The sequence below is a fragment of the Caretta caretta genome, chromosome 3 (assembly GCF_965140235.1).
Source record: "Caretta caretta isolate rCarCar2 chromosome 3, rCarCar1.hap1, whole genome shotgun sequence".
NCBI classification, from domain to species: domain Eukaryota; kingdom Metazoa; phylum Chordata; order Testudines; family Cheloniidae; genus Caretta; species Caretta caretta.
In genome coordinates, this window is record NC_134208.1 from 70,810,771 (window position 1) to 70,882,859 (window position 72,089).

General features: G+C 41.5%; 1 protein-coding gene across 1 annotated transcript; it reads left to right on the forward strand.

Moving 5' to 3' along the window:
• Positions 1-44,113: 44,113 nt before the first annotated feature.
• On the forward strand, positions 44,114-45,907 carry LOC125634375 (uncharacterized). The gene is made up of 2 exons (XM_048845004.2): positions 44,114-44,982; positions 45,370-45,907. The coding sequence occupies exons 1-2, from the start codon at positions 44,403-44,405 to the stop codon at positions 45,888-45,890; spliced, it is 1,101 nt and encodes a 366-aa protein (XP_048700961.2). The 5' UTR covers positions 44,114-44,402; the 3' UTR covers positions 45,891-45,907.
• The last annotated feature ends 26,182 nt before the right edge of the window (positions 45,908-72,089 follow it).

Consider the following 72,089-nt stretch of genomic DNA (forward strand, 5'->3'; position numbering starts at 1 on the left):
TCCAAAGGTGTAGGAGTCAAGGACAAAGCACAGGTATTGAACTCAAATTCCCATTGCAGAAATGGATTATACTGCTAGCAGACCATTAGGACAGCTTAGATCTTGCTCTTTGGGAGTGGGAAGCTGTTTTTTATTATATGCACTAAAATTCCCAAGGACAAACTCTGTTAGTTGCTGGTTTTATTCTGAATTAGATATTTAACATTGAACATTATTTTCTTGCTCTCTTTTCTTATTAAAGGTAGCAGCAAAGCCTGGCACCCCTGAAGAGAAAGGAAAAGGTCTATCACCGTCTTTGTCTGTGCGAAGCCTTTTGCTGATAGAAAGCTGTTAACTGTCATGCTGTGAAGGTCTGAACTAATCCTGCCTCACTAAGAAAACGTTGATAAATTCAACATCTCTTTATTTTCCTCCCTGTAGTTATAGTTGTGTCACAAAATGATTTTGTGAAGGTTATGGGATAAGAAAAAAGTCCCATTAAAGTAAGCCTTATTGATCTTATTGCAGGAGGTCTTATCACTTCTGACATGATATGCAGCTACCAAATGGCTTTTTACCAGCCAATGGGAATGTTAGTGCATTAAAGTGAAAATAAATCTATCATGGAATAAAATTATAGATTCAAACTACTTGATGATGTTTATTCCTTTTAAAATTAATTTACTCACACCCCATACATTTGGATTTCAGGGGCTTATCTCAAATATGAACAAACGAAAGCTAATTTCACGTTATGGTAAACACATGGTATGTCTTTGTTAGTGCAAGGGTAAGCATATGGGAGTTCTCCAAGGTTGTTTTGTACCATATGGCATGCTCTGTCTTCTGCATTACAATATATTTCAAGGGTCTTATTTTTATAGCCATTTCTTTATTTAAATAGGATTTAAACATTTTCAGCTATTTTCTTTTCTCCTCAGATTCCCTGAGAAAGCTGTATCACTTTTAGCTTGCTTTGCATTATTATCTGCACACACACTATACTACAGAATACAAGACCTTGATCCTGAAGCTGGTTCTGGGTGGGCTCTGGGGTCCACCGGCGTGGAACCATTTGAAGGATCAGGGCCCAAGTTTGCAACGTCTATAAAGATAAAGCATGGAGAAGATTAAATGATCATATAATGATGATTAAACACCAAAGTCTGTCTCTAATAAAGAAATGAGATATGACCTAATTACTATAGTTTGCCAGTAAAAGATTGATCCATTTATCATTTTGCTTTTCATGATGGCTAAAGTTTTTACAAAGAGGAACTTTTAAACTCTGTGCAAAAGTTTAAAGTCTGTTCAGCTGCATGATGGAGTTTACAAACTCTACACTGAGGCTAAGGGAGTGGTGCAGCAGTACTGGGCCAAGAAGGTGCCCACGCCTTAGAAGCTGCAGAGTATGCTTCAAATAGATGACCTGCTTAACCGGTCCACTCAGACAGTCAAGTGGAGTGGAGACTGGACTTGACTGGATTGGACTGCTGCAGGAAAACAATAGCTTCTGGCATGCAATGATCTACAAGGGAAGGGGCTAGACTGTGGGTAAGAGCTGATCAGGAGGCCGGGGTCTGTCCACCTTCCCGTCTCCCCATTTTCTCCCAGATAAGGGGCAACACCTGGATACTGGAAGTGAGCTGGGGAGCCCTGGCGGATTATCTGAATTGTTGAGACTGTGAGCAACCCTCAGTTTAGAAGGAAGGAGAGTGCTGGGTCCATGCCCCAAACTGAAGAGAGAACAGAGGTGGTAGGAAGTGGCCCAGGGGAGGCTGGTCTGGTGTATCAGCTAAGAGGGGTCTGAGACTCTCTTAACCTTTCCCTTGGGCCCTGTGCAAGGACCCAGTGGAGAGGAAGGGCTTGGATGCCCTTATCCTTCCCTCCTTCTGTGGCTGACAGAGAACTCAGGGAGCATAAGAGAATGACAGAGGACAACTTGGCCACCAGGTCCTCAGGTTGCCTGGCAAGGCCATCCCAAGTCCCCGGGAGACTGCTGACCTCCACTAGACCTGCTGCCCACAAGTGAAGCCCACTACAAGCAGTCATGAGAATTGCAGTGGGTGTCAGTTGTTCACTGACTCCTCAGACTGTCAAGACTCCGTGCTCATGGTGCCTACACCTGATTCATATAGCTACAGTGCTGGATGTCCTGTTGAGCTGAGACTTTGACCTTCATCAGCATTTTCCCTAGATGCTTTGAAAAGTCCTTTGAGTTTTTTAATTAATGAGTCCACTGAGTCTGATCACGTAGTGCCCTCATTTCCCCACTTAAGGCATTTCTCTTGGTAAGGTTGAAATTGAATTAGTCTTTCAAAACTATAAGAAAAAAGAATCACAGCAGTCAGAAATGGAAAAGACTTACTGTGACATCTGTTCAATTCATTAGGGGCTAGTCTAGGATCATTCTCCAGTATATTTTCTCAAGTGCTTTATTGGAGTTTATTTTTAACTGAATCAAACAATGTGACTTTCACTACGTTCCTTAGTGATTTTTCCACATCTAATAAATGTTCCTGGACATATTTCCTGACAGCCCTTTGCTGGGTTTCTTCCTTTTTATGCCCTTATACACCGCTATAAATTCCTCTTTCCTCCTCCTTTGGTTAAGATTCCCCACTCTCTTGCTCTTTGTGCAGTCATTTATACCTGTGCTACTCCTGGGGGAATTCTGTGCCATAAAAAATTAAAAATTCTGTGCACAATATTTTAAAATTCTGCATATTTTATTTGTCAAAATAACACAATATAAACACACCAGTTTCAATTATTTTGGTAAGTTATTTCTAAACACCTGTCAGTAAGTATGTTTGTAACAATACAGACAACAAAAATATTCCCCCCAGGAGTAGAGAGTTAAAGAAACCCCTCTGACCTCCCAGCTCCTGTTTCTCTGTTATGCTATTGTTGGACACCTCAGTCTGGGTGTGTCACATGTGCCAGCTGGGCCCATCTTGGGGGAAAAACTCTGCCCCTCTGGTCTCAGACACCCACACCACCCCCTCCAGAGCCCAGTCACCCCCCCAGGCCAGAAAACTGCACCCCCCCAACCCCCAGAGTCCAGCCGCAGAGTACCCCCCAAGCTCAGACACCAGCACCTCCTATCCCCCAGGGATCCAGAGAGAGAAACAGTCTGATGCTGGGTCCCAGGTTGTACAGAGTTTCCTGCATGCTGCCTCCTTCCTCCAGAATGTGCTGGGAACCACAGCTGCCCGGAAACAGCCCCACCTTCCCTGAGCAGTGTCCTGTATCTGCAAGCTAATGGCAGCCAGCAGCTCTGCAGCACCAATTCTGAGGGGAAAAGTGAAATTCTGTGCAGAACATTAATTCTGCACAATTTCTGCATTGTGCAGTGCTGCAGTATTCCCCCAGGAGTATTGAACAAAGAGTACATCAGAATTCCACACTCATTTTACACAAGTATAAGTGACTACACACGCTGTAAGGTAGTGGAGAGAAGGGCCCAATTGATTTATATTCTGTAAATATTTGTTGATAGATGGTGTATTCTCCTCACCAGGTACAGAAGTTTCTTGCTTTGCTGGAGGTGAGATAGGATCATTTGAGATAAATCAGAGCTTGTCAGAGAAACTTAAGAAACTGAAGCTTAAGGGGTAACTTGATCACAGTCTGTAAGTACCGACATGGGGAACAAATGTGGATTGATAATGGGATCTTAATTCTAGCAGACAAAGGAATCACATAATCCAATGTACATTTTTAATTGTGAGAGTAATGAACCACTGGAAGAACTTACTAATGGTTGTGGGGGATTCTTCATCACTGGCAATTTTAAAATCAAGACTGAATGTTTTTCTAAAAGAGATCCTCATGTTCAAACAGGAATTATTTTGGGGAAGTTCTGCGGCCTGTGTTATGCAGGAGGCCAGACTAGATGATCACAGTGGTCCTTTCTGGCATTAAAATCTATGAAATACTGAGTTCCCTTGACTACTACCTACATCTATGAAGTTTAACTTTTTCTTTTTCACAAGTAAACCAATGACCAAAGGAGTGGTTTTGAAATCAGGCAGAAGCAGGGGAAGAGGAGAAAAATGCAATAGTGATTAGTAGTTAACATGAAGTTTCCCACTCCAGGTGGTAGGACACTCTTATGAAATCCAGCTACAGCAACCCCACCATCAGGTTTAGAAAAGTGCTCAGCCAAAAACTAAAGCCAGTTACACTGCTTTCATTTGCTTCCATAGAAATAAAGGCCACTGATCTTGTCTGCTGACTTGAGGGTTAGAGAAACTTAATGAGATAAACGACAGGCTGTAATTGTGGACACTAAAATTTCTCAGTAAAGGTGGAATTCTGATCAGAAATTTATTAGGACACTTTATTTATTGCTTTCATAGCCCCTGAAACCTTCAATAAAATATGTTTACTGCTGCCTCTGCTGATGAAGGCAGATTAAAAAAAAAGAATTGTGCAATGTTTTTCTCTGTATTTCTCCATTGTATTTTGTTACTATTGAATGTCGACAAAGATGAATGTAAGAACAGGTCCAAATGAAAGGGACCATATACAGATGCTGGGCTGCAAGTTTACCGTTGCTTAAAAGAGCTAAGGTGATATTTTGCCAAATTTGTAGCATGAGTGGGTTAGGTTTTATTAGTCTGTAATTAGCAAAGAGTGCATCGTGAAGGTACAGAAGTTCAAACTGTACAAGTCCTTGGACAGGCCAGTTTTCCCAACCAGGCTTGGCTCCCTCTCCCTTAGGCTCTATTGTCCTCTTAGGAGTGGGGAATAGCCTAATGACCTGCTCCTCCTGCCACCATTTGGAAGATCTCTTCTTCAGGGACAAGCTGTCTGGTTTCTTGTTGTCCCCCTAGTCGCCCCCCTCACATTTTTCAGAGCAGGATCCAGTAGTCCAGTGCTCTTATCCTTTACAATCGACTTTCAAACATTAAATTTACACCCCATAAAGCACCAGAAGATTGTACAATCCCAGCCACACCAGGGACCTCCATCCCCATCCTCGCTTACATGCAAGATTTTATGACCTTTCAATACACTCTTGTGCTGAAACCTTAGAGTACCTTTTAAGGCCCTGGCTCTGCAAAGAGAGCATTGAGGGCCAACTCCTGCACCCACATGGTTCTCTTTGCAGGATTGGGATCAATTTGTACATGGCAAGAGTAGTTCAGCAGTTATTGAGTTCCCTGAAGAAGTGCAAAAAAGGTAATCAACTCAGAGAGGAGGGGTAGAGAGAAGTGAGTAGGGAGTTCTTACACACTGGTGATATGGCTCATATGGCTCATTGCATTAGGGGGCCTGTTTCATGTACCAGATGCTGGGAAAAAACTTGAAAGGACTCCATTCTTATGAAACTAAAGTGGCTTTTTATTAAAGCAACTATTTATAGAGCTTCTCCAAACACAGCTTAATTTTCCTAACCATTTCCCCACAACTAAATTCCTTGTTCCTCCTCCAAACGCCCACTTCCTGCAACCTATGCTCATCTTTCCAGGTTCCATGCAGGTTGCTACCGTCCAAATTAGGGTAGTCCTATAGGTGACTTGCCCTATATTAGGGACTGGGCTAGCTCCTGATGATTGGCAGTACAAGCCAGCTCCCCTTTTGTCTCCTCACCAGCCCCAGTGATGCCACAGAGAAGAGTTCCCTTGGTCTCAAGGCTTGTGTAACATCTACTGGAACATTTTTTGACAAAAAATCGTGTATATTCACAGAGTAGCTTATTGTCAGCCTCTTCAAATTTAACATACCTAAAGGGGTGATTTACCACATTATAGACTATTAAAGAAACAACCTGCTGATATTTTGCTTGTGAAATTGAGCGCTCGGTTGGATGCACAGCTATAGAAGCAAAATTTTCTGTTTCTAATTGCACTATTCACTTCAGTTACTCTGAGAGTAGTATTTAGATCCAGCTGAACATGCAGCTTACCTCCATGTTGAAAACACATTCTTTGATAATTTAGCCCAGTATGTATGTATTTTCTGGGATTTGTAACAGATAGATTCTTCACTCAAACCATGCCAGTGAAGACTGAAGGAGAGGATTCTCTCAGAAGAACTCTAGAACACCAAACCATGCATGTGAAAGGCTGCATCAATAATTTGATACAAGGAGCCATTTTTATGATTAGTTAGTCACAAGTTTCAAATAAGATAGGCAAAAATATGTTAGGCTTTTTTTGCTTATTGTTTAAAAACTATGAAGTCAAAGGGGTTGACACTTCACAGAAACTCAGCAGAGAAAAGTCTTTTTAAGTGTCTTCTGTACCTGGACTTAGAGCCCTTTCTTACCATATACACTTTCCCTTTCATATAAAAAACCAATATTGCTAGCAAAAAATTGTGCTAATATTTCACCGTTATGACCCTTAGCTTCTAGGTAAGCCTTGCTGGCTACCATAAAACTGCCTGAAAGAAAGTATATTAACTCCAAGTGCATGTGTAAATTTTCTTATAATTACCAAGGGATGCCACCCTCCCCACCTGCTGTATGGGAAGAGCAGGGGAGAGAGCAGCTACCAGCAATGACTGCAGAGGGGCAGGAGATGCTGTGCCAGGCCCTGCTTTTGACTCACCCCACACCTCTGCTGATGTGCACAGGAATGGCAAGTGTTTATGACTGCTTTTTGCCACCTGAGTGGTGCACAGCAGCCAGAGCCTACCAACAAAACTGGTCAATATTATGTTTATAGGGTGAAATTCTATCCCTATAGAAGTCAATGGACTATTTGCTGTTGACTCCAATGGGGTCAGGATTTCACCCATAGGGCCTTCAGTCTAATCTGAGAAATGCAGGCAGACCTCACTTGAAAAATCCTTGTGCTGCACTTGTTTACATACACTGAGCCCAATTCTCCACTGCCTGAAACTTTGAGCTTCATTCTCCACTGTGCATGAGGGTAGGCTATTAGGGAGCTGGCCAGGACTCCCTGATTCTCAGCTTTCTGGCCCTGGCACAGGTTAAAGCTGCAGGAGAATATCTTTAATTAACATCGCTCAGGGACCTTATGCCAATGGAGGATTGGGTATAGTCAACATGACCCCTCTCTCCTGCCTTCTTATCTCCTCCTTTGCCTCCCCTCCGGGCTGTGGTATTCATTTACACCCGTGCAGAGTGAGCATAAAACGTTACCAAATTAGAATTCTCCACTGACTGATATAACAAGCATGATAATGCTTTATACCACACTGCACAAATACAAATGACTACAGAAGATGCAGGGCAATGGAAGATCAGGCCCATAGAATAGAGGTGCAGATGTTTCAAGGCACACAGTGGAAGCACATCTGTTGTATTTCAGATTAGAATTGATCCCATACTGGTTTTCTGGCAATTTGCAACTTGGATGTATAAATCATAGAATCATAGATCTGCACTTAGAAGAGATTGAGTTATAAACTTAGTAGTTAATTTATAGAGCCTGCCAGCAAATCTTAGCCACAAAGTTTTGGTTTATATGTCATTGTTTTAAATAGTGATTTTTTAAATTTCAGATTTTACTAAAGTATTTCAATGTGTGCTAAGTCAGGCAGTGAGTTTCCATATCCTAAACAGCATTAACAAATCTTAAATCAGATTTGCATGTCCTACAACAGATTTACAAAACATCTCAATAAATCTTATGTAAAATCTTGGGTTTTTTTGGGTTCACAAATCCTGATTTTGCAGCTGGTTTTCAGGGAAGTGATGTATAAATCAGAAATTTAAAGCTCAACAGCCAGCATGTCAGCTCTCAAAATTCTGACTCACATCGTATCTGAGTAATTTGATTTATAAGCTGTGGTCAGGCTCTCTCTGATTTTCTTCCTAGACTCTGATTGGTTTATTACGAGCCCTACAAAAGGTTATACTATGTGTAGGCTGTAGTTCAATTGGACGGGCAGTGTTATGGGAAAAGTGATACGTAATCAGACTGCAGCTGGCAAAAGCATGCTCTCTCACATTTGGTAGTCAGAGAAAACAAACAGCGGCTGAGGAGTAAATTCTGGAAATGTTACCAAGCTGAAGTTCTCCTTCTTCTCTTGTCTTCTTATATATACACCTATGAAGCAGGTTATACACATCTTACCCCAGAATAAAAGTGTAGGATCCAAATAGTCCCGTCCAAGTCAACTTCAAGCACACGCTTTAGTTCTTTGCTGCATAGAGATGGAGTTAAATACACGCTTAAGCATGTATTTTAGTACATTGCTGAATCAGAGATTTATTTAGCACCAGAGTCTGGCTCCCAAACTCACATGAATAGCAATCTATAGCAATTACTTAGAAATCCATAGCAATAAAAATAGCTAAACAATTAAAGCTACGTCATTTCCCAGCGTATACTGGGATTGAAAGCACTGCAAGCAGCTGTTTGTTTCCCAGCTAAAATCAGTATTTAGATTGGAGAGAACAAAGGGTTTTGCCCTATAACCAAAAGCAGCTTCACAGATTACAGAATATTTTATTTTCAGAATATTTATTTGACTCTATTTCTGACAAATTATCTCCTGTGTATCAGAAATATAATTTTAAAAATCACTTTCTGTAATGTAGACTGATCATTTTACATGTCCATTTTTCCTTTATTCATAATCAAGCCTTTCTTTCTCTTGCCCAGCATTTCTTCCCCGCTCACTCTTTGCCTCCTTCTCTATTGATTGAATACCAAGAATCCACTCAGGCTGGAGAACTTGGCAAGCAGTGTGTGTGTGTGTGTAGTCATTACCCATAAAGAGACCCAGGCCTTTCAGAGTCACTCATCACAACTGTAGCAGATACCAAGATGCTTTGTAGACAAATAGATAGGAACTCCACACCAAACAATCTCTTGGAGCACAGTTCTATTGTCATTCAAGATCACTGGTGGTTTCTTTGTATGCAAAATCTTTTACACACACTTTTCAGAATAGTTACAACTAGAGACCACAAATTTAAAATGTGGGTGACTAACTCAGCACTTAGATGCCTAAAATGAATATGAAAGCACTTAATTGTGTATTCAGGTGCCTATTAGGTAAGTCCCTATCTGTAGCCACTCAAATTTAAAAATTGGCTTCAGATAATGTATTAATGGCTGGAGAATCCTTAAAGCAGACCTATAATCCTTACAGGAAAAACAACTCTGAAATACAAGCTGATTTAAAGCCACCTCCTTTTATACTATTTCATATTTAACTGTTGTGTTCCAAATGGCAATGCTTTCACAGCAGACAAAGATGTCAACCACAGTAAAAGCTTTGGTTAGAAAGAATCCTATAGTACTGTAGGTCCACATATATTTACCAAACCTAACCAATACGAAGCCCAGCTTTAGGCAGGGTATTTAGGTAGGTCTGAATGTTGTAACCCCACTGGGTTGCTGCTGGGCTAGTCTAGTTAGTATCCCCTGTGAGGCACAAAGCCAAAAACAGGATCAGATTTTGATCTGAGTTACCCTGGTGTAAATCAGGACTTTACTCTGATTTACACTGATGTCACCCAGATCAGAATTTAATGCAAGGGCCTCCCATAGAATAGATACATTTTCATGTGTGCTAAAGTAAGAATGGATTTCATTTAATGAGCTCTTCACCAGGTTTCTGACAAAAAGGATGGAATGTTTCTGATGCGGTTGAAATGTCGACCATTTAGGCTTCTAAATATAATGTTCCCACAGACAGCTACCTGGAATTGAGGGGATAAGATAAGGATGCGTTGGTGTCTGCTGATTACACAATGATTATTTAAATCCTTGTTTGTTGTCAGAAGCTGTTTACCGAGCACAGCAGCAAGCCAATTGTCCAATCTGAACAAATAAATCTGGTAATCCTAATAATAATGTAAAGCTGGGGGCAGGTAGGGAGTTTGCATCAGTAACCTTTTCAATGCCTATCATGTCTTTTGTCAAATGTAGGGGCCAGGCAAACTTGTCACTTTGTGGAAGGGCAACACATTGTAATATATATTATTTAAAGGTAACCATAATTACAATCACTGGGTTAGGTTTTTTTTTTCTTCAAATTTATGAGAGAACTGTGGTTTTAATAATGACTTGACTGGACCAGAATAAATAACTATCCATAAATGCCTAGCAACGTTATATATTACCTTAGTTTTTGTATTGCATTAACTGGACAGTTACCTTTTTCATAGATACCAAAACATGGATGAATTGCTAAGGAGGAGTACAAAGAAAAGCACAAGCACGCAGGGACAAAATCAAAAAGGCTAAGGCACAAAATGAGTGACATCTAGAAGTGGACATAAAAGGCAATAAGAAGAGACTCTTTAAATGCATTAGGTGAAAGAGAAAGATGAAAGAAAGTATTGGTCCTCTACTTAGCAGGGAAGGAGAGCTAATAACTGATGACATCAAAAAGGGTGAGAAGTTTAGTGCCTGTTTTATTTTAGTCTTCATTAAAAAGGATAATGGTGACCAGATACTCAACACAATTAATATTAACAAGAGGGAAAGGACAAAAGCAAGAACAGGTTAAAAATATTTAGATATATTTGATTTATTTAAGTTGGCAGGGCCTGATGAAATTCATTCCAGGGTACTTAAAGAACTAGCTGAAGGAATCTTGGAACTGTTAGCAATTATCTTCAAGAACTCATGAAAGATAGGTGAGATCCCAGAGAGCTAGAAGGTAAACATAGCACCTATATTTAAAAGAGGTAACAAAGAGGACCAAGGGAAATACAGACCAGTCAGCCTAACTTTGCTAACTGGAAATATACTGGAACAAATTATTAACAATCAGTTTTTAAGCACCTACAGGACAATAGGATTATAAGGAATAGCCAGCATGGATTTGTCAAAAACACATCGTGCCAAACCAACCTATTTCCTTCTTTGACAGGCTTACTGGCCTAGCGGATGTGGGAAGCAGTAAATGTGATATAGCTTGACTTTAGTGAGGCCTTTGACACAGTCCCACATGACATTCTCATAAGTAAGGTTAAGATTTTAATCACAGTTGTTTTTAGTAAGACATAGGCCTCAGGCAATAAACAAAAATTCACAGGAGCCTGTGACCTGTTTGTCTAAAATAACTAAAAATACAAGTTAAAATGTTTACTAAAAATAACTGGAGAGAGGGCTGGGCGGGGGCGGGAGAGGTGTGAAGAGGAATGATAGCTGGAGCCCTATGGGTGGGGGGCTGACAGACCAAGCCCTACCATCATGGGTGGGGGAGCACAGCCCTAGCTCCAGCCCCAGCAGCAGCCATGGGTGCAAAGCCCAGCTCCGGCAGCAGCCATGGGGGATGGGGTGGACAGCCCTGGCTCCAGCCTGCTGACAGCTGAAGCCAAAGAAGTCATGGAGGTCTGGTAAAGTCATGGAATCCATGACTTTCATGACCTCCGTGACTAAATCATATCCTTACTCATAAGCAATATCCTTACTCATATCATATCCTTACTCATAAGCAAATTGGTATAGATGAAATTACTATAAGGTAGGTGAAGAACTGGTTGAAAGACTACTCAAAGAGAAGTTATCAGTGGTTCAGTGTCAGATTGGGAGAATATATCTAGTGGGGTCCTGCAAAGATCTGTCCTGGATCCAATACTATTCAACATGTTCATTAAGGACTTGGATAATAGAGTGGAGAGTATGCTTATAAAATTTGTGGATGACATCAAACTGGGAGGGGTTGCAGGAACTTTGGAGGACACAATTATAATTTAAAATGAGCTGATCAATTACAGCATTTTTCTGAAATCAAGAATTCAGTAAAGTGCAAAGTATCAAACTTTGGAAGGAAAAATCATGGTTATATTGGATCCCAAATTGAATATGAGTCAACAACATGATGCAGATGCGAAAGAGGCTAATATAATTCTTGGGTGTCATATGTAAGACATGAGGGGTAACTGTCCCACTCTACTTGGCACTGCTGAGGCCTCAGCTGGAGCACTGTGTCAAGTTGAGAGTCCAGAGGAGAACAACAAAAATGATAAAAGGTTTAGAAAACCTTCCCTCTGAAGAATGGTTTTAAAATATGGGCATGTTTAGTCTTAGGTAAGAAGACTGAGGGGTACCTGATAAAAGTCTTCAAATGTGTTATAAAGAGGACAGTGATGAATTGATCTCTTTATTTGCTGAAGAAGTAAAGGACTTAATCTGCAGCAGGGGAGATTTAGGTTTAGGAGATTTAGACATTAGGAAAATCTTTCTAACTATAAGGATAGTTAAGCTCTGGAATATGCTTCCAAGGGAAGCTGAGGAATCACTGTTATTGGAGGTTTTTAAGAATATGTTGGACAAACACCTGTCAAGGATGGTCTCGGTTTACTTGTTCTTGCCTCAGTGCAGAGGGCTGGACAAAATGATCTTTCAAGATCTCTTCCAGCCCTACATTTCTATGATTTTATGAAAACTATGTAAAGAAAGGAGTGGTTTGAAGAGTTGTTTGAGCCTGGAGCTGGGAAATAAGGAGTTCTAAAACTGGCTTTGATCCCCTGTGGCTTTAGGCAAATCCATTGAAATCTCATCTGAAAAAATGGGGATATGTTATGAGCTGGGTTAAACCTTGTTAAGGGCTGAGTTAAAACCTTCTTAAAACTGATTTGTGAGTGTGCCTGTCACCCAAGATAGTTGCAAGAGACAGTTACAAGGCCCAACAGAGTCTGCCCAGAAACTAGTACCATGTGGGTGGAGGGTTTCGCTGGGTATTGTTTATCCAGTGTGTATGTGTGTGAAAAAGAGAAGCTGGGATGCAGACGTGTGCATGATGGATGAGGCTGGAAAAAACTAGAGAGAATTTTTTGCATTTGGTGTTGGCTAAAGAGATCGTCTCACTCAGTAGCTGTGTCTCCTAGCGGCAATATAAGGGGGAGAGTCACCTAGCAGCGAGAGCGAAGAGGGTAGGGGAACTTGGGCTCACCCTATGCCACCTGGTTCCAACCCAGGGACCTTCAGAACAAGGTATCCTGACACAGCGTTCAGGTCCCAATACCCCCAAGTGCGTTCCTTGGGTTGCTTCCTACCCTCGTCCCAGTCCTTCTGGCGTTGTCTCTGGGGTTGGACAGAGGTGTCCTTCTCCTGCATCTCTGGCAGCTCCTCTGCTGGCAACAGTAAGTCATCCCCTTGCTTTCCGCAGTGCAGCTAGGAGGCTCAACCCCAGTGATTTGGAGTTCTGGCGGCTTTCAGGCAGGAGGCTGCTGCAAACAACCGGTCTCCTCCTCAGTCAGTCCAGACTGAGCTGAGCTGCTCCCTTATGAATGCTCCCTCCACTGGGAGTATGCCCAACAAGGGCGAGAGAGCATGGCCTCTTGGGCACAGAGCAGTTCACTAACCTTTGCCTCTCTAGTGCCTGGTTGGTACATCCTGTCACAGTGACCATGTCAGATCCTGGTTTAGGTCTCAGCGTAGAGGGCTGGGGCAAGTGAAAGAATCTGGAGGAAACATTTCACTCCAGCCCTGAGGCTTCTATAACTTATATCAGTGGGTGGGCAGCCCCAAGAAGAGCTGAGAATGTGGGGAGCACACAGTTGGCTTATCAATATTCTTATTATAATAGGAGAGGACTGGCCAACTCCTGTGTACCCCGCTCATGGCCTCAGGGGAGCCTTGCAAGCAGCCCCCAGGCTCAGTTTCCCTCTTTAAATGTCATTTTCAATAACTCATGAACCCATTCACATCATATCTCAGGTTCTGGTTCATTCATAGATTCATGGATTCCAAGGCCTGAAGGGACCATTGTGATCATCTAGTCTGATCTCCTGTATAACACAGGCCATAGACCTTCCTCAAAATAATTCCTAGAGCATAGCCTTTAGAAAATCATTCAATCTTGATTTAAAAATTGTCAGTGATGGAGAATACACCATGACCCTTGGTAAATTGTCCAAGGGTTAATTATTCTCACTGTTAAAAATTTACACCTTATTTCCAGTTTGAATTTGTTTTGTTTCAGCTTCCAGCCATTGGATCCTGTTATACCTATCTCTGCTAGATTGAAAAGCCCATTATTATATATTTGTTCCCCATGTAGGTACTTATAGACTATAATCAAGTCACCTCTTAACCTTCTCTTTGTTAAACTAAATAGATTGAGTTCTTGAATCTATCACTATAAGACATCATTTAATCATTCTTGTGGGCTCTTCTCTGAACCCTCTCCAACTGATCAATATCCTTCTTGAACTGTGGACCCAAGAACTGCACACAATATTTGAGCAGTGGTCCCACCCAGTGTCAAATACAGAGGTAAAATAACTTCTTTACTCCTACTTGAAATTCCCATGTTTATGCATCCCAGAACTATGTTAGCTCTTTTGGCTACAGCATCACATTACAAACTCATGTTCAGCTGATTATCCACCATGACCCCCAAATAAATTGGTTAGTCTCTAAGGTGCCACAAGTACTCCTTTTCTTTTTGCGAATACAGACTAACACGGCTGTTCCTCTGAAATTTGTCAGAATTACTGCTTCTCAGGGTAGAGTCCCCTATCCTGTAAGTATGCTACATTCTTTATTAAATTAACACACATTCAAATTTAAGTTCTCAAATCCACCCGCTTACCTCTTTATCAGGTGACTCCCAGGCTTTCCTGTCTGTGTCAGTTAAGTTCCAGATTTCTCTACTAGAGCCTATTTGTGCCCAGCAGCCTCTGTACTCAACCCTGTTCTCCCTGAGAACTCTCTCTGTCTCTCTGCAGCTTTCTACTGCTCTTGCTAGGGGAATCAACTAATCTCAGTTCAGGTGTGTATACTTAGTAACTGACTGGCTCCAGGCCACCAGCTCTTAACGTGGTGAGCCACCCTGTTATGCTGATCATGAATGGTTTACAGAATTCAGTTTGCATTTTTCTATAATTTCAATGGATAATATTGATGTTTATTTTTAAGCATTTTTAATTTTTTTGGGTCAATTTAAATTTTCACAGTTGTGGGAAATTAGGGGCTGTCAGACAATAATTATTAATGACAGCAGACTTTGAGGTTCAAAAAGTTAAGGCTTTATAACCATTTAAACACAAACTGTCAATGTGACCTGTCAAAATATACAAAGTAAATATCTTTAAATCAAACTCTAATCAGTTCTCAAGCAGAATTTTTCATACTTTGCCTATCTGTACACTTATATTATTACTGATGGACATTTTTTCAGTTTGTGAGTGTATGGTGAAATTGACATATATTGATAAAAATCTAATCCTTCAAAGTATAATCCTGAATTGTGGCTTTAACTGACCCAGATTTTCATTTCGCTCTAGTCTTATTCAGGCCCGCTGACTACACTGGAATTAATCCTGATCTACACCAGCGTTAATGAGAACAGAATCAGGTCCCCTATGTAAATATCAGAACTGTTCAAAAATACGTTTTTATTTTCTGTGGAACATTTTCTTTGGTCAGAAACTGAAAACTTTTAGCTGAAAACCAAAAGTTTCCATTGGGAAAATCAAACCAAATTATTTTGTTTCAGGTTGGATTGATGTGAACTGAAATATTTCAGTTTGTCAAACCAATGCAAAAAGTTTTATTTCAGGGCAGTTTGACATTAAACTGTGGCTGCCTGTGGTAGCTCATAGAAGTTGTAGTTTGAGTGCCAGTCTCCAGTATGGCCCAAACTATATCTCCCATGATGCACCACCCCTCTGGCTGACCATCATGGTGCATCATGGGAGTCAGATGGCTGTGTGGAAGATGTCATCTAGGCAATGGGGGCATGAGGAAGCTAAACCACAATTCCCATGATGCACCATGGCATCTTAGAAGGTTGTAGTATAATGAATTGAGCCAAAATGAAATATTTTGATTTGGAAATGTCAAAACATTTTCTTTCAATTGAAAATGTCAAAATGAAATGTTTTGACATTTCCAAATTTAAAAGTTTCAGTTTTTGGCCTAAAACTGAAAATTTTTCAGCTTTCAAGTGCTTCATACTGAAGGATTAGAACAATCCTTCCTGATAGCTTCTCTATGTGAGTTTAAGTGGAACAAAGTATGTCTTCTCAGCCTCTTCCTTCTAGCCCCTGTAATGGCGTTGGGGAGAGGAAGAAATAATCCAGGCCTCTTTCTCTGGCACCCCCAAGTCATTAAGAAGAAACCTCCCTGAATTTCCCTCGTTATTAGACCCACCACCCCTGACAACTGGTTCTACGTTTTCATACATCAGACTCCACAGGGTTCACTCATTCCTCATGAAAAACATGTCGTTGGAGTCTGATTGCAAATGTGCTGGTTTATAGAATTTAGAATGGTTGTTAACCTTTTCACATTAAGTTTTGACGCAAAAAAGAAGCATGCCTTTTAACAATTGATATGGCCCTCCATGGTTCCCCATACCAAAGTCTATTAAAACTAGAGAAGAGAGAGAGACTTCTGATGGGATAAACTTTTCTGTATTTAAATTACAAGTCAGGCTTTTCCTAGCCTTTTAATCATAAAAAGGAGAGAGCAAATGCCAAAGTAGGCATTGACTTCACAGTGATGGAAATTGGGTTTGTGTACTCATGCAAACATAGTGAGAATTCAAAGCCACAAACCATCTCACAGTGGGAACAAATGGAAAATTAAACCTCTCATTATTGTACTGGAAATTATAGGATTATATCCATCAACCATCTCATATGACAAATGTTGTACCCAGCTTTGTTTGGTGGATTTGTAACAGTGTATTATAAAACTGAAAACTCATAATAAGCAGCAGTAAAAAAAAAAAAAAAGTTCCAGGGTGCTTTTTTATTTTATTTAATTTATTTATTTATTTATTTATTTTTATTTTAAGGCTTTCTGAAAAGGAGGACAATTTATCCTGTGCAGTGTTGTTGTAGCCGTGTCAGTTGGCAACAGGGTGTATTGCGGGATTGGTTCCTGGGTTAGCATTTTTGTTGTGTGGTGTGTAGTTGCTGGTCCCTGCAACAGACCTGGTTGCCAGCTCTGTCCGCATATCTGTTCAAGGGACACCATCACAGGAGCCTAACCACATCAGCCACACCATTAGGGGATCGTTCACCTGCACATCCACTAATGTGATATATGCCATCATGTGCCAGCAGTGCCCCTCTGCCATGTACATTGGCCAAACTGGACAGTCTCTACGTAAAAGAATAAATGGACTCAAATCAGACATTAAGAATTATAACATTCAAAAACCAGTCTGAGAACACTTCAACCTCCCTGGTCACTCAATTTCAGACCTAAAAGTGGCAATTCTTCACTAAAAAAAGTCAAAAACAGACTTCAATGAGAAACTGCAGCACTGGAATTAATTTGCAAACTGGACACCATCAAATTAGGCCAGAATGAAGACTGGGAGTCACTACAAAAAGTAATTTTCCCTGTGCTGATACTCACACCTTCTTGTCAACTGTTGGAAATAGGCTACCTTGATTGCATAGGCCTGGTTAGCACTACAAAAGTAATTTCCCCTCCCTTGGTATTCACCCCTTCTTATCAACTGCTGAGAATGGCCCACTTCCACCTTAATTGAATTGGCTCGTTAGCATTGACCCCCACACTTGGTAAGGGAACTCCCATCTTTTCATGTGCTGTGTATTCATACCTGCATCTGTATTTTCCACTCCATGCATCTGATACAGTCGGTTTTAGCCCACGAAAGCTTATGCCCAATTAAATTTGTTAGTCTCTAAGGTGCCACAAGGACTCTTCGTTGTTTTTGCTGATACAGACTAACACGATTACCATGCTGAAACCTGTCACATATTCTAAGGGACCATTCAAAGTGCAGAGACCCATTAGCACCTTTGTGGACAAAAAGGGGAGTTAGTGGGTTACAGATTGTTGTAATAAACCATAAATCCAGTGTCTTTATTAAGACCATAATTTGTAGTGTTTATCAAAGTTATGAATTTAAGATACCAGGCTCATCTTTTGAGAGTGTTGTGCAGGTTTCCTTTGAGGGTTAGGTCTGATAGGTCTGATATAGAGTGATCACTTTGTGAAAAGTGTTTGCCCACAGGTTATATGGTGTGTATGTGGGTGAAACCAGACGATCACTAGGTTCTCAAATGAACTCACACAGAAGAATGATAAAAGACAGGAACACCATATCTCCTGTGGGTGAACACTTTTCAAAAAGTGATCACTCTATATCTGACCTACCTGTCCCCATCCTCAAAGGAAACCTGCACAGTACATTCAAAAGATGAACCTGGAAGCTTAAATTCATAACTTTGCTAGACATTAAAAATCATGGACTGAATAGAGATACTGAGTTTGTGGCTTATTACAGCAATTTATAACCAACTTTCCACCCCTGTCCCTGGCAGCTTCCCCGGCCAACCCCTTTCCGCCCAATGATTGGAGAGGTGTTAATCGGCCACTTGACCTTGACTGGTCCCTTGAAATATGTGTTAACTGCTTATGCTAACCTATCTGTTCCATCTCGTATTTAACTGTGATACTCTGAGTGCTTCTCTCAGACCTGAAGAAGTGCTCTGTGCAGCTTGAAAGCTTGTCTTTGTCACCAACAGAAGTTGGTCCAATAAGAGATATTACCTCACCCACCTTGTCTCTCGGATCAGCAGACTGTAATTCCCTCAAGTGTATTGGGCCTGATCCTTCTACTACTGGAGTCAGTGAGAGTAGGACCAGGCCAAATACACTTGAGGGAATTACAATCTACTGATCTGAGAGAGGTAAGATGAAGTACAGAACAAGAAAAGCTGTTCTTTTTCTCCAGCTACTGAAATATGTCTTGCAAGAATCATAGAACAGAACTTGATTTGGAATAAGATAATGAATTTAGACAGAATATAGCATTGAGCAATGTGATGTCAGCAGGCAAGCATTTTTCTGCAACTTTTAGACACAATACAAAAAGTTTTGATCTTTTTTCATTGACACTGTAACAAATCCATTGAAGTTACAGGATTGCATCCGCAAGAGGAGACTATGGCCTCAGAATCCAAAGTAGGAAAACTAGTCATTATCCATCACTAACAGTGAATGCTTCAAAGTATGACCAGCCATGGAATTTATCCACATCTAACCCATGCAAGTATATCCAGGTTTCCCAGTCACCCCATGCTCTGTGGATTGAATGTAACAAAAGCTCCAGTGAAATATTTTTTTACTTAAAACCAGCTTTCCATTTCATTCTCCTTATTCAATTACCTCCCAGGATAATATGAAGTAGAGACATTTGGACTGGAATAGCCTTAATCAAATAAAGCAAATAAACAGAATGCTATTAGTAGCATTTATTGAGACTAATATTATTGTCTATAGTGCCCGTATCTGAGAATCTGAGTTAATTTAAACATTGAGCATCAGACGATGGGTTAGATCCTCAGCTGGTATAAATCAGCACAGCTCCAGGGAAGTCAATGTAATTATACTGATTTACACCAGCTGAGGATCTGACCCTGTGACTTTAACTGTAGCCTATTCTGGGAGCCTCTGGAGAAATTCTGGTTGACTCAACCAGAATTCTTCCAGGGGATTCAGGAAAGAAAGCATGAAAGTACTGTTCTTTGAAAGGACGTAATATGTAAGGCTAGTACAGAAGTGGTGTCAGATGCTACCACAGGCCTCACCGCCTTCCTCTTTGGGGTGGTTGGTGCTTCTGTTGCCAATACCAGCCTAGACCAGTCCTTGTACTCAGAGAATGCAATTACTGCCAAGTGTGGCAGACTGGCTGTTACACAGGGTGTGCAATGAGGCAAGGAAAGGCATCTTGTTCTTCCTTTCCCACTACTGCACTCACACATAGTCAACCCCAACACAATTTGGCCCCAACACAATATTTAAATCAAGCCAGACCCAACAATAGCCCATAATTCAGCCTGTGACAAGATGCTAGGGGAAGGGGAAAAAAAGGATAAGGTTATTCAGGTTTGGCTTGTACATGCGTGATGGTTTGATTAATAGTATTGCAGTGTTTTTAAAATGAGTGACTTAATTTAATGTTTGCAGCATTGTTGAAGCCGTGTTGATCCCAGGATGTTAGAGAGACAAGATGGGTGAGGTAATATCTTTTATTGGACCAACCTCTATCGGTGAAAGAGACAAGCTTTTGAGCTACACAGAGCTCTTCTTTGGGTTTGAGCTACACAGAGCTCTTCTTTGGGTTGAAGAGCTCAGTGTAGCTTGAAAGCTTGTCTTTTTCACCAACAGAAGTTGGTCCAATAAAAGACATCACTTCACCCACATTGTCTGATGTAATTTAAGTCATTACAGTAATTGGGCCTATGCTGATAGTCACTAGAGTTGGTTAAATAATGCAGAGTGATATTTGAGAGCATTCCTTCAGGTTCTGATCGGTTGCTCAGTAGGTGCACAGCTGCCATGTTATTTGCCAGTTGCAGACATTTGTCTGGATGGGTTTTTGTTCTCACCAATATTTGGAAAATGGCTATTTTCCTGAATATCCATATTTACAGTGACAAAGGTACAAAGGCAATTGCCTGTGAATAAGAGTATTCTGGGTCCATTTTTCAAAGTTCTTCTCTTTTAAACATTCCAGTCATCAAATCAGGGAGCAGAAACATGTGACTTAGGTGACCCATCACATCACACACTCTGAATAACAAATAACCAGCAGGAAACAGTTGACCTGAACAGTTTGCCAATAGCTCCTTGGATAAAAATTGTTCATTCAAACTATCTGGTGAATAGTTACAAATAACAAATACATTTGCACAAAACAGGATCAATTCCTGAAGAATTTGTGAGTAGGAAAAAATGGCTAAATTTGCAATGAATATCATTTGCAATGAAAAACTCAGCAGCTCTTGTAGTAACCAGAAATGGTTATCCTTTTAGGCTCCACATCTTCAAAAAGAAGGACCCATGTGGATTCCAGTGGAAGCCAAAGGACTCCATACAAGGGTCTGCCCATATGGTTCTCGTTCCAGGATTACCTTAGGTTTTAGACTATATCTACACTTGGAGCTGGGGGTGGGATTCCCAGCTGAAGCAGACATACATGCACTAGTCCTCATTGAGCTAGTGCACTAAAAATAGCAGTGTAGCCACAGTAGTATGGGCAGTGGTGAGTGATGCTAGCAGCCCAGAGTACAGCCCCCCTGCCCCCCCAGACTGTGTGGGTACGTATGCAGGGAGGCTAGCCCTATTTGCTGCTCACCATGGCCCATGCTATTGTGGCTACGCTACTATTTTTCAGTCATTAGCTTGATGAAAGCGAGCACACGTGTGTCTGCTTGAGCTGGGAATCACACCCTCAGTTCTAGGTGTAGACATAGCCTCAGCGTCTTAGCTGGAATAATCAGTGGGATTGGTCTACGGATTAGTGGACTGGTGTTCATTTCACAGACAATGCTGGTACCATAGCTAGTATGCTTGTGAGTACTGTCATCACAGCAGCCAAGGAATAGATGAGTATGGAGTCTCCAGAACATTCAGTACATTAGTGGAGCAGTGCTGATAAGCTTCCATTGTACATGGAAGACTTCAGTTTCCAGTGCGGTTGAGCAGGCATCTTTCATGACCAGAAAATAATAAGATTTTGATTAAAATATCACTTACTGGAGAACATCATTTCTCAGCTTTGTTTATTGACCATAAACTTTTCTTTTATGACTGGATTTTTTTCCCAGTTTTTAGTCTAGACATTTATATTATCACTTCAGCACCATAAACTGATCTGCACTGTTGGACAAATAGGTTTAATATTGCGCTTCTTTCCATATCTTCTGAGGTGTTGTCCAACATTTTTATATGTAAGGCTTCGCAGTTTAGTGATATCTTGAACATCTTTAATAAAAAAATAACAATATTCAAAATGTCTGAATGACAGCATTATTGTGAGTGAGTTGGCTAGCAATTTGATGACTTGGAAAGTGATACTTCAGCGCTAAATGAGTATACTTGATGAGATTTCAGAACTATATAATTTAAATACTATACTTAAAATAGAACAATTGTGAAATAGGACTAAAACCAACTACAGGTATCAGGGTGCAATAGTGGGCCATTTCCTCAGCTGGTGTAAATTGGCATATATTCAAGGGAATCATTCTGCTTTACACCCACTGAGAATCTGGCCCACTATATTTTACTTATATCAGTCTCCCAGTGATTCAAGTGCTCAAAGCATTATTTTTCATTTCTTGTTCATAACTCCAGAACTAGTTGCAAAGGGGCTTTTTCTTCATTTTTAGTGGAACCTGACAGCAATATGTAGATTAAAATGGAATTGTTTTTGCAAATGTGGGCCCATGAGAATGCAAGATGCTGAGGGGATTAAGCAAACCTGGTTTTGGATAAAAACAAATAATTGAGTGTTGGCTACATTTGTGTCCAAGCTGCTAACTGTAATACCTGAGGGTTTTAGTCTTGTTTGCTTTCTTCTGTGTCTCTTGAGTATATTAGAACTAGTTTAAAATCTCTACTTCAACTAGCCATGCAACTCAGATATGCATATGATAATCAAAAAAAATTATCATATTATCTACTCCTATACAGAGGAAGATGTAATAATTTTTTAGAAATTAAAGTAACTATTCCTCGCTTTGGCTTCCTCATACATTTATGTGCCAAGTTTCAGCCTAAAGCAGATTTTAATGGCTGAACATTACAGAACTCTCAAAGTGGTTACAATGAAGACTCTGACAGACTCTGAACAATATCAGTATTGCCCAGTGACATTGCAAAATTATTTCTAGGAATGCTATATGAACCCTCATGCATTATGAGGGCATAAGTCAATCACTAAATGATGGGAGGTAGGATGAAACTTCCCCTGTGGGCATGTTATTCCATAAAGGTCCCCTATATATAAGGTTTCTTTAACCTTCCTCTGAAGCATCTGGTACTGGCCCCTGTCAGAGACAGGATATTGGACTAAATGAATCCCAGGTCTGATCCCATATGGCAATATCTTTGTTCCTATGTGGGCCAACGCACCAGTGCTCTAAACTGCTGTATGTGCAAATATGTATGTGTGTGTGTATAATACCACATACAGAGGTTGTGCTTTAAAAAGTTCTACTAGTTTGAAAGTTTTTATTGGATCTGCAAGTATTCCCTATGATATGTTCAGGATATCTCTCTCAAACAGGTGGAAACAAATGGAATGTGAATACAATATATGGAGGTACTATCTATGTGATAAATTGCGGAAAGATATGATAAATTTCATTAATCATGCGCCTTTGACCTCTTCAAACATACTCTACTCACTAGTCATATCTCCACTGGGACTACTTCGAACATTTCAAACCTCTGAAAAGCTTCCAAGAGTTGCCAGCTTTTTGAGGCTTGCCTAACTGCATTTATACTTAATATTATAATTATTTATTATTTATACTGTGCTAATATGTGGACAAATGTCTAATTGGGGTTAGGATAAAATTACTGAACCTACTGTGACTAATGAGCCAATTCCAGATTCAAAGCCAGGACCCCATGGATAATAAGGTAGGTGAACAAAACAACTGTGCTAACAAATCCCTGGTATAATGCTTTCATCTGTGCCATATCACTTGTGAAAAGGGTCTATGTAAGCTCACTCAAAGCAACATCTCCTGTGAATTAAATTCCTTCCTCTCATGAACCAGTGAAGATAAAAATACTATCCTACGGCCGTCATTAAGTATATTCTCTATATATAGAGAATATATTAGAATGATAGTTCGGATATTGAATTTGTCTTCATGAGACAAGGATGGCCTCATCATTCACGAGTGTCATAGCTAAGCAAAGACACACATGAATAATGAAGCCACCCTTATCGAGTATAGATGAATTCAATTTCCTCTGCACTGTCATGTCATATTTAATTCACCAAACTATCACACTTACTTCTGATTTTTTAAGTTGCCTGAATATTCTAGCCCTCACTCACATAGTCTCTCTCTCTCTTTCTTTCAAGCCACCAGCATGATGCATTTCTCTGCTTTTGTCCAGTATGCATGTCTCTACGCTCTCTCTGACACAATGCCTGAGTCTGAAGCTTACATGGCACACACAAAATTGAGAACATTAACAGCATCAGATGCCTAAATTCTATGTCTCTGGCTTTCCTGGAGGATTTATCTTTGAAGAATTATGTAGACTGGGCTGCATTTTCAAGAGTTTGTCTCAGCATCAATTTCTCAACCTACTTTACTGCAGGACTAGTCATTAGAGAGATAGCAGTTGGTACATGAATTCTTGTTTCCTTTTCTTGCCTCTGGCTTCTCATGAATATGTTCCTCAGTCCAGTAATTCTATAGATGGATATGGACATGATGGCTTGGGCCACCCAGGCCTCTGTCTGAGTCCATTACTGGCGACCCTCTGCTTGGCTAGATGACCCTTCTCTAGCTCCCCATTATGCAACCAATTTATCTTTAGCGTGCATTCAAAGCTCCTTCCATTTCTCAACCATTTGTATGGTCTTCTTGTGACAAATCTCAGCACTGTCCCTTGCTGCTGTAGCCTGCCATGTCTTTTCCATCTGAGTTCCATCAGCCAGCAACATTCATTTGGAAAGTTCTAGTCCAAATTTGTCTGGCTGCCCCCACATCAGTTATGGAGCAGCTTATGTGCAGTGAACAGAACATTCAGCACAGTGGTGTCCATGCAGGCAAGAGTTCCCACAGTTTGAAATCAGGAATAGTCTGAAATGAGGGATAACGTGTGTAAGACCATGCTCTGTACTCTGCCCCAATATCCCTCCCTCCCTTCCTATTCCTCCAACATCCCCAGAGAATTAATAAACTGATCAAAAATTACCATATTTTAATGAGTTCCATGTGCTGTGGCCATGTTAAACTATTGTGTAGTTGAGAATTTAAGGATTTTATCCATACGTAAATTAAGATTTCAAGAAAAGAGGCATTTTAAGTACCTGGTGCAGTTAGTCCAGGTATTGCCTGGAGATTGCAATTCTTACAACTTTTCCCCAGTGCTTGGCCACCTACTTGGCCAGAAAGTGTCTTTACTATTCCCTTGGTGTGTTACATTTATGCTCAGCCAATGACCCCATTTCAGTATGCTTGAGGTAGCTGTGAACAAAGTGATGAAGGGCTACTTTGAATTTCAGCTGTTATGGGGGCAGGTGTTTTCTGCGGTATTAGCCAATATCATATATGAGCTAGAATGCTTTGTACTTATGCTAAATTGTATAACTATGAACTCTGTTCCCAGGATGGTTTGTTCTCATGCTAAGCTTTATTATAGAAATCTACTAATAGTTAAACTGTTCCAACCTTTGTTCTTTGTATGTGCAGAATCTGTCAGAGTAAGATGTATGTTCTGTTAAGGAATGTTATATATGAATTGTGTGCTAGGTACAATTAGTGTTTCTTGCACTCTACAGTCCATGAACATCTGGAATGTTATTAGGTATGGTTGCTACAGATGGCTTTGTATCGTGAAAAACAGGTATGAAACTAGATTAAAAAAAGAGGAATAAGGTGTATTAATTTTCTATCTTTAATAAATAAGTGGAGTATAAATATCAGCAACATTAAGTTCATACTTTGGAACAGATTGAAACTGCTGCAAGCCTGTTCTTCAGAGCTGGTAATGTGTGAACCTCTTTGTTTATGCTGATTTATCTATGTTTAATAAACTGATTGAGCCAAATTATATATAGTAGTAGAAGTTTCTGTGAGAATGGCTCTTCAGGTTTCCACCAGTAAACTCCTTTGAGAAACAAGGAAACATTTTTACATTATATTTACCTAATAGATGAGATTCGGTCTCTTAGATGAGATATGAAATAAATTAAATTCCATGGCAGGTAAACACCCTGTAACGTGGTTTGTAATACTATATTAATATTCTCCAAGAGCATTGCATGGGCTTAGCAAAGCTAACTTCAAAATTAGCTTTATAGGCCACCTGCAGAATTTTTTTTCTTTCATAGTCAACACTGCAATCATAGATAATTTAGCACAAATATTCAGTAAATAATTGGTTCATAATATTTCAGGTTTAGGGACTTAAATCTCATTCTCATAACAGGAATGCCAACTATAAAAATACGGGGAGCTTACTTAATCTGCCAATTTTAGTTTCCAGTGAGCCCCATTTTGAAAAATTCAGTCTGTTCTTCCAAAGGCAATGACAAAATGCACAGACAAATTATAGTGAGAAAAGGCGATTAGTTCACAGGTCTCCACAGAAAGTACTCAGGCTGAAGACAAAATGAGCGTAATGAGCACCAAGGTTTTGGAGTGCACCCATATGTAGTTAGTGATATGAATTTAAGCTGGAGATTTCTGTTATGTTTTTCCAAACTGATGACTTCTGAAACTGAGCACTGAAGGAGATAATAAGGAACTGATTGTGGATGTGCCTTATTTTTGCAGTTGTGAGTAGGAGCTTCCTAATTAGGCTCTAGCTTGTAGGTTACCAAGAAGCAATAATCAAAATAACTAGGCAGGAAAGTATATTTACATTCTGAAGAAGGGAAGATATCTTTTGAATCCAGATGTTCTTTGCTGCCAGGGCTTGAAAAGCAGATTAAGCGGAATTACTTTTAGATGTCAGACTTTTGGCTGTTTCCGAAAGATTTTTATGATTAATAATAATGATACTTGGGAATGGGTCAGTAAGCTACCAAGTCTAACGAGCCTTTTCTTTCAACCTTAGATATTTTTTTATTTGATTTTTTACTTCTTGCGATTTCATGAACCTTTTCCCACTGTGGAATAGCTAAGGACATTCTTGTTTGATGCCACAGTTACTATTACCTCCTGAATGGGATAGGACAGCCTGTGTTTTAATCATTGTTTAAGAGAATCAGCTAGTTTAATCATCCTTCTCTGAATGCTTGTTGTATGGTCAAATTGTGATAGGTATGGGGAGGAATGAGAAAAATAGGTGCTCAGCACTAGCTGGGATACATCCCTTAGCAAGAAAATGAACTAAAGAGTATCAGTAATCTGCGTGGCCATCCCTCCCTGTCAGTCTCTGAGGGAGGCCATATCTTCTCACTGTCACGTACCTGTAAAGGTGAACTGAAAGGGCGGAATTAGGTTCACTTAGTGCTCCGATCCTCTGGTTGGGCAGAACAGTATGGCAACCTATGCACCCCAGGCCCAGTCAGGGCAGGGCAGCACTGCAATGGGTAGAGTCTAGTCTGCAATCAGGGCACAGCAGATAAGCAGTCTATGAGCCCCAGGTAGGGGTGAGCACCAGTAAAGTCTAAAGGCTCAGGTAAGGTTGAGCACCAAGAGAGCCTGTGGGGCTTAGGTAGGGTTGCTTGAGGAATGCAGACCTCCTGGCCTAATCCCTGCTGGCTTTTAATTCACCTGCTCAACTCCATCACATCCCAGCCCAGGGCCCTAACAGTGGTGGAGTGATCTGCCACTGGGTCAGCAGGGATCCACCTGCAACACTCTGACCTTGTATCAGGCCAGCTCCCAACCAGACTATTGCGTGGTTTCCCTGGACTGCCTCCTACTCTCCCCCTCAGGTGTACCTGTGTCTGTCGTCTCGGGGAGCTCTGGCCAGTCCTCAGGAGGCAGCCCCAGCAGCTCCTCTGCAGGCTCCAGCAGCAGGCAGGATGCATCCATCTCCTGTGATGGCTCCAGCCCAACTGAGCTGCATTTTGTACTTCCCTGCCCTTCCACTTCTGGCAGGGCGGGACGAGGCTCTCCTGGTTCGGCCCACCAATGGGCATGCTGTGGTTCCCCCCCGTCACTCTCTGAGGGAGGCCACGCCTCCTCGCTACAGTATCCTCACCTGATTTATCAAATGTTACAGAAACATTACAATTGGAGACTTAAATTTAAGAGCCTGACTCATAGTCTGGTTCCACCTTTTACGCACCTACTTTTATAAATACTTTAGCAATCTCTTTTGGTTTTGTGTAATTTTTGTGTGCGCCCTATATTTAATGCTACATTCTAAATAGCAGCCAGATCCTCAACCCAAGTTAAATTCCTTCTATGCTATTCCACTAGTGCTAACAGGACTTAAAACTGCCTAAAGAGGAAGCTGTGTATTCCCTGGGGTAGGGAATCTCTTCATTGTGTAGCGTCAGCACAGCCAGGTCTACATACTCGCTTCCCTTCCATTTAGGGGACATTCTACATGGCCTGGAGTTGGAAAGGACATAGATAGAGTCCACTTGCTCTGGTGATGGTGCTGTAATGATCTCTAGGAGATAAATATTAAAATGGGATTTGAAATACTCGTAAGTCAACTTGGTGCAGGAAGGCAGAGCAATGGGAATGGATTAGACATCAGGAAAGAAGGAAGAGAAGGTATGTGGAAATCCATGGAGGATCTTGATGAGAAATTGGGGAGTTTTTGCAGAGAAGAATCTTCATGATGATTTGGAAAATTCACTGTTTCTCTAAGAGAGATAATCACCCTGTACCCTCACTATAAAAATTGTTCCAGCACCCCCATTTGTCTTCCTAGATGTCTAGGAATTTGGAGGCTCCATAATGAACATTTAATTGTTGAGTGAGTTCCTTTTTTGACATATGTTTTTATGTACCGTAGTGTCCCTCTTGAAACGCAGGTATATTTGTGTGAGGACAGTGGTAATGGTATAAAAGCCTGAACAAAACAATAAAATAGATTAGAATGAAAGAGGAAGACTCACAGGGGGACAGGGATTATGTCTCTGAAATAGTTACATCACTGATCATTTTTCTCAAATTTACCGAGATTCTGAGACATATCTTGATTATTTTTTCATGTGTCTACCATTGTTCCTGATTTTATACCTTGATTTTGTGTGGACTGGCAGCTGGTTAACTGTACATGATGAAATAATTGTAGGGAAAAGCCTACACAATTAGAGTGTATATAGGATAAACAGCTAATGTTTAATGCAGGCATATGTAGTGATATACAGTGCAACTTTGTTTTTATATGGTCTTTTCTTTCTATGACACCCTAGAAATACTATGAGACAACAAGTAATAAATGACTGAAAACTATTGTACAGACATTGCATGGTGAATAAATTAAAGCATTTAGTCATAAGACCAGTAACAGAAGGAGAATGAAATTAAGAAGTATAGGCAAGGGAGGCAAAGTATCTAGCAGAACAAATGAATGTAATAATTTTCAGACATGTCAACTTGAATCAACGAAGGTAAACAATTGCTGTTTGAATGCATGTTTGAAACTTGCCAGCTGAGTACGATAAAATGGAAGAGAGTTATAAATTGTTGGGGCATAAAATAGGCATATTTATCTGCCTATTTATCATCATTTAATCAAATATGGAGCCCATAGTTAGTGCCTAGTAACTTAGGAGTCTAAGTTGCCTCTTTATTCCTAGTTCAGTCACAGTATAGCAAGCCATAAAATATTCCCTCTCACTTTCTGTGTCAGTGATTTCAGCACCATTCTCTGGGGACAAATTTCTCTAATGATGAGAGATAATTCAGTGTTGTGCTTGCTGAATCCTAAGTAAAGAGCACTAACTCATGTAACTTAAAATATTTGCAGTGGTTTGGGGATGTAGCTTTTTATTGTTCAGGCTGAAACTACCAGATAGTATCAGACTTTGGAGTGACTGTGGATTGGAATCTCATTATTATTATTTATTTTTTATAGCACCACAGTTACAGTATGTGCTTCAGAGAACACATATAAGACAAAACTCAGGAATTTTACCCCTGACTTCAATGGAAACAGAAGTAGGCTAACGTTAAGTGCTTTTGAAAATTCCATGGCTGCAAGACAGTTATCCGTCAACTAAATCACCATTTCCCTTGTGTTACAACTGTTTGTGTCCTACTGAGAAATCCAGTTGTCAAGAATTTTGGTCCTGATTCAGAAAACACGTATGCGCTTAACTTTAAGCATGCAAATAAATAGTACTACTCACAGGTGTAAAGTTAAGCATGTCCTTTAAGTGCTTTGCTGAATTGGGTCTTATTGAACAGGGTAAGTAAAATCACATTCTTCCATTGCACAAATGGTTTGAGCTGTAAGGTTCTGAACATTTACAAGCTATGAACCAATAGGAGCTATACAGTGCATTTGAGAGCAGACTTTGGCTCTATGGGTATTCAGCATAGAAGTCTAGAATGGATTTTTTACATCCTCTTTCTTTTGAAGACTCTGAAACTTCATTTACTTACTACAACATTTTTTTTCAATAAATACTTTGAAACTTTCCCTTTCAGTGTTTAAGTTACAATAATTCTGTTTTCTTCCTATTAATAACTTACATGGACCGAGTATTGATTTTCGTTTATATGGATTTAATGAGTTATATTAGATAGGATTTTCAAAAAGCTTAGAAGTGAAATAAACCTTCATGCTTCAGGGTATAGAAGCCAACCACTAATTTATGGGGATTCAAAAGGAACATCCCAGATGAACAAGTAATTTCATTACAAAGTTTTTTGCGCCTTCCTTTGAAGCATGTGGTACGTTTGGAAACAGGATACCAGACTAGACCACTAGTCTGATCTGTTGTGTCAGTTCCAATGGTTTCTTCATGTGGCTTGCTTCTTCTTTTTTCCCAATACTTTATTAATATTTGAGGGCCATCTGCAGACCACAGGCTGCCAGAGTCTTTGTTTCCCTTTGACTAAACACTTCTTGAGGTAACCCTTCTGTCAGTGTTCGAAAAGACGTACTTTTCCTGCTATTGATGATTCCATGTTTCTGAAGGTACAAAATGCTTTGCTATGCTTCATTCTAAAGCAGCTGTTTTCTCCACTGAATTTCCCACACTTTTGCTTCCGCTCCAGATGGCAACGTAGCACTTTCCTATCAGACAATAAACTCACATGTCTGAAGAACTGTTATAAACTTAATTCATTATCAATGGAATTATCTCACTATGAGTGTACAGTATGGTTCCCACTGCCACTCACATACAGCTCTCACCACACTCCTCTTCTGCAGCATAGCATCTGTCCTCTTTCTCCTTCCCCCTCACTGCCTCTATCTCTCCATCCTCATACCCTCACCCTCTTCGGTTCCCATGAGCTCTACTTGCTCCTCTCCCCCTTGCCATCCCGATTTCTTCATTCCTACTAGCAGCACAAATCCTGGTCCCCCATCCTCTTCTGGGTCCTTACATTTAGGCTATGGCTAAGGCTGTCTCTACCCTGCCGCTTTCAGTGCAAAACCTTTTGTCGTTCAGGGGTGTGAAAAAACACCCCCCCCCCCCCGAGCGACAAAAGTTTTAGCGCTGAAAAGCGGCAGGGTAGATAGCACAGCTCCCGGCGATAAAGCTACCAGCACTCATTGAGGGTGGGTTCTCTTTATCACCGGCAGAGCTCTCGCCGTCTACACTGCCCACGTCACAGCCCTCGCCGCGGCCGCGCTGTAAGGTGGGTAGTGTAGACATACCCTAAATCTTGCTGTATCTTTCGGTATAACACCTTTAGGATACATCCTTTCTTTTCCAGCCACATAGTTAAAACTCTTGTCCAGGCTTTCATCATCTCTGACTCTTGATTACAGCAACGTCCTTCTCACTGGTTTTGACAAATGCAATCTTGCCCCACTCATCTCCATTCCAAATGCTTCAGCAAAGATCATTTCCCAGCCAGCACTCTGATCATATCAACTCTCTCTTTGCATCCCTCCACTGGATCCCCATTTTCTATCACATCACACATAAGCTACTTGTCCTTACTTTCAAGGCCTGTCATGGCCAACCCTCAGACGTGAGGTGTGTGTGGGGGAGGGAGCATGTGGGGGTCATGTGCCCCCCTGAGATTTGCTCACATGGACTGAGCATGCTCAGTAATACTGCTGAAGTCGGCTGCCCTCAGTCAGCCCTCTCACTATTGGCAGGCATCCCACTTTACTTATCATCTCTCATTTACTGTTGAAAGCTTAACTAGCTTAACCACCTCTAATCAACTCATGATGCCAGCTTCCAATGTCTCCTTGATAAATTTTCAAACAAGCACCTTCTTGCTTTCTCCCACGTGGCCCCTTACACTTGGGAAGAGCTCCCTGTAAATGTCCGTACAACTAACCACTGTCCTCCTTCAAACTCTTGACAACGTTAAAAAACTTAAAAAAACTTGACAACGACGAGGCTGCTGGTGTGCAGAGACCACTGCCTTTCATGCTAGTGATTGAGATCTATCATGCTGTGGCACAAACATTGTCTCAATTCATAGATACTAAGGTCAGAAGGGACCATTCATTATATGATCATCTTGTCTGACCTCCTGCACAATGCAGACCACAGAATCTCACCCACCCATTCCTGCGATAAACCTCTCACCTATGTCTGAACTACTGAAGTCCTCAAATCATGGTTTAAAGATTTCAAAGAGCAGAGAATCCTCCAGCAAGTGACCTATGACTAGCTAGTCAGATCCCATCAGTTTTATGATAATAATAAATAACAACATTAATAATAAATGATAAAAACAATTGTATTTGGTCTGAACGTTCTGCAGACCGGATTCAGCATGGTTCACAGCCTTGCCTGGCCCCGCACTTGCCTTCAAAATCTAAATAACCCTAAACTTCGGTGAGTCTGGGGGTGACTCCACAATTATGTAAGTGAAAGGAGACTCAAGACCCTCACTGTTTCTTTGGTAACCTACACTTGCATTTATTAAGCTGTTACATTGACAGTGCCTGTGCCACCATGTTGTCAATGGATGCTACTTTTTAAAATGTTTTCTATTTCAGAACCAAAAGAAATGGAAAACACATATCAAAGAAATAGTCGAGGCCTAGGTTAATACCAAAATGAATCAGTAAATTCAGGGGAGATGCTGCCACTCCATCTCCAATGCACAAAACTCTACCAAGTGCTGTAGCATAATTGTCTAAAGAGAACTGTTCTGAGACTACTAGCCTAAGCACAGCTGGGGGGGATAAAGGATCTCAGCTTTAATTTTAAATTGCCTTACTCTTGCTGGTTAAAAAGTCATACTCCTAAAAATTGCCTTGACATTGATATTTAGGGCTAATCTCACTGGTACATGCTGGTTGATTTCCATGGCTCTGACAATGCAAAGCAGCCGTAAACCTTGCTAAGCCAGCCAGCTACACTAGATTTACATTTACTTTGCATCACTGGCCTGGTGCAAAGCAGCCAATATATCGGTGAAACTGACCCATAATATTTAATAATATACTGGCTAGATAGAAAGATGATTAATAGATTTTAGAATTAGCATCAACTTGTGACATTGAGTCACATGCCTGAATAGGGAATGGTGTAGAGCTGCAGCTTCTCATGAGCAACCTGGTATAGCTAGGGGACTGTGCAGGATGCACCATTCATGAGGATGGTGCTGCCTGCTTCCCTGGGACAAACAGGATCCTTAATGTCATGATTCCTCCTGGGCACCCTCTCAGAATCTGGTCCTTTCCATTTGGTAGCTAATTTTGGGGGTGCCCTGGTAGGTGTTACAGCGTTCTATGAAGCTACTTTCCTTCAAGAGATGTATGCTGATGCATTAAAGATAAACGGGCCAACTGATGCATGGGGCCCCTCAACTTCTTTTGAACTTTCTTTTTAATATCTGGGAAAGTTGATATTTCAATTCGTCCCTGATCCCAGTGCTTAGGGGCTTGAAAAATATCAACTGTATTAATGAATGTACTCTGAAGAAAACATTTGTTAGGGGGAGCTGGAGACGGGACCATGAAAAACGTAATTGGTGGAGTGGAGTGAAGTGGCTAGCCCTCTGATTATAAATCTAAAATATTAAAATAATGAATTCCCATAACCTCTATTATACATCAAAGGTTTCTCCTTACTGTGGTCTGCTTTTAATTTATACTCCTTGTTTCAGGCCAAAAGCAAGCCTGATAAATTGAACAGCGAATTCCTAACATGATTGAAAAAACCTGACTTTGGATGGTTGCTGTCCCCAGAAATGGGATGTTATGAAAGCAAAATCCTGAACTACTGGGGTAACTCTTGATACAATTTACTGGTGTTTTTAAACCCCTGCAACTTGAGAAGACATAATGCTTTATTTAAAAAGAGAAATATTGTAACATTTATGTTCTTTGCTGCTTTATTGTACTTTTAATTTGCTTTGTTTCAGCAGAGGCAGCTGTAAAAAGGCAGAATTTAAGTGCTTCTAACTAGCAGAAAGGAACCAGTGTTAATGCTTCTAAACAAATTGTTTTTTGAAGGGAGGGTGTAAGGAGTGCATTGGAATGAAGATGCAGCCAAGTGGTAGTTCATATGTTATGAAAAATATAAGTTTAGGAATCCTTTAATATGCTTTATTATATAACCTTTCCTTTTCAAAAGACTTGGTACTTTTAGCACATCTTGGTAATGAAATATGTTAAGATCCCAGAGCTAACAGTTAAATACAATGGATGAAGCCTGTTAAATATCAGTGGTGAGTAAACAGGGTAAGTGACACAGGCTGAGTAGTTAGGGCACCAGTGTGGGATTTAAAAGACTTGGTTCAGTTCTTTGATCTGCCCCAGGCTTTCTGTGTGACCTCGAGGATGTCACTTAGGCCCAGTTTGTTAAAGGTATTTATCACATTGCTCCACTCAGCTTTGCAATGGTTAAGCCACAACTTGAACCTGGATCTCATGCATGATAACAAACAACACCATTTTTGGGCTGTCCATTTAACTTTTTAGGGTGTGATTCTCTGAGTTTCTCCAGTTTCTCCCTTTCTAATTCTCCTTTCAGAAGCGGTGTGTGTGGCGATCCATTCTTCTAATTGAACAGAAGTTGATGTGACTCTATAGCAACAGGGATCACTCAGCAGCAACAGAAGGTGCTCCTTCATTCCTGAAGGGACACAGCTAAACTTCAGAAGTAGCCCTAGCTCTGAGATCCCTGGGAGTGAGGAACTGAGATTGGAGATTTGTTTGTACGTCAGAGAGATTTATCACCGGCAATGAACTGAAGAACAAACAGATGATTTGACACAACTGCTAGACTTGCTCTTTTCACAACAGCGGTATTTTACTACATCTGGAAAGCAAACAAACCGCTCTTCCTTGTCTTCCCCAGTGTGCTTAGAGAGTCAGCTCACTAGGCTGCATGTAGATCAATTTGTTTCAACAGATCAACATTTCCTTTTTAACCTTTTGATCTATAAGTCTCCGCAGGATCTCGATGTTTTCATCAGTTATATATTTTCATTTTGCACTGGTGATCAATAGCACTTCAGAGAACTAATGTCATAAATCCCTTTGTTTTGGGCTAGTGAGTGAATTATAACTGAATAATGCATTTCAAACAAGAGAACAAATGAACATTCTCCCTCCAGCACACAAAGAAACATGCAAAAAGAAATCACTGGACACAAAGGCATTGATTTTGTGGTTCCAAATGTTCATCCTTCTGAAAATAAGTAAAGACAACTTGTATCTGCAGGCAATAGAGACAAGTGGAGTGTTGTAGTGTATTATCCTACTCTGGAAGGTGCACATGGGCAGAAGACTTCAATATACCTTTAATTTCTTCAGCATTGAAATGAGGGACGACATGAAAAAAGAGGAAGAGAGAGTGAGATAATGATGATGAAACTCATGCATATTTTTCTGAAAAGGATTCACTAATTAAGAAACTGCTTTTATTTTAATACTAGATTTAAGACAAGATCAAAGAATGAGGGCGAAAAGAGCACAAAAAGATGCAGCAGAATTCCAGCCCTTATGAAAATGAGAGCACTTTTATTGTTTTACTTGAACTTCATTGTAACTAGTACTTAGTCATGTGACTCTGCTAGTATTTAGGTGAGGTACTTGGAAAGGAATCCAGATTCTGGATTGAGTATTGATGCAGATCCAAGCAACCCTGGTAAGCCCCACTTTTATGTAGGTCTTGGGGAATACCCAAAACTTCTATGCAGATGGAACACCCTGGCTACATTCAGAAAAAAAAAGTCAGCATGGATACATTCTTTTTAATAAATTGTGTAAGGAGTCTCCTTGAGCACAACACAATCCATCCAGTCTTTCCATCTCTCTTTGATCTGAACCATAAAATTCCTCTATCTATCTAATCTCACTGTAAGAGCAATTCTTACAAATATGTGATCACCTATTATGTGGTTTAAATTCAGTTATTAGGATATCTGACATAGTTTTATGATTTTCAAATGTTTGGGCAAATTCTGCCGCTAGAGATATGTGCGCAATTTCCAATGACGTCAGTAGGCATTACTTGTGTGTATGTGAGAGATGAATTTGGCACTCAGTAGTAAGGGCTCAGTTCAACTCCCACTGATGTTAATGAGAGGCTTTCAGTTGACATCGAAAGGAGCAGGATCAGCCTCTAACAAGGGACAGCATCAAATAGAGAAAGAACCAAAGAGAATTTCTCTGAAAGAAAACAAAGGGAACATACCTGTGGGGTGTCCACCCCCCAAAAATTGTAGATGGAAGGGTGGAAAGAAATGCAGAAAACCTACTAAAATTATGTAGGGGATATTTAACATCTGAAGCAGCAGAAATTTACTCAGCTTCAAATTATTTTCATTCTTTAATTACTTATTCTTACAATAAAATTTAGTGAAGGTGATAGACTCATATCATTCACAGTAAAGTAGTTCTAGGGTCCCATGTGGGAACTGTGAGAGTCCCATAGCTTCACTATTGAATTGCCTACTACAGAAAAACCAGAAGATCCTTGCAGAAGCCCCATGGAGTTTCAGAACCTTCCTACAAATAAGAATGTAAATGCTGCCAACAGTGAAGCTTTCCATGCATCATAGGGCCAGAATAAGTGGAGTCTTTACAATTTTTTTTCTATCTAGTCACTTGAAAAAAGTCCCCTAATAGTCCAATCTGATAGTTGGTTCTCTATTTCCACTTTGCTGGCTGGTGACCAGCAGCCATTACTGACAGGCTGTGTGGATTTCTTACTGGTAAGGCAGATTCTTTACTGAATGAAATTCACTTGAGCATCTTTTTCTCTAGAAAAGTCGAAGATGGCATATGAATGGGAAGTGAAATTTTCTTGACTCTTTCTGATTCCTTCTTTTTGTGGAAACAGGTGTTTGATTTTTTTTATAATCACTATGAGCTGAGAATAACAACATTTAAATCAGTGTTAAAGAGGTGGAAAGGTACAACAACAATAACACAAACACTGCGAAATATTCTGGATACTAAAGTGCCAAAATATATCTTGAGAAGCTGAATATCTACAGTTGGTGTATGATTTATTGTTTGCACCTTTTTGAGTGATGAGCCCTCAGCTAGTGGAATAATCATTTTGCAGTAACTTACTCAGTGAAAAAGCAACTTGCACAGGGAACTATTAGAAAGGCCAACAAAATCCATCTGAGAATATGATTCCTCCTTCATTTTATGTGATTTAAGTTATTGAATAAATCTATAAAATAAATGTCACTGGATTATAAATACATGGATTTTCTGAGGGAAGGGTAGCGTTAATGAGGAAATACAGAATTTCAACTTCCTCAGCATAGTGATAGTACAGAACTCTATACTGCCGTGGGTTTGGGCTTGTCTGCTATGTGTGTCTGGTGGGGTGGCAGGAAGGAGAAGTAGAAGGATCAGCTTTTGGGGGGAATATTATAAAGCAGCACCCATGAGCCAAACTCTTGAAGTCATTTATATCAGTGACCATGCTGAGTATTTTATAGTGAGTTTTTGATCATGGCAAAAATAACACATTTTCCAGAATGATGCAAAGAATAATCTGCTGCAAAAATGTGGGGTCAAATTCATCAGAAGACAAAATATTTCCACATGTTTTTAGAGATCCCTAAACAATGACCAAATGTGCTGTATGTTTTCCATAGTCCAATCTGGAATGTGCAATTTACATAGTTTTATAGCTTCTCCTACTGAATTGCTAAGTATGGGAGCATGCATATGTCCTTATGCACAGATGTGTACACACTTGGGAACATACACATAGTGTTCAAAAACATCAAGGGCTGGTTTTTCAAAGACCCACGTGAAAACTTTCTGCAACTGTGCAGCTTCCATTGACTTTCATGAACAGTCATGTGCAAGGTCCTCTGTATTCTGCAACGGGCTGCAACTAAGTCCTTTGTCAAGGTCTCCCTGGGTTATATGGGACTCCAGTACTGCAGACTTGAAGTTCTGCATCAGCCTCAGGTTTAAAAACAGTGTAAGTTTAAAAAAAGTTAAATATGAAAATTCCTAATTGCCATTAGTACAGTATTTCTTGTCTTGTTATTTGCCTTATCTCCATTGCATCATTTCCTCTCCTGACCCTATAGGATTTTACTGGGTAAGTTAATGCTGACCTTACCAACTGTTCATGGTCTCACTCTGATGTCCCCCTTGTCAGGCTTTTCCACAGTTGTGTTTTCAGGATAGCCCAAAGCAGTGCTGCTTTTGCAGGGGCTGGAGGGGTTGAAGAACACCTGAGCTAGTGGTTAGGCACAGAGCCTCTTTGCATCCCTGGAGATCAACTGGTTTTTGAGGCTGAGCCTCACTTTGCTTCTGAAAGAGAAAAGCGTTGCCTCCTAGGTATGTGCACATAAAGAAAAAATGTTTCTCGTAGAAATGTATGTACATTTAGAACTTTAATAGAAAATAAAGACCAATGATACTGGTCTATTCTGTATGCAATGTTGCTGTAGCTGTGTTAGTCCCAGGATATTAGAGAGACAAGGTGGGTGAGGTAATGTTTTTTATTGGACCAACTTCTGCTGATGAGAGAATCAAGCTTTCGAGCTGCACCATGAATTCCTGGCAGAGGATGGAATCATCTTGGGTGGAGGCACAAAAAAGAACCCAGGACCCAACCCATGTTAGAAGAGGGAAGACCCACAGTTTGTGGTGGGTTCTTTGAGAACCAGTTCTTGAAAATTAGAAAAAAAACAAAATAATAACTGGTGGAGGCCTCTTGGAGTTTGCAATAAAACAACCATGCCATCAGCATATAATAAAACCGGGATATCTCTACTCTTACTTTGTGGTGGAGATAAATCATTTTCCTTTAAGACATCCACCACATCATTGAGATACAAATTAAAAAGAAGAGCTCTTAGAAGGCATCCATGGCATACTCCCTTAGAAGTGGGGAAAACATTAGTACATTCTCTATTGACTTTAGTTCTTACTCTAGCCATACAGCCATGGTGTAGAGCCTTCAAAATATAAAAAAGTCTTAGATTGATACTCATCCTTCTTAATTTCACACAAAGTTTGTCTTGGTTAACAGAATCAAATACCATCTTTAGATCTTTGAAAGCAGCATACAACCTAGAATCCTTAACCACAGTATATTTATAAATCATACAGGATAAAATGAAACAATCATCAGTTATGGGTCTAGCAGCCCTAAAACCAGACTGCTCTAAGTGTAGTAAATTAGTCTCTAAAGTCCATATTTCAAGTTTAGATAGTAAAAATATGGAATGCATTTCCCTTTCTCAATGAACAAATTAATATGCCTATATGAAACAGGATTCTTTTTGTCCCCCTTTTTAAAAATAGGAACCATAATAGTTGACTTCCAGCCAGTCAGAATCCATCCCATATGATGAATGACAGTAAACATTTAGCCAAGACTGGAGACAACCAATCAAAATTCTCCTGAAAAACTTCTGTAGGGAAAAAAATCTTGCCTTGGAGCTTTTTTTCCATCATTGGGCTAAAATAAATGACAGGACTTCATTGTCCATCAATGAAGGCCAGAGTGCTAAATCGAAGGGGGATTTGTCATTGTATGTACTATGGTAGAATTAGATTTAAAAAAAACTGGTGGGGGGAATATTAAAGACCTGTCCAAAATGCTTCGTCATCAATATGAGGTTCCTCAACTGGAATGGATCTGCCAAAGCCTGAGGCCACCATCTTCCAAAATATGGAATAATTTTTAGATCTAGTTGCTAATTCAAAATCCTTGTACAAGGATCTGAGATATTGTGACATTGCACTCCATATGTTTATGGAAATATGCTTATGAGTGTAAATATAATGTAACTGGTATATGCTTTATGCAAAAGGTCTCTTGTAAGGTATCATTACAAAGCTTATAATCTACTGAGTGCATTCATCCTATTTGTATGAATGTATCATCCTTGTATCTGAATCTAAAAATATGAAGTATTACTCTGAAGTTCTATTGTAACTATGCAAAGTGTGGGCCATTACTGGTGGCTTGGAATCTTGATGGCTCCCTGTAAGCAAGTTTGGCCAGGGCTCGTCACTCTCCGGGGCGGCGGGGAACCAGACCGCCTCGCTACTTCTGTCAGGTGTGTCGGGGAATTAGCCTGGCTGCGGGGCCAACAGTGAGTAGTTCAGGCCCTCAGGCAGGGGCTGAGCAAAGAGTTCTATAGCAAACCCAGGCTCTTGGCTACAAGTGGCCTGGGAGAGGGGGAGACTGCTACCTGCGTGATGGGTGGCAGGGGGGATGCAGGCCAACCCGCTCCACTGCGTCCCATAGAATCATAGAATCATAGAATATAAGGGTTGGAAGGGACCCCAGAAGGTCATCTAGTCCAACCCCCTGCTCGAAGCAGGACCAATTCCCAGTTAAATCATCCCAGCCAGGGCTTTGTCAAGCCTGACCTTAAAAACCTCTAAGGAAGGAGATTCTACCACCTCCCTAGGTAACGCATTCCAGTGTTTCACCTCTTGAAAAAGTTTTTCCTAATATCCAATCTAAACCTCCCCCACTGCAGCTTGAGACCATTACTCCTCGTTCTGTCATCTGATACCATTGAGAACAGTCTAGAGCCATCCTCTTTGGAACCCCCTTTCAGGTAGTTGAAAGCAGCTATCAAATCCCCCCTCATTCTTCTCTTCTGCAGGCTAAACAATCCCAGCTCCCTCAGCCTCTTCTCATAACTCATGTGTTCCAGACCCCTAATCATTTTTGTTGCCCTTCGCTGGACTCTCTCCAATTTATCCACATCCTTCTTGAAGTGTGGGGCCCAAAACTGGACACAGTACTCCAGATGAGGCCTCACCAATGTCGAATAGAGGGGAACGATCACGTCCCTCGATCTGCTCGCTATGCCCCTACTTATACTTCCCAAAATGCCATTGGCCTTCTTGGCAACAAGGGCACACTGCTGACTCATATCCAGCTTCTCGTCCACTGTCACCCCTAGGTCCTTTTCCGCAGAACTGCTGCCTAGCCATTCGGTCCCTAGTCTGTAGCTGTGCATTGGGTTCTTCCGTCCTAAGTGCAGGACCCTGCACTTATCCTTATTGAACCTCATCAGATTTCTTTTGGCCCAATCCTCCAATTTGTCTAGGTCCTTCTGTATCCTATCCCTCCCCTCCAGCGTATCTACCACTCCTCCGAGTTTAGTATCATCCGCAAATCCAGCCCAGGGCCCTAGCAGTGGCAGACGACCCACTGCTGTGTCAGTGGGGTTCCTGGCCGCAACACACTGACATTGGCTCTGGCAGTGTTGCAGCCTGACTAGGGTCGGCTGCCCCCGGGCTACTTCCTACCTCCCTCTCTAGTGGTACCTGGGTCCTGCTGGCATCCTCCAAGGGGTCACACACTATGGGCTCCTCGGAGTAACTGGTGCACGGTTGGCTTGGCAGCTCCTCGGGGTAACTGGCGAGTGGCAAGCTTGGCTCATCTCTGGGCTCGGGCTAGCACCAGGCATTGGCTGGTCTGGTCAGTCCTCGAGTCGGCCGCCGCTTGCCATGGTCTCCCAGCTGTAAGCTCCACCACAGGCGTCTGGCCTTTTAACTGAGCTCTGGGATCGGGCTTTTATACTTCCGGTCCTGCACCTTGACCTTTGAGGGGCAGGCGCAGGGTTCGCTGGCTCCACCCACTTTGGCGTCCAGAGAGGCTCATCACTCTCTGGGGCGGCAGGGAATCAGACCACCTCGCTACACACCCATTAACTAGGACAATTGGTTGTGAATGGCTCTGTTTACTCACAAACCTTCCTGGGTACATGCAGACCAGCCCTGAAAGAATGGAGAATGAGGTCTTAGAGTGACATGTGATCATGTCATCTGGTACTGGAATCCATCTTAAACCTGGTGCTTTTCAATTTAGAAGGAGGGGTGGGACCCAGAGAGACAAAGGATTCCCTCCTTGTGCCAACGATATAAAAGGGGTTGGAACAGAACAAATAGGGCTGCCAGCCATGAGAAATCCCCTAGTTACCACCTGAGCTTGAGCTAACAAGAACTGTACCAGGGGAAAGGATTGTGACCAGACTAAGAAGGAGTCCAGTCTGTGAAAGAAGCTTATTGGAACATCTCTGAGGGTGAGATTTACCTGTATTCAGCTTCTTAAATGTATTAGGCTTAGACTTGTGTGTTTTGTTTTATTTTGCTTGGTAACTTATTTTGTTCTGTCTTTTATTACTTGAAACCACTTAAATCCTACTTTTTATACACAATAAAATCACTTTTGTTTATTAATTAACCCAGAGTAAGTGATTAATACCCAGGGGAGCAAACAGCTGTGCGTATCTCTCTATCAGTGTTATAGGGGGCGGGCAATTTAGGAATTTACCCTGTATAAGCTTTATACAGAGTAAAATGGATTTAATTGGGGTTTGGATCCCACTGGAAGCTGGGTGCTGGAGACAGGAATACCTGCTGAGTGGTTTTCAGTTAAAGACTGCAGCTTTGAGGGCATGGTTCAGACCTGGGCCTGTATTGCAGCAGACTAGCGTTGTCTGGGTCAACAAGGCAGGGTTCTGGAGTCCCAAGCCATCAGGGAAAACAGGCTTGGAGGTAGTTTCAGCACATCTGTGCAACAAAATATAGAGTATCTCTCTGGAAGGACAAATTGATTATAGGGAAAATAATATCAATAACATTATCACCATTCCATGAAATGTAGGTAAAATGTCCTCAATCTCCTGCATTTTTTCCATTTGCAGGTACCAGATTAAATGTATATAATAGAGCCTTTCATTTTTGGCCAGAGATGTTAATCATCTGATCTTCAGAGTTTGAAGGTGGAAGTTCAAAAATATCCTCAATGCTTTCTTCCCCTGACACTGACTTCATTAGAGAACCCATTCTAGTATGAAAATCTCCCAAAATAATCAGATGAGCCATTGGGAATTGAAGACCTACCATATCAAATTGCTCATCCAGGCATTCCCAGAGAAAAGAGCCTGAATACACTTTACGGGTTGATACAAACTTTCCTGAAAGCGTCTTGTGCTCTTGTTAAAGGAAACCACCTCCCCAGAGCCTTCTGGGAGGGGAGGTGGTGGGGTCAGGCATGGCAGAGACGGGTCACTCCTTCTTCACTCTCTGTGAAAGGACTGACTCACCATTGGGGCCTTCTGTTGTGACTTGTCTCTTCCTGTGGCAGCCCTCTGGCCAGGCCACTTCAAAGTGTCTCTCCTTCTGAGGTAGTCCGTGAACAGAAAAACAAAGGGAATGAATACAAATAAATCGAGTGAATAGGAAATAGAGAGGAATGACTCCTTCTCAGGGTGCATCAATATCTGGCCCTCCTTTCCCATCAGGGAGGGACCTTCAGGCAGCCATCATCTGGAAAGCTCCTGCCTTCACTCAGTTCTTTCCTTGGGGGCTGAAGGTCCATTCTCCTCCCTGGTCTGTCAGCAAGTGAGTTACCCTGCTCCCCTTTTAAATTCCTCTACCAGCCTGTGCATGCCTTGCAGGTGTGGCACAGTGGAGCTGCCTGAGCCCGGAGCAGCTCCTTAACTTCTTGTAGTCCAGTGTGAGGTTTCGCACCTGATATGCCTTAGTGTTGAACTGCCTTTTCTGCATATCTCAATTAGCTGACTTTTTTTTTAGTTGTCCGTAATTCATTTTCTCCTGTCTCTCTTTTTGCTATTCCTTTTCTAAAAAGACTATTGAGACTTTTCCCTGTTCTTTTTCCTTCCACCCTACATGATTTCACTGCACATTGCTGCAATTCCCCCATGTTATAGATCTCACATCAAACACCCATATGGTCACAGTTTCAGGGGTAACTGCACCCCGTCTGTGGTCCCTCAAAGGCACCCACTTAAGGGTTAAGGCTCCCAGCCATCTCCTACTTAATACAATATGGTACCCAAAGATTTTGCATATGGTTGCAATATCTGTCATAAAATTCACCACAGCTATTGTAATGGATCACAACATGGTTTATAACCTGGTTCCTAAATCATGGGCTGGAGTCTTTCTCCACAAGACAGCTGACCAACAGCTGACAGCAAAAGTTCAATAGAGGATATTTTTATGTTACTTTCCAGCACATGACTAGTGTTATATCCAAGGTTCTTTTCAATGGTCTCAACCTCTAATTTCTCAACAATCACTCAAGACATAAACCATCTATTTTATTAACTATATGCTAGAAAGAAAACCTGACTTACAAAATCAGTTTAATCTCTTAGCCCTGGTCTACACTAGGACTTTAGGTCGAATTTAGCAGCGTTAAATCGATGTAAACCTGCACCCGTCCACACAATGAAGCCCTTTATTTCGACTTAAAGGGCTCTTAAAATCGATTTCCTTACTCCACCCCTGACAAGTGGATTAGCGCTTAAATCGATGTTGCCGGCTCGAATTTGGGGTACTGTGGACACAATTCGATGGTATTGGCCTCCGGGAGCTATCCCAGAGTGCTCCATTATGACCGCTCTGGACAGCACTCTCAACTCAGATGCACTGGCCAGGTAGACAGGAAAAGAACCGCGAACTTTTGAATCTCATTTCCTGTTTGGCCAGCGTGGCAAGCTGCAGGTGACCATGCAGAGCTCATCAGCACAGGTGACCATGATGGAGTCCCAGAATCGCAAAAGAGCTCCAGCATGGACCGAACGGGAGGTACGGGATCTGAGCGCTTTTTGGGGAGAGGAATCCGTGCTATCAGAACTCCGTTCCAGTTTTCGAAATGCCAAAACCTTTCTGAAAATCTCCCAGGGCATGAAGGACAGAGGCCATAACAGGGACCCGAAGCAGTGCCGCGTGAAACTGAAGGAGCTGAGGCAAGCCTACCAGAAAACCAGAGAGGCGAACAGCCGCTCTGGGTCAGAGCCCCAAACATGCCGCTTCTATGATGAGCTGCATGCCATTTTAGGGGGTTCAGCCACCACTACCCCAGCCGTGTTGTTTGACTCCTTCAATGGAGATGGAGGCAATACGGAAGTAGGTTTTGGGGACGAAGAAGATGATGATGAGGAGGTTGTAGATAGCTCACAGCAAGCAAGCGGAGAAACCGGTTTTCCCGACAGCCAGGAACTGTTTCTCACCCTAGACCTGGAGCCAGTACCCCCCGAACCCACCCAAGGCTGCCTCCTGGACTCAGCAGGCGGAGAAGGGACCTCTGGTGAGTGTACCTTTTAAAATGCTATACATGGTTTAAAAGCAAGCATGTGAAAGGATTACTTTGCCCTGGCATTTGCGGTTCTGCCTTTGCAAAAGGTTTCTGGGGAGGGCAGCCTTATTTCGTCCTTCATGGTAGGACACTTTACCACTCCAGGCCAGTAACACGTACTCGGGAATCACTGTAGAACAAAGCATTGCAGTGTATGTTTGCTGGCATTCAACCAAAATCCGTTCACGCGGTGGGAGGAGGCAAAATGCGACCTTGTAACGAAAGCACATGTGCTATGTATGTAATGTTAACAGCAAAGTTTACCCTGAAAGAGTGTAGCGACTGTTTTATAAAATGTGTCTTTTTAAATACCGCTGTCCCTTTTTTTTTCTCCACCAGCTGCATGTGTTTCAATGATCACAGGATCTTCTCCTTCCCAGAGGCTAGTGAAGCTTAGAAAGAAAAAAAAACGCACTCGCGATGAAATGTTCTCCGAGCTCATGCTGTCCTCCCACACTGACAGAGCACAGACGAATGCGTGGAGGCAAATAATGTCAGAGTGCAGGAAAGCACAAAATGACCGGGAGGAGAGGTGGAGGGCTGAAGAGAGTAAGTGGCGGGCTGAAGACAGGGCTGAAGCTCAAATGTGGCGGCAGCGTGATGAGAGGAGGCAGGATTCAATGCTGAGGCTGCTGCAGGACCAAACCAGTATGCTCCAGTGTATGGTTGAGCTGCAGCAAAGGCAGCTGGAGCACAGACTGCCACTGCAGCCCCTCTGTAACCAACCGCCCTCCTCCCCAAGTTCCATAGCCTCCACACCCAGACGCCCAAGAACGCGGTGGGGGGGCCTCCGGCCAACCAGCCACTCCACCACAGAGGATTGCCCAAAAAAAAGAAGGCTGTCATTCAATAAATTTTAAAGTTGTAAACTTTTAAAGTGCTGTGCTTAAAGTGCTGTGTGGCATTTTCCTTCCCTCCTCCACCACCCCTCCTGGGATACCTTGGTAGTCATCCCCCTATTTGTGTGATGAATGAATAACAAATGCATGACTGTGAAGCAGCAATGACTTTATTGGCTCTGCAAGCAATGATTAAAGGGAGGAGGGGAGGGTGGTTAGCTTACAGGGAAGTAGAGTGAACCAAGGGGCGGGGGGGTTCATCAAGGAGAAACAAACAGAACTTTCACACCGTAGCCTGGCCAGTCATGAAACTGGTTTTCAAAGCTTCTCTGATGCGTACCGCACCCTCTTGTGCTCTTCTAACCGCCCTGGTGTCTGGCTGCGCGTAACCAGCAGCTAGGCGATTTGCCTTAACCTCCCACCCCGCCATAAATGTCTCCCCCTTACTCTCACAGATATTGTGGAGCACACAGCAAGCAGTAATAACAGTGGGAATATTGGTTTCGCTGAGGTCTAAGCGAGTCAGTAAACTGCGCCAGCGCGCCTTTAAACGTCCAAATGCACATTCTACCACCATTCTGCACTTGCTCAGCCTGTAGTTGAACAGCTCCTGACCACTGTCCAGGCTGCCTGTGTATGGCTTCATGAGCCATGGCATTAAGGGGTAGGCTGGGTCCCCAAGGATACATATAGGCATTTCAACATCCCCAACAGTTATTTTCTGGTCTGGGAATAAAGTCCCTTCCTGCAGCTTTTGAAACAGACCAGAGTTCCTGAAGATGCAAGCATCATGCACCTTTCCCGGCCATCCCACGTTGATGTTGGTGAAACGTCCCTTGTGATCCACCAGAGCTTGCAGCACTATCGAAAAGTACCCCTTGCGGTTTATGTACTCGGCGGCTTGGTGCTCCAGTGCCAAGATAGGGATATGGGTTCCATCTATAGCCCCACCACAGTTAGGGAATCCCATTGCAGCAAAGCCATCCACTATGACCTGCACATTTCCCAGGGTCACTACCCTTGATATCAGCAGATCTTTGATTGCGTGGGCTACTTGCATCACAGCAGCCCCCACAGTAGATTTGCCCACTCCAAATTGATTCCCAACTGACCGGTAGCTGTCTGGCGTTGCAAGCTTCCACAGGGCTATCGCCACTCGCTTCTCAACTGTGAGGGCTGCTCTCATCTTGGTATTCATGCGCTTCAGGGCAGGGGAAAGCAAGTCACAAAGTTCCATGAAAGTGCCCTTACGCATGCGAAAGTTTCGTAGCCACTGGGAATCGTCCCAGACCTGCAACACTATGCGGTCCCACCAGTCTGTGCTTGTTTCCCGAGCCCAGAATCGGCGTTCCACAGCATGAACCTGCCCCATTAGCACCATGATGCATGCATTGTCAGGGCCCATGCTTTCAGAGAAATCTGTGTCCATGTCCTGATCACTCACGGGACCGCGCTGACGTCGCCTCCTCGCCCGGTATCACGTTGCCATGTTCTGGTGCTGCATATACTGCTGGATAATGCGTGTGGTGTTTAATGTGCTCCTAATTGCCAAAGTGAGCTGAGCGGCCTCCATGCTTGCCTTGGTATGGCGTCCTCACAGAAAAAAGGCGCGGAACGATTGTCTGCCGTTGCTCTGACGGAGGGAGGGGCGACTGACGACACGGCTTACAGGGTTGGCTTCAGGGAGCTAAAATCAACAAAGGGGGTGCCTGTACATCAAGGAGTATTTCAGGCAGGACTGCACGGAGGGTTCCAATAAGAAATGGTGCACCTAAGTTATCGTTCTTATTGGAACAAGGAGGTTAGCCTGGCCTCTGATTGATACATGGCTAGATTTACCTCGCTGCACCTTCTCTGTGAGTGACTGCAGTGTGACCTAGAGGAATGAGTCCCCTAGACAGGGGAGGAGGCAAATGAGTACAAAACAAATCTGGTCTATTTCTTGTTTTGACCCACTCCATCTATCTTTTACATCTTTGGCTGGCAGCAGACGGTGCAGAAGGACTGCATGCCATCCACATCTCATGGCTGCTCGGCAGAAGATGGTACAGTACGACTGCTAGCAGTCCGTATCGCCTGCCCGCTCACCATAAGACGGTTCAATAGGACTGACTGCAGGACTAAAGAGAATGACCTGGTCAAGTCACTCCAAATTTAGTCCCTGCGCCCATGTCTGCCCAGGCGCTCCCAGCCGACGTGGCCAGGAGCACCTCGGACACGACGAGGACGACTACCAATCGTATTGCACCGTCTGCTGCCAGAAGGCAAGGGGTTGCTGCTACTGTGCAGCAAAGCCGTACCGCGTCTGCCAGCACCCAGGAGACATAGGGTGACGGTTACCTGAGCGGGCTCCATGCTTGCTGTGGTATGGCGTCTGCACAGGTAACTCAGGAAAAAAGGTGCGAAATGATTGTCTGCCCTTGCTTTCACGGAGGGAGGGAGGGAACGGGGGCCTGACGACACGTACCCAGAACCACCCGCGACAATGTTTTAGCCCCATCAGAGTGCTCCATTGTGACTGCTCTGGACAGCACTCTCAGATGCCCGATTGTTTGCCATTGCTCTGACGCTGGGAGGGGCGCTTACAGGGTTGGCTTCAGGGAGCTAAAATCAACAAAGGGGGTGGCTTTACATCAAGGAGTATTTCAGGCAGGACTTCACGGAGGGTTCCAATAAGAAATGGTGCACCTAAGTTATTGTCCTTATTGGAACAAGAAGGTTAGCCTGGCCTCTGATTGATACATGGCTAGATTTACCTCGCTGCACCTTCTCTGTAAGTGACTGCAGTGTGATCTAGAAGAATGAGTCCCCTAGACAGGGGAGGGGGGGAAGCAAATGAGTACAAAACAAATCTGGTCTATTTCTTGTTTTGATCCACTCCATCTATCTTTTACATCTTTGGCTGGCAGCAGACGGTGCAGAAGGACTGCATGCCATCCACATCTCATGGCTGCTCGGCAGAAGATGGTACAGTACGACTGCTAGCAGTCCGTATCGCCTGCCCGCTCACCATAAGACGGTTCAATAGGACTGACTGCAGGACTAAAGAGAATGACCTGGTCAAGTCACTCCAAATTTAGTCCCTGTGCCCATGTCTGCCCAGGCGCTCCTGATCGACCTCACAGAGGCGACCAGGAGCACCTCAGACATGACGATGACGGCTACCAGTCGTACTGTACCGTCTGCTGCCACAAGGCAAGGGGTTGCTGCTACTGTGTAGCAATGCCGTACCGCGTCTGCCAGCACCCAGGAGACATAGGGTGACGGTTACCTGAGAGGGCTCCATGCTTGCCATGGTATGGCGTCTGCACAGGTAACTCAGGAAAAAAGGCGCAAAATGATTGTCTGCCCTTGCTTTCACGGGGGGAGGGAGGGAACGGGGGGCTGACGATATGTACCCAGAACCACCCGCGACAATGTTTTAGCCCCATCAGGCATTGGGATCTCAACCCAGAATTCCAATGGGCAGCGGAGACTGCGGGAACTGTGGGATAGCTACCCACAGTGCAACGCTCCGGAAGTCGACGCTTGCCTCGGTACTGTGGAAGCGCTCCGCCGAGTTAATGCACTTAATGCACTTAGAGCATTTTCTGTGGGGACACACACACTCGAATATATAAAACCGATTTCTAAAAAACCGACTTCTATAAATTCGACCTAATTTCGTAGTGTAGACATACCCTTACAGTTCTCTTAAACTGCCATAATAATGTCAGTAGATTCAGGATAACAACATTAATGAGCTGATGATGACACTGTTGCAACCAAAATATTCTTGACTCACTTACAAAGCTGTGATTTTATTAAATCAATCCCCCCAACCAAGCACAAACAAACAAACAAACAATAAAGAAGACACAGGTAGAGGGAAAATAAAAAGAAAGATGTGTTCTAACTCCTTTAGCACCCATCAACTCTTAACCAGGGGTGGGGCTACTCAGGAAGACCAGGGATTAAAAAGCCCGCTCCTAAGCAACCAGAGGAGCTAGCGAACAGAAGCGGCTAACGGGAGTTTTGGGAGGGAGTTCTCCAGGTGAAGGAGGAGCGATTATGTGACCCTTCGGGTAAGTTTGTTGTCTGTACAGTGTGTGTTTGTGTTGTGGTGTACTTGCTGCTTGACTTAAATATACCATGTGGTCTGTTTGTTTGGGGGACCGTGTGCTGACTGTGTATGTGTGTGCTGAGTCTAGAGGCCTGCTAGACAAGGCTGAGAGCTTCTTAATGAGGCTTTGATCCCTATCTCCTTTAGCACCCATCAACACTTAACCAAGGGGCAGGGCTACTCAGGAAGACCAGGGCTTTAAAAAGCACACTCCTAAGCAACCAGAGGGGCTAGTGAACAGGAGCAGCTAACAGGGGAGTTTTGCAAGGGAGTTTACAGGGGAGATTGTGATGGGGGTCTAGATACACTTAACATTCCTGAAACTTAAATCCAAAAACACCCCCTGATAAAAACAAAACAACAACAAAGGAACAAGCTTCAGGAGTAAAAAGAGAATGCAGGCAGAAGTCCAGCAACAGAGTGAGGGCTATCCAGTTTATGCACCCAATGCGTCATGTGTGATTACCTGCCATATGGGTAGGTGGTGTATGTGTGCATTTGGTGCAAGGAGCTCCTGGTCCTCAGAGACAGTGTATGGCTTTGGAGACCAGAGTGGCTGAACTGGAGGAGCTAAGGGAGACAGAGAGGTACATAGATAAGACTTTCTGGAGCACAGTAGAACAGTCCCACCCCCACTCTCACAGCCTCAGTGCTGTTGAGGAGGATGAAAGTCCCAGGGAAGGAGAACATCCAACTGGAGCAGAGGGAAATGATCCCATAGTTGGGACCCTCTTTCCAGATGATGTCATGGTATCCTCTTGCACTGAGGATACCTCTCTGGGGGAGGAAACTCCAGTTTTTAAGAAGAGATAGTTATTAGTAATGGGAGATTAGATCAATAGAAACATAGATAGCTGGGTTTGCGATGACAGGGAGAACCACATAGTGACTTGCCTGCCTGGTGCAAAGGTTGCGGATCTCTTGAGACATCTAGATAGACTTATGTGTAGTGCTGGGGAGGAGGTGGTGGTCGTGGTACAGTAAGGAGGGTTAGGCGAAAGGTCTTTGAGGCCAAATTTAGGCTGCTAGGTAAGAGATTGAAGTCCAAAACCTCGATGGTAGCATTCTCTGAAATGCTTCCAGTTCCATGCACAGGGCCAGATAGACAGGCAGAACTGCAGTGTCTCAATGTGTGGATGAGATGATGGTTTACGGAGGAGGGGGATTAGATTTATTAGGAACTGGGGAAACTTTTGGGAAAGGAAGAATGGGCTCCATCTAAACCAAAATGGAACCAGATTGCTGGCACTTAAAATTAAAAAGGTTGTTGAGCATTTTTAAACTAAGGGCTGGGGGAAAGCTGACAAGTGCAGAGGAGCACATGATTCAGACAGAGACATCGCTTTGGGGAGGATCTATTAATGGAGATTCTCTATGTCCTATTAAGGAGGAGAGGATGGAAGATGATAAAATACAGGTAGGATCTGATGAGAAACAGTAAAATGAAAAACGTCCCATTCAATTACATCATGTAATGGCAGACAGCTAAAAAGTGACAAGTTTTTAAAGTGCTTATATAGCAATGCTAGAAGTCTAAATAATAAGATGGGTGAACTAGAGTGTCTCATATTAAATGAGGATACTGCTATAACAGGCATCACAGAAACTTGGTGGAATGAGGATAATCAATGGAACACAGTAATACCAGGGTACAAAATCTATCGGAAGGACAGAACAGGTCATGCTGGTGTGGGAGGGGCACTGTATGTGAAAGAAAGCATAGAATCAAATGAAGTAAAAATCTTAAATGAACCAAACTGTACCATATAATCTCTATGGAAAGTAATTCCATGCTCAATAATAAGAACATAGCCATAGGGATATATTACTGACTACCTGCCTAGGATGTTGATAGTGACTGTGAAATGCTCAGGGAGATTAGAGAGGCTATTAAAATAAAAAACTCAATAATGGCGACTTCAACTCTCCTCATATTGACTGGGTACATGTCACCTGCAGGATGGGATACAGTTTCTTGACACCTTAAATGACTGCTTCTTGGAGCAGCTAGTCCTGGAACACACAAGAGGAGAGGCAATTCTTGATTTAGTCCTAAGTGGAGCACAGGATCTGGTCCAAGAGCTGAATATAGCTGGCTTGGTAATAGTGACCACAGTATAATTAAATTTAACATCCCTATGGTGGGGAAAACACCACAGCAGCCCAACACTGCAGCATTTAATTTCAGAAAGGGGGACGACACAGAAATGAGGAAGTTAGTTAAACAGAAATTATAAGGTACAGTGCCAAAAGTGAAATCCGTGCAAGCTGCATGGAAATTTTTTAAAGACACCATAATAGAGGCTCAACTTAAACGTATACCCCAAATTAAAAAAAAGTAGTAAGAGAACCAAAAAAGTGCCACCATGGCTAAACAACAAAGTAAAAGAAGCAGTGAGAGGCAAAAAGGCATCCTTTAAAAAGTGAAAGTTAAATCCTAGTGAGAAAAATAGAAAGGAGCATAAACTCTGGCAAATGAAGTGTAAAAATATCATTAGGAAGGCCAAAAAAGAATTTTAAGAACAGCTAGCCAAAGACTCAAAAAGTAATAGCAAAATATTTTTAAAGTACGTCAGAATCAGGAAGCCTGCTAAACAACCAGTGGGGCGACTGGACGATCGAGATACTAAAGGAGAACTCACGGACGATAAGGCCATTGCAGAGAAACTAAATGAATTCTTTGCATCGGTCTTCACGGCTGAGGATGTGAGGGAGATTCCCAAACCGGAGCCATTCTTTTTAGGTGACAAATCTGAGGAATTGTCTCAGATTGAGGTGCCATTAGACGAGATTTTGGAACAAAATGATAAATTAAACAGTAATAAGTCACCAGGACCAGATGGTATTCAAGAGTTCTGAAGGAACTCAAATGTGAAATTGCAGAACGACTAACTGTAGTTTGTAACCTATCATTTAAATCAGCTTCTGTACCAAATGACTGGCGGATAGCTAATATGATGTCAATTTTGAAAAAGGGCCCCAGAGGTGATCCCAGCAATTACAGGTCGGTAAGCCTGACTTCAGTACCGGGCAAACTGGTTGAAACTATAGAAAAGAAGAAAAATTGTCAGACATATAGATGAACATAATTTGTTGGGGAAGAGTCAACATGGTTTTTGTAAAGGGAAATCATGCCTCACCAATCTACTAGAATTCTCTGAGGGGGTCAACAAGCATGTGGACAAGGGGGATCCAGTGGATATGGTGTACTTAGATTTTCAGAAAGCTTTGACAAGGTCCCTCACCAAAGGCTCTTAAGCAAAGTGAGCTGTGATGGGGTAAGAAGGAAGGTCCTCTCACGGATTGGTAACGGGTTAAAAGATAGGAAACAAAGGGTAGGAATAAATGGTCAGGTTTCAGAATGGAGAGAGGTAAATAGTGGTGTCCCCCAAAGGTCTGTACTGCACCAGTCCTATTCAACAGAGGACAGATTAATAAGAGTGGGACTTTTCAGCTTGGAAAAGAGACGACTAAGGAGTGATATGATAGAGGTCTATAAAATCATGACCTGGTGTAGAGAAAGTAAATAAGGAAGTGTTCTTTACTCATTCTCATAACACAAGAACTAGGGGTCACCAAATGAAATAAATAGGCGACAGGTTTAAAACAAACAAAAGGAAGTATTTCTTCACACAGTGCACAGTCAACTTGTGGAACTCTTTGCCAGAGGATGGTGTGAAGGCCAAGTCTATAACAGGGTTCAAAAAAGAACTAGATAAATTCATGGAGGATAGGTCCATCAGTGGCTATTAGCCTGTTTGCCAGAAGCTGGGAATGAGCAACAGGGAATGGATCACCTGATGATTATCTGTTCTGTTCATTCCCTCTGGGGCACCTGGCATTGGCCACTGTTGGAAGACAGAATACTGGGCTAGATGGTCTGACTCAGAACTTCTTATGTTCTTATGTAAAGATGCTCTATTATGACCAGATACGAAAAGGTAGGTGTAGAGTTTGTTCATCAAGTCAAAGTTGCTCATTTTCTCAGGCACCCAAGAACAGCATTCACTGTGGACTTTCAGGTCAGGCTGAAGAATGGGGAGCTGGTCGTGACATCAATTTGTCAAGTTTGACATCAGCTGTCAAATTTCCTGCTCTGTCCCAAGAGGAGTACCAGCAAAGCCAACATTAAATGTACAGGCAGGAACCACACTCAAAATGGTTATACTGTATTATCAAACCCCTAGAGATACAGAGTTCAATAAGCTTAACATTTATTAGATAAGAAGATTAGATAAGAAAAGCAAAAGGAAAGAGACACACTACAATATTCATGTCAACAGAACCACTCCCCTGGGAGTCTTTTGGTTTTTATATCTCTCCTTCGTCCACAGTTTACCTCTCATCATCATGGTAAGTACGGAAAATTGATGGAATCCTTTCACCCCAAGCCCTCCCAATTATCAGGGATTTGACTTCTCTAGAAAATATTAGAATGCCAATATATAAACCAATGGTATGTCCTTATCTAGACTATCGCTGTAAGGGTTACCAGATCTCAAAAATTATAATTTGCAGAATAATATGGGGTTCAAAGAAGGCTAATGAGAATGATTAGGGGAATGGAAAAACTTTTATATAAAAAGAGATTGAAAAGATTGAGATTGTTTATTTTAGAAAGTTATTGAATGAGAAGGGACATTACAAAGATATATAAAATAATGGGTGGTTTAGATAAGGTAGATAGAGAGCTTCTGCTCTTCCCATTTCACAACACAAGAACAAGGGGACACAAATGAAATTAAAAGGTGACAAATTCAAAGCTGATAAAAGAAAAAACTTTTTCACTGAACAATATGTATGATTAGACTATGGAACTCATTGACACATGAGCTTGGTGAGTATAAGAACCTAGCAAGATTCAAAGAGGAATTGCATAATTATATGTGGATAACAAGAATGTCCAGAGTTACAATATTTAATGTTAAGAAAAGAGTGTTGGAAGTGTTGGAAAACTATGTAATGAATTGTGTTAGTGAAATATAAAAATATAAAGGATTTTCTGTTTTCATATGTGTCCCTGCAGATGCTGCATTCCAGAATTTAGCTTAAAGAGCTTCAGGGTTGTGTAAAGCATGAAACCTGGTGTGTGTGTCTTACTTTGCAAAACCTTGATCTATGTAAACAGCATGGAGAAACAGAATGTCAAGAGGGAATTGATAACTTCAGTTGTGCCCCAAGATAAGCTAACAAGCAAAATCCCAAGGCCATAAAACATACCAGTAAGATAAAAATAACTGGAAGGAGCCAGTGGGATTAACAGCAGAGAATAGAAGATAGAAATAGATTGATAAAAGTAAGTTTTAGTAGAGTAAGCAAAAATGTATTTGTTTAGGTTAGGTATTGTGATTTACGCAGAAAAACGTTTTGTTCATGGGTCTAGAAAGGATAGGCACACAGATGAGGTAACTGAGTCTGCATAAAGGTACAGAATGGGGGATAAAAGATAGGTGATTGACAATAGGAAAATGGAGAAGACACAGGGAAAGAAACATTGCAGAGACCAGAGATATGAAAAAACTCACCCTGTCCCCAGCAGAGGTAACTTGATCAATTACTTTTCTAACCTTATCTGTTTTTGCTTGTACATGTAATTCATAGGCGATAATTGCATTGTCTTAAAACATACAGAATAAAGGCTACAAGAAATTGTTTAAGTCTAACTTGGAGCAGATCTGATTTGTCACCCAACAGAATGTATATAAAACTCATCCTTCAGGACAAAATCATCGAGGGGCATATTATCCTACATTTGCCTCCAAGTGGAGCTTCTTGCATGTTCCTCTGAAACATCTGGTGCTGGCCACTGTTGGAGATGGGATGCTGAAGAAAGATGGACAATGGGTCTACTTTAGTTTGGCAATTCCTGTGTTCCTACAGGTGCAACTCCATTGACACTGGGGATTTTGAGTCTTCCATCACGTACACTGGTTTTTTAGTGATGTAAATCCACTGTTGTAAATGTAATGATTCCTGTTTTACAGTGATGCTCGGGAAGTTAGAGGAGAATCAGACCCATCTACTATAGCTTGCATTTATTATGACTTGTTTTATATGTATTGCACCTTTAAATGAAGAAAAGTCCTCCTTCTTGCTGCAGAGACACCTCCCATTTGGTGTTCTGATCTCTACTATAAAGGAGACAGACACACTCTGCTTGCTCATGGAGACCTCACATTTGTTCTCTCTTTTTTTGTTGTTCTCTTAATATAAAATAAAGATTATTCTGACAGAATATATGGTTGTTCTTTGTGCAGAGAAAAAAGCATGACAGAAATCATTAGGCCCAAATTTGACCCAAAACTATTTCAGATTTATGGGGGCTAAGCAAATATGTCAGAATTCTTCATCTATCATTAAGAAACTGATTTTTTTTTCAATATTTTTGAAAGTTTAATTTGTGTGTAAACCTTGTAGGAAGATTTTTGTAATTGTATTTCCTGATAATTAGAGATTAGCATGGAAAACTAACAGTGTCCTACATTCTCCAGTAAAGCCAGTGGCTGGTATATTGCCTTCTTTAAAGTTCACTACTGTTAAAATCCTTACCATCTGAAATACACTTCCTTTGAGGCTGTAATAAATGTTGAAATTCTTTTCTGTGGCTTTATATTTGAATCCATTCTTGGTACCATTGACTATTTGACCTTCCTGAGTGATGCTAAAATTTACTGGAAGGTCGAACAGTCATGGGGGCCCACACGATACATAAAACAAGGCAAATGAAGACTGGATTTCTAGGCAAAATCAACAGATTTCTAAAGAATACTGCACAGTATGTGAGACAGTATGTGTACTGCTTATAAAGATGATAAAGGGAAGGTTTCTTTGCACATATCAAATGTATTTTTTATACTCTTGAGGGAAAAACTTGTTCACAAGCCTTGCATTCCAGTATCTGTAACCAAATGCCAAGACTTTTTAGATCTGTGAGCTCAGAGTCTAAGATTTCAAGCCCACTTGCCAACTCAGATTTTCCATTTGGCAGTGCCGCTTTCTATTGCGCTGCCAGTAGCCAGCCCCTGGGATGCCTCTTTATGAGGCTTGGGATTTTATTTAAATTTTTGTCTTTAAATACTTTCCCTTCCATGAAGATGAAAGACAAGTATTTCAAGATAAAGTATTTCAAGACAAGTATTTCAAGATAAGTTGAGCTGAGTCCATTTTAATACTGAAATGTCTCCAAGGCAGGGCACGCTCAGATGGGAATTTGGAAACCATATGACTGGCTTAACAGAGGTAGCCTATTGATTACTTGCAGTGATGTTTCTTAGATGGATACCAGTTTGTCTTGGGATTCTTGTTTCTCCACTTAGGCTGCGGGATCTTTTTCCTCCTCGTTATACATGCATAAGTCCCCCTAACGTTAATGGGAGTTTTATGTGTTCATAGAAATGGAGAATGGACTTTTATGAAACTGGTAAAGTAGAACTGAAAACAGAGTTGTATAGTGACAATACTCAAGCTGGGGAAAATTGCTGCCTGCTGCAGCATGTGTTTCTTGGAAAAATCAGTAGAAGTGTCCAATGCTAAAATGGGAGAAATGTTAAGGCTGTAGGATGGGATGGGAGAGAGTGTAGGGGAAGAACAGGGAGACAGTGAATTTTAATGGTACCACTATGAGGCACATGGAGTGGTCCTCAAAACAAAATTCACAAATGATTTTAAACATCAAAAAAGATGGGAACAATAGCAAAAATGTAATGGGCTAAAGTGTTTCTCATAAATCGTGCAGAAACTTTTTCTGATTTCCTCCCTTTCAATCACTGCATTCTCATTTGATGATGACCTTTTTGATCAAATCTAGATAACCTGAATCAAAAGAAATTTTCTCCCCATTTTCCCATCCCCAGACGCAAATCAGTTGAGCTCTGAGAACATATTATTGCATCAAATCACCCTGGCATACTTATTCTTGCAATCCCCGTTCCCTTTAGAAAAATTCCATGGCTTAGCATATGAAGTGGATGACCTTTCACCCCAATTAATGTTATTATAATGAGTACCAAAGGAAGTAATAATGTTTTGCCACTTATTATCAAGTGTTGCTGGGGCAATCTCTTAAATTCAAGACTTAGGTCATTGGCAGTGCTAACATGATGGCAATCACACTGTTGAGGTTTATACCCTACTGCAGTTTTGAATATATGGGTCAATTTAATTTCCAGAGCTATCAGCCTGATGCTTTGAGGAGCAAAACTAGTGCGATAGGAATGGCCAGATCTGTCAGAAGTCAGATTCCAAGTTTCAGCCATTTTTGAGCCTGCTAAAATGGTGGGGTTTTTAAAAACAATGTTTTGCCTTGAAACAAAATGAAGGTAAATAGCAGCATGCAGCTTTATCTAATAAATGGATATAAACAGCCATGATGAAAAGTTTTCCAATTATATTTTAAAGCTTGCCAGTGTTGTGTTTCTACGAGCACTGGGAAGAAATATGGAATCATTATCTTTGCTGACACAATCTTTGTGTTCTTAACAATTTTAAAGGAATGACATAACTTTAATTGTTTAAATTAATCTGATTCTAAAACTTTCTTGTTGTCTTTTTTGTTATTGTTATTTATCTCTGATTAAGTATACCTAAAAAACCTCATGGAAGACAGACAGAGAAGAAGGGACACCTCAAAGCACTTGGAAATAATATTTTTAAGGAATGCTCTTGGATTTCTCATGCAAGAGCAATTTGATTCCAATTGGAGAGCTAAGTTCCAAAGCAGAGGAATATACACCTCAAAGAGGAGCTGAACAAACAGCTACACTAAGATGGGTAATAGTAAAACTTTTATTCACCCACAACAGCATATGGTGAAGTTCAGCATTTAATAGATTTGCATGTGCCATTTATATAGAGGTTCCATTTCTCATAGCAATGTGCTTTCCTTTTCTGGGTTTTATTATTATTTTTTATGTAGTGTCAAATGTCAATGGGATTCATTCATTGGCTGTCGATGGGACTTAGGATCCTAAATTGCTTAGTCCCAATAGAAAATGTTGCTCATAAACTAGATTAATCAGTTAAATTAATTAATCCAACTCTAATGTATATGTCTAAATAGATTAGAGAGAGAGAGAGAGAGAGAGAGAGAGATGTGCATATATATGTGTGTGTGCGCATGTGGTAACTTATAACTGCTGCCAATATACTGTAGTCCTTTAAGAGAAAGCAAAGCATGGATGCTAGCTGCTAGGCAGACTGGCTTGCTGGGGATATCACAGAGGAAGGCAGGGAGCTGTGCAGTCTTACAACCCCTGGTCAGAAGGCAGTGGGACAAGAGTCCCTGCCCAGAGACAGGTGACAGTTGGAGAGCTGAATCCTAACTGGATGCTCCATGGAGGGGAGGATACCGTGTTACCCTGAAATTGTGTATATATACTTTTAAAGGTATGCAAATACATTAGCATTTAAAACATAATGATATAAAATGTGTTGTTACTTATTGTACATTTTATCACTTTAAATGGGTTACTCAATAATAGTCATAATAACTTTCAATTTCTAGAGACATATAAAGAAAAGGAGTACTTGTGGCACCTTAGAGACTAACCAATTTATTTGAGCATAAGCTTTCGTGAGCTACAGCTCACTTCATCGGATGCATACCGTGGAAACTAATTATCCTCATTTAATATTTTGTTGCCATTATTTAAAGCAACAATAAACTCAGCAGGAATTCTTTCCCCAAAAACTCTGGCAAAATTGCACTCCTAACACAACTGAATAAGTGGGACTGTCCCCACCAAAACTCTGTCTCCCCTACCTCGCTCAGGCTTCAGATGCCTGAACAAAAATATAATCCTTGCAGCATGTCTAGAGGATCAACAACCTTGGACTATTTTGGACCAAGAGCGGAAACTACTCTTGAGGAGAAAGTAAAATGTTTAATATAATTAATCCGTTTGTTATTCTAATATCACACAACTGTATGTAATATGTACATAGGGGTCCAGTTTTTCAGGGTTAATTAATTTCATTGGGGGGCGGGGGAGGGCGGTGTATTTTTAGCAATTTTTGAGTTTTATGTAGGTGTCCAAAAATTGGGGGTTCTCAAGGCTTTCTCTTTGTGTATACCGTAATGAGTGATATATATAGTAGCATATGCTGTAATGAGTAAACTCTTTGTAATGTTCCCTAGTGGACTTTAACATAGTACTGTTTCAAACAGCACTACGTTAAAGCACACTAGGGAGCCTTTAATGTGCACTAGCAGAGTCAACACATACCAATTAATGTGCAACACATTAGTGCGCTTTAGAAATCACACCCCTATACGCTGCATTATTGCTCCATGTAGACAAACCCTTATATACAAGTAACCATTTCCAGTGTTTTTCCAGTGTTTATTAGATAAACACCTATTTCTTTTTTTTTTATATCAAAGTGCTGTATTGGGGTTTGTCAGTTAAAACTGAAAACCAGAAGCCCTAAGTGTACATTATAGTTGCACTGTGAAACTCCCCGAAAGGCAAGACATTTCAGAGTTAAGGTTTCTGGATGAAATGTGTGTTATAAATGAATATGATTATGATTATTGCTGCTATCCTTTCTCATGCTTCATTAATCTCTTGGGTCTATTAGGTCATGCAAGCAACATTCATCTGTCCACCCTCTGTGAAATTAAGGGGTCACATTCAAGGAAAGGAAGAAAGGATGGCATTCCCTTTTAGTTAAGACACAGAACTAGACATTAGAAACTTGAGTTCCCTTTCCAGTTCTGCCACTCACTCACTATGGGTATCTCTACATTGTAATTAAAAACCCACAGCTGGACCGTGCCAGCTGACACAAGCTCGCAGGGCTCGGGCTGCGGGCCCGTTTAATTGCAGTGTAGATTTCTGGGCTTGGGCTCTGGGACTCTCCCACCTCGCAGGTTCCTGGAGCTCAGGCTCCAGCATGAGCCCAGAAATCTACATTGCTATGAAACAGCCCCGTAAGCCTGAGTCAGCTAGCATGGGCCAGCCACGGGTATCTAATTGCAGTGTAGATATACACTGTATGACCTAGGGAAGTCACTAAATCTCTGTGCTTCAGTTTTGTTTTCTGTAAAATGATACTCTACCCCTCAGGTTTGTTAAGCAGCTTAATTATTTAATGTTTATAACATGCACTGAGCTCCTTAGACAGAAGTGCTATAGAAATGCAAAATGTCATGAAGAGACCCTTTCAAGGCTGGAGCTGTCAAATTTCACTTTATCCATACAAATGTATTATCTTTAGAATTTTCACTGATACGTTGTCACAACAAACAAACAAGCAGAAACAAGGCACTGGATTTCTCCATGCCTGCAAGCCTGCATATACCATGCTATCTCTTCACTTTTCCTTTCTTTTTCTATTCTTGTGGCAGGCAGGGTTAGAAATATACTGATTTGTCGTCATTATAATGCCCAGAGATTTGGAACCTGTACACATCAAACTTCCTACAGACAGACAGTACACATCAAACTTTCTGGACAGACAGCATGGAGGGACAGTAACAACATGCACAAGTGCTACTGCAAACCAAAACACATAATGCAATATGTCTAACTTTAGACAAACACTGGTAGTGACACTGTTCCTTTAAAGCCTCATGGTTTTTGGATGCCCCTCACATTTGATGCTCAAGGGATACATGTCTCTTCTCTTCTGCCTTATGCAATGAACACTTCACTCTCTCTGAGCTCTGCTTATTTGCCACTCTACATGTCCCTGAAGTTCACCCAGTTTCATAGACCTGTTTCAGACCTGTGTCCTGTATCATAAAGTGATGCCGAAATGTCTGTTGAATGCACTTTTTGAAAATGTTTCGTTGCTTTGCCAAAAGTGAGTGAACTGAAAAAAGCGTTTGGTCACTCAGTCCTGCTTCTCATCTTCCACAGGAGTTGTAAACCGTTTAAGGGTCATTTGAAAAGTGGCCCTTTGCTCTCTGACAGGCCTCTGAATGTTAGCCTTCCAGTTTTATCTTACTAAGTCAGAATTATTAACTGCATCAATGACTGCTGCTATTTTCTCTGGTATTGCAGTGAAACTTGACATACTAATTGCAATGAGCTAATCTGGCAGTGCTGTTACCTCCTTTAAGGCATTAGTTAAGTATACACCTTTCTTAACACAAAGAGTGTTTGAAAGAAACAAGGGACTGCAAAGGCAGCAAAAGGTATACTTCCGTATTTAAGAATGGATAGTATAATTAGCTTAGAATGGCAGTTGGATATATTTCTGGGAACAAATTGAGAACATATGCATTATACAGTGGCTTTGGGCTTAACGGTAATCAGAAATAATGATAATAATAATAATTACACTTAGAACTTTAATGTAGAGATTTGCATTTTGAAGTGCTATACAAAACATTGACTTAATTACTGTCTTCCCTATGGGGAAGGTAAGTATTATTGTTCCCACTAAATACATGGGGAAACAGAGACATAGGGAAGTTCAGTGACTTGGCCAAAGCTCCATAAGAAGACAGTACAAAGATTTGAACTTTCTAGTTGTGTTGGTCTGTGTTCCACTCTACTCACTATATGTGCCAGGTTCAGGGCTGCTTTCTGCTGCTGGGGCCGGATCCAAAGCCCAATGAATTCAGTGGGAGCCTAACCATTAACTCAATTGGCTTTCCTTGGAGAAAGACTGGGAATCGGGCCTGTAATTTGATTCCTTCCTTCCTGCTCAACATACAGGGAACGTGTATACTGAGTAGGAAGGAACATTATTTCGTAGTTACTTTTATGATCACAACCACAATGTAATCTGGTCATGAGATATAAGCTTAATTGTATTTGCTTGGGTAAAAAGAGCACACAAACCAGATTTCAAATATAATTATTTTCCTATGGGAAAAATATATACACCAGAGTGCTTGAATAAGTCTTGCTTTGCTTGCACTTACCATGTTCTCCGCATACATTTTGTGGACATGGCCGTTCTGGTTAATTTAGTTTGAGGTATGGTTCACTTTCTAGATAAGAAATCCAGTTCCACACCTGTAGAACATAAGGGAATAATAGATGTCAAGAGCTGAGTTTGTGGGATTTAGAAAAAACATTTAGTATTTGTTTTCTCTGCTTCCTACATTCTCTCACCCTAATTTAGCAGCAGCTCAGCACACACAAATGAAAATGCATATCCATTCTGAACATACTGAGTGGTGAAATTCACCACTGTGAAGAGAACAAACCTGTGCACCACTGTAGTCTCATTTATCTCTGTTTTGGGAGCCAAAATGGTTCATGGGCCTTGCATGAATTTCACCCGTAGGGATCAACTTGACGAAACTCAACAGATCTGCATCTTGACCGTATTAAGTTATGGCAGTATGAATCCCCCTCTCATGGTCCTATGATGTTCTGACCCCAAAGCAGTCATGGTTTTTTTCAGCTAATCTCTGGGAATATTTGTAGCAGCCACTGCTTCTGCCCTCTATTAACACAAGAACAGAATGAAAGCAAAACACTTTTGGCAAATATTATTTTGAAATTGTACATGAATCCATTTTGACTGTTATTCTGCTCTTTTGAGTTTGCTTTCTGTGGCTATTGCAATGACTGAGTTTAATGGGAGGAATGTTCATGAAAACAATTAATCTTAAGCAAATATTGGAGATTTCCCAAAGACAATTTTTTGCATTTGCTTTCCATGAGCTTTTTACATTGAAACCTCAATATTTTAATATGTCATACTTGTCCAATCAGTTGTGCTGGAACAATTTGTATAGTGGGGTTGCTGAGAACCATTGAACCAAACTCTAACCCCTGTATATGATGGAAACCACTTCAAACCAGGGGGTGCGGCAGAACTCCCAGCACCTCTAGTTCCAGCACCTATGTGTCCAGTCATGATAAGCATGACTGTAGGAACAGAGAAATGATTAATAAAAGTGGAGAAACAAACCATGAGGCTTAGGTGACATCAAATTGTGAATATTCATTTCTTTCAACAAACAGCTTTTAATGCATTACAGGCAAGAACTATTCACAGATATTATTGAGCAAATCATTTCAAATAACCTATAAATTCAAGAAAATCATGATTTGCTGATGGCGAAAAAAGAGAAAGAAAGATGAAATTGTTCAAAACATTATTTGTTGAGGATTATTCATTTGCTCTAATTAAAATATTGCATTCTTCTGTAGATGAAATACTGTACCTGCCTCAGCCTAATAGTTTGTATATATCTGCACAAAAATGATTTACGTTTCTACAATATTCAGCCAAGACCAGGTTATTAGCTAGTACTAACACAATATGAAAGACATATACTATCAGTGTAAGAAAACAGAACTCTTAAAATGAGATTTTGCTGCAATATATGTGGATCACACAAGGTGGCAGAATGAGCATAGGACTATCCTGGAAATAAGTAGCAATGAAGCACCATCACTTTCCAGGCTGAAGTATATTTTTGCTTGTACTACTAGCATACCAAGTGGCTTCTGCATATGTAGAGGGATGGAGGGAAGTAGCTTAATACCTGCATATTTGATAATCACCCAAGTACTGCAGGTTCCTTTGGAAATTTAATGGAAATGGTTAGAACTCAATCACTACTTCTGGAAATTAATAATTATGCAATCCTGAAGCTGCTCACATCTTCAGTTTTATTGAAAACACAGTTTATTTTCTACCATCACATTGATTCTCTAAGTGATGTTGAAATCCTCAGCTGAAGGACACATACAAGAACACAGAGAACATTTCGCGTTTCTGTATTGATTTATTGCTAAATTCACTCCTACTGTGAGTGTAACTTTATTGACTTTACAGGAGCGGCATTCACTTACTGCAGCTCTGAATTTTATACATATGGTGACATTCACTCCACCTGCATAAAAGATTTGGACTGTATGTGGATGGTGTGGGGAGTTTGGGAAAGTGAAATCCCCTCAACCCAGAGCCAGAGTGCGGAGTTGCCATGCAGCACCCTCATGGCTGCTTCTTCATCTTATGGGCTAGAATAGCAGCTGCACGTCTTCCATGGCAGTTGTGTGTGGCACAGGGTGAAGAGTGCCCCGACAGCCCTATGTTCCAGGGAGGTGAATTTCACTCTTAATGCATAAATGTGGGATGTATATCTGTCATGATTAGTAAGTGTTCTAAATAAAGAAAAATCACTATTGTCTTACTTTAAATATAATTGTTAATATATAATTTTAAATATTATCCAGCATTTTAATTTACTCATGTCCATAATTGCATTAAGCAACTAATCACGATAGTCTTCTAAGTAAGGGGTTGAGCAGTTAGATCTATTCATCTGTCCCAATGCAATATGTTGCTGTCATAAATATAAAGGGAAGGGTAACCACCTTTCTGTATACAGTGCTATAAAATCTCTCCTGGCCAGATGCAACATCCTGCTACCTGTAAAGGGTTAAGAAGCTCAGCTAACCTGGCTGGCACCTGACTGAAAGGACCAATAAGGGAACAAGATACTTTCAAATCTTGGAGGGGGAAAGGCTTTTGTTTGTGCTCTTTGTTTATGTGTTGCTCTCTCTTGGGACTGAGAGAGGCCAGACAGAAATCCATCTTCTCCAACCCATCCTAATCCAAGTCTCCAATATTGCAACCAGTATAGGTAAGCCAGGCAAGGTGGATTAGTTTATCTTTTGTTTTATGTGAATTTTCTCTGTGTTAAGAGGGAGGTTTATTCCTGTTTTCTGTAACTTTAAGGTTTTGCCCAGAGGGGGATCCTCTGTGTATTGAATCTGAATACCCTGTGAAGTATTTTCCATCCTGATTTTACAGAGGTGATTCTTTTACCTTTTCTTTAATTAAAATTCTTCTTTTAAGAAGCTGATTGATTTTTCATTGTTCTTAAGACCCAAGGGTTTGGGTCTGTATTCACCTGTACAAATTGGTGAGTATTCTTATCAAGCCTTCCCAAGGAAAGGGGGTGTAAGGCTTGGGGGGATATTTTGGGGAAAGACGTCTCCAAATGGTCTCTTTCCCTGTTCTTTGTTTAAAATGCTTGGCGGTGGCAGCACAGGGTTCAAGGCCAAGGCAAAGTTTGTACCTTAGGGAAGTTTTTAACCTAAGCTGGTAAGAAAAAGCTTAGGGAGTCTTTCATGCGGGTCCCCACATCTATACCCTAGAGTTCAGAGTGGGGAAGGAATCCTGACAGTTGCTATAAGCTCATTATAACTTATTAGAGTTTATTTACCCTTCCAATCTATTCAGCAGATGTTCAGCTGTTGTTGTTGTTTTTCTACTTTGCCATGAGGTTCTTTGGCAAAAAGGTGAAATGGGAAAGAGGTTAGTGACTGTTGGGAAATTATTTCTTTCCCTGAAAAAAAATAGACAAAATTAATTTATGAAATATGATTTTTTTGGTGTTTAGGGTTTTTTCCCCATGAAAGCTTGAAAACGATAGCTGAGGGAAAATCTGAATTTCTGTCCTGTGAAAAATTCCAATATTTTGATCCCTAATTGGAATGCAAATTCAAAATAGTGAAATGTTTCACAGAGCAAATGTTCTAGAAATTTTCAGTTTGAAAATGGCAAGATATTTCATTTTGAGTCAACTCCATCTACTTATGGTACCATGGTGCATCATGGGAGTTATAGTTTGGATGCCTCATACCGCCATTCTCCCGTAAGGGCTATGTTCCTTGGCTGGACTATATCTTCCATGATGCAGCTGTAGCCATGTGACTCTCATGATGCAGGTGGGTCAGAGAGGAGACCGCAGTGCATCATGAGAGATATAATCAAAATAGTAATGGCAAATAACACACACTAACACATCTACCATGCCATTAGATATAGATGCCACTTGTATCATACGTACAAATGAATATGGATGGACCCTGGAAGCTTTCACAGCCACAGTATGTGAAGCTGAAACATGCTGTGTATATTGACATTTGCAGCCATCTTGTCACACACTCCATATCAAAGCATTTTATGGCTGGGTATTCTGCTGGAGAACAGCTGGAAAACAGAGAGGTTACCATATGCTATCTATACCACTGTAGTGGAGATACCAAGGTGATGAGTACGAAGTAGGCAGTTGATAAGATAAGAAAGTACTGTATGGGTTACTTCATCACTGCAAATTTGCAACATCAGTGTGTGATTGAAAAGCCTGAAGTACAAGTGCTATATATGGATGATGCCAGTGTCTGGAAAATGCACTGTGAAACTGCTGTATTATATTGCAAGTGCTTTCTAAACGGCAAACAATGACTGACAGCCTTTGTAAAGCAATATGAAGCAAAATACCTGTGAGGAGCAGGAAATAAGTCTGTGTTGATTAATGTCTGTATTGTTGCTATTGATGCTTTAGCTTCTTGTACAAAACAAATGTGAGCGTCAGTTGGTTTTGAAATAATTCATACTATTGAATAAAGGATGCTGGTGCCTAATCCATTTCAAACTAATTGCTCCATGCCATACAGTCAGGGCCTCATCCAAAGCCAAGGGAAGTCAATAGGAGTCTTTCCATTAATTTTAATAGGCTTTGGATCAAGGCCTCTTTGTTTAAGTGCAGTAAGCCTACCCCACAGAATGCTAAGGACTAGATAGAGCGTAGCCAATTTTTCACCACTGGTATTTTGAGAGAGAAACAAATGTTGGTGTTTTACATATGATTAAATAAGTCTTAGTACTAACATGCTAGTGTGCAGGGTAGCTAAAACAACATGAGCATGTCAAAATACTAGTGGTAGCTGCATGGCTGTTGGGAAGTAGCACTAATAGGGATTATACTGAGGCTCTTGACACAGTGTGTTAACTAACATGTTGCTGTGCAAACTAACGTGTCACATGACTTAGTGCAGCAGCAGACTTTCAATGGGAATAAGACACTTTACTTTCATAGGTTTCAGAGTGATAGCCATGTTAGTCTGTATCAGCAAAAACAACGAGGCATCCTTGTGGCACCTTAGAGACTAACAAATTTATTTGGACATAAGCTTTCGTGGGCTTAAACCCACTTCATCAGATGCATGGAGTAGAAAATACAGTAGCAGGTATATATACACAGTACATGAAAAGATGGGAGTTGCCTTACCAAGTTGGGGGTCTGTGCCAACGAGACAATTCAATTAATAGTAGAATACCAAGGGAGGAAAAATCACTTTTGTAGTGCTAATGAGGGTGGCCTATTTCGAACAGTTGACAAGAAGGTCTGAGTAACAGTAGGGGGCAATTAGTATGGGGAAATTGGTTTTTGCAATGACCCATCCATTCCCAGTCTTTATTCAGGCCTAATTTGATGGTGTCCAGTTTGCAAATTAATTCCAGTGCTGCAGTTTCTCGTTGGAGTCTGTTTTTGAAGTTTTTGTTTGAAGAATTGCCACTTTTAAGTCTGATATTGAGTGACCAGGGAGATTGAAGTGTTCTCCTACTGGCTTTTGAATGTTATAATTCTTGATGTCAGATTTGCGTCCATTTATTCTTTTGCGTAGAGACTGTCCGGTTTGGCCAATGTACATGGCAGAGGGGCATTGCTGGCACATGATGGCATATATCACATTGGTAGATGTGCAGGTGAACGAGCTCCTGATGGTGTGGCTGATGTGGTTAGGTGCTATGATGGTGTCCCTTGAATAGATATGTGGACAGAGTTAGCACCGGGTTTGTTGCAGGGTTTGGTTCCTGGGTTAGTGTTTTTGTTGTGTGGTGTATAGTTGCTGGTGAGTATTTGGTTCAGGTTGGGGGGCTGTCTGTAAGTGAGGACTGGCCTATGTCCCAAGGTCTGTGAGAGTGAGGGATCATCCTTCAGGATAGGTTGTACATCCTTGATGATGCGCTGGAGAGGTTTTAGTTGGGGGCTGTAGGTGACGGCTAGTGGCATTCTGTTACTTTCTTTATTGGGCCTGTCTTGTAGTAGGTGACTTCTGGGTACCCTTCTGGCTCTGTCAATCTGTTTCTTCACTTCACCAGGTGGGTATTGTAGTTTTAATAATGCTTGATAGAGATCCTGTAGGTGTTTGTCTCTGTCTGAGGGATTGGAGCAAATGCGGTTGTATCTTAGAGCTTGGCTGTAAACAATGGATCATGTGATGTGGTCTGGGTGAAAGCTGGAGGCATGTAGGTAGGCATAACGTTCAGTAGGTTTCCGGTATAGGTGGTGTTTATGTGACCATCACTTATTAGCACTGTAGTGTCTAGGAAGTGGATCTCTTGTGTGGGCTGGTCCAGGCTAAGGTTGATGGTGGGGTGGAAATTGTTGAAATCCTGCTGGAATTCCTCAAGGGCCTCTTTCCCATGGATCCAGACAGGCCAGTCCTCACAGACAGCTTGGCAGGGAGCATAGTGGCTATAACACTGACAAGAGAGGACTGGCTGACATGGATGCCGCAAGTGATGGTGATGTATGGCCCAAACAGTTAAGTGCACAGACTGTGGACAGGAGGGACATGTAAGTTGGGTCTGCCCCAGGAGGGTTTATAGGGATTGCTGGGTGATGCTTAAGTTTGCAACTAGGGGGGAGATTCTAACTATTAAAGGCATAGGGCCTCAGAGTCCCAGGGTCAGTGTGGCAGCCAAAGCTGACTAAAGGGCTGAAGGGACATCAGTTAGGGCAAAATTAAAGGGGTGCCTTGGAAGTAATCTGTTTTGACTGTGGGAAAAAAAGGAATATTAGAAAATGCTCCCCATGAGAAGCTTGGACTTTGCACCAAAGGGGTGTCACAACAGGGAAGGAAGTAGGCTTCTATTGTACTGGTCCACCAAGGGTACCCCATGAGAGATGCTCTGGAGTGTAATCCCAATAGGCAGAGGGCAGCCCTGCATTTCAGATTTACCCCCAGTTGCTGAAGATACCCAAAATTTGGCCCCAGCCTCAGAACATGAGAATGTGGTGAGTCTGATTAGCCTATTACAGGAACCTGAAAAAAAGCCTCATAGGAAAGGTTCAGTCAGTTGCTTGTGAGTGCCGCTGGTTTCCCAGTCTGACGGAACCAGGTGTAAGACAGATCTTGAGAGCACCCCTAGGAAATAGTATACACACAATGAGATCTTTAAGGGTGAGGCTTAATAGTTACACAATTTGCAGGCCTGTGTTAGACTTGGCCAAGCAAACAAATACAGCACTTGGAGTCTGGGCAGAGAGAGCTAGTCACTAAGAAGGGTCAAAACCACTGTGTTGTGGTGAAGATTAGGGAGTGGATTAACAGTCTAGAAAAGGAAAATGGCATTCTTTGGGGCAAAGTTTGAGTCAACCTCCATGAAACCCAATACTTAAGGACAAAGATTCAGGATTTCTCTGAGCAGGCTATGAATGAAACAGCCCAATGGTAGGAGGGATTCATCGAGGCTAAAGGGTCAGAATATCAGGTTTTACCCAAAAAGAATCATAGAATCATAGAAATGTAGGGCTGGAAGAGACTTTGGGAATTCATCAATTCCAGCCCCCTGTGCCGAGGCAGGATCAAGTAAACCTCCAGACCATCCCTGACTGGTGTTTGTCCAACTTGTTTTTAAAAGCTTCCAGTGATGCAGACTCCACAACCTCCCTTGACAACCTATTCCAGAGCTTAACTACCCTTATAGTTACAAAGTTTTTCCTAATATCTAACCTAAATCTCCCCTGCTGCAGATTAAGCCCATTACTTCTTGTCCTAACCTTTAATTGACATGGACAACAATTGATCACCTTCCTGTTTATAAGAACCCTTAACGTATTGGAAGACTGTTATCAGGTCCTTCCTACTTCTTTTCTCCATGCCCAGTTTTTGTAAACTTTCCTCATAGGTCATTTTGTTGCTCTCCTCCACAGTCTTTCCAGTTTGTTCACTTCTTTCCTAAATTATGGTGTCCAGAATTGGACTCAGCACCCTGTTTGGGGCCTCATCAGTGCCAAGTAGCATGGGACAATTACATGTCCTAAATACAACACTCCTGTTAATACACTCCAGGATTATTTTAGTCTTTTTTGCAACTGCATCACACTGCAGACTCATATTCAATTTGTGATCCACTATAACCCCAGATCCTTTTCAGCAGTATTACTCCCTAGACAGTTATCCCCCATTTTGTAGTTGTGCATTTGATTTTTCCTTTCTAAGTGAAGTACTTTGCACTTATCTTTACTGAATTTAATCTTGTTGAATTTAGACCAATTTTCCAATTTGTGAAGGTCATTTTAAATTCTAATCCTAATTCTAATTCTCCAAAGAGCTTGCAACCCCTCCCAGCTTGGTGTCATTTTCCAACTTTATAAGCGTATTCTCTACTCCATTATCCAAGTCATTAAGGAAAACAGTGAATAGTACCGGACCCAGGACTGACCCTGCAGGACCCCACTAGATATAGCCTCCCAATTTGACAGCAAACCATTGACAACCACTCTTTGAGTATGGTCTTTCAACCAGTTGTGCACCCACCTGATAGTAATTTCATGTAATTTGAAATTTCCCTAGTTTACTTACAAGAATGCCATGTGGAACTGTGTCAAAAGCCTTGCTAAAATTAGGGTATATGTCATCAATTGCTTCCCCACTATCCACTAGGTCAGTGATCCTATCAAAGAAGGAAATTAAGTTGGTTTGGCATGATTTTGAGAACTCCATGATGACAATTTCTTGTAACTCTATTATCCTCCAGGTGCTTATAAATTGATTGTTTAATAAAATGCTCCAGTATCTTTCCAGGTATTCAAGTTAGGCTGACTGGTCTATAATTCCCCAGGTCCTCTTTGTTCCCCTTTCTAAAGATCGGTACTATCTCCAGTCTTCTGGGAGCTCTTCCATCCTCCAGGAGTTTTTGAAGATAATTGCTAATGGCTCTGAGATTGCTTCAGCTAGCTGAATGACTAAAGGATGTGAATGAATGGTGTGCTAATGCCTATGGCTAAGGAACATTTGTCTTGAGAAAAAGCTGTAGAGGGAACAGAAAAGAAAATAAATCTGCAGGTTGGTCCAGTAATTGCAGTCTTGAGGGTTAAGTTGCAGGAGATGGCATGAACATTCCTTTGTTACTTTAGAGGTGAGGATCACATAGCTAGAAGGGCAGTGGATTCAGCTTCCAAGAAGTACCAGGTGGCTAGCCACTTGTTAGCCAAAGTAGGTGAGGAATTATCCAAAAGACAAGTAATCCTAGAACTCAGATTAAAGATCCTGAGCAAGCCATACAGCTCATGAATGAAGGACTCCACAAAGACTGCCAGGATATGGGCAGCTCAGCCAGTA

Coding starts and splice junctions, on each gene's coding strand:
- LOC125634375 (XM_048845004.2), top strand. CDS start 44,403: ATGCAGAGCTCATCAGCACAGGTGACCATGATGGAGTCCCAGAATCGC. Junction 44,983..45,369: donor AGGCGGAGAAGGGACCTCTG/GTGAGTGTACCT, acceptor TTTCTCCACCAG/CTGCATGTGTTTCAATGATC.